The 72,089-nt window shown below is 37.3% G+C and overlaps 2 protein-coding genes and 1 pseudogene across 2 annotated transcripts; all 3 read left to right on the top strand.

Moving 5' to 3' along the window:
• The first annotated feature begins 19,513 nt into the window (after positions 1–19,513).
• On the top strand, positions 19,514–24,453 carry LOC149218626 (transcription factor DIVARICATA-like). The gene is made up of 2 exons (XM_089384095.1): positions 19,514–20,281; positions 23,554–24,453. Exons 1-2 carry the CDS (start codon positions 19,920–19,922, stop codon positions 24,029–24,031), a joined length of 840 nt encoding a protein of 279 aa, XP_089240221.1. The 5' UTR covers positions 19,514–19,919; the 3' UTR covers positions 24,032–24,453.
• A 9,660-nt stretch (positions 24,454–34,113) lies between these two features.
• LOC149218625 (uncharacterized) lies at positions 34,114–35,598 on the top strand. The gene is made up of 2 exons (XM_089386600.1): positions 34,114–34,299; positions 34,615–35,598. Exons 1-2 carry the CDS (start codon positions 34,114–34,116, stop codon positions 35,233–35,235), a joined length of 807 nt encoding a protein of 268 aa, XP_089242726.1. The 3' UTR covers positions 35,236–35,598.
• Positions 35,599–61,850: 26,252 nt separating this feature from the next.
• Positions 61,851–63,278, top strand: LOC149218624 (uncharacterized; annotated as a pseudogene).
• Positions 63,279–72,089: the final 8,811 nt, after the last annotated feature.

Genomic DNA, 72,089 nt, shown 5'->3' with positions numbered 1-72,089 from the left:
TCTTCAGAGGATAACCCATGAAAGTTGGGTAATGCTGAGAGTGGAATGTTTTTCATGGGGGTTGTTCCTCTCGGGAGCTCTCCAATAGGGAATTCCAGGGTAGAGAGCGAATTTCCCCCTCTTCCTTCTGTTCTGTTATCCTCCATTAGTCTTTTTCCTGAATCACTTGCTTTATCTTCTGTCTCTTCTGTTTCTTCAGGTTCTTCTACCGGTTCCTCGGTGTATTCTGATACTTCCAGCTTCCTTTCAGGTCCTATTACTTCCTCCGTCTGTCGGTCTGTTTGTGAGGAATACTGGATCTGAGGTCTCCGGGAACTTGTTCTCTGTGATGTTTCAGCCTTTGAGATGATTTCGTCAATATAAGTTTTTCTCCCTCCTTTGCCGCCTGTGAAATTAGGTTTCTTGCGTCCTCTCATGCATCTGTTATTCTCGAAAAGAAATCATTAATGCCTTTAGAAATCTCTAGTTGCCTTCCCCGGCAACGGCGCCAAAATGTTGGCTAGTTGAATTGTTTATTGATTAAACAATCAAGTACCACATTAATTGTCAACCTGGGAAAGTCTTTTTATTCCAAAGGCTACCGCGTACTGTATGTACTTAATTCTAAAAGCATTAAAAAGTTGTAGTATACGTGATTCTTACGCTAAGTTATCACAGTACAAATAATTAATTAAAATTACAAATCTGAAAAGCAAAGTGATGGATGCTCTGTTGGCAGAGGATCAGGACCCTATCCTCCAGGTGAGGAGGTTCAGCACCTGCCCCTGTAACCCGATTGCTTACACACACTGCACTCTAATTCACTAGTTAAATATCCTTGAACAACTTCAAGCAATTAATGAAACAGAGTACTAGCAAAACGGAAATACCAGAGGTAATGCTACAGAATCCAAATAGAGTACCAGCGGAAAGAATCTATCACACACTTACACACTTTGACAGAAAAGTAAATGGGTGAATCTTGTGAGGAAGGTGGGCCCAGTCCCTCTCACAAGATTCCCCAGAACACAAAGGCTAGATTAAGTGCTCAGAACAATCTTCTATTCATCTGCCAAAAGATTCAAGTACAATAAAGTTCAGACTTGCTGATGTCTCTCAAAATCTCACTTACAGATCACACATTAACCCCCTTCTAATGTAGATGTCTCCTCTTTATAGAGGAGACATCTATTACAATAGATTATTACAGTTCATTCAGTTAACCCATTCTATCAAAAATAAGAATTACAGAACGTTGTTACAACAGTATAATAATATATTCTTTCTTAGGTTCTGGCTGTTATACAGCTGATAACCGACTTCGACCGTCTTCTTGGGATCCTCGCATTCCTTTATCGTTTCCCCATGCTGTTCCTGATTTAGGCAATGGTAACTACGTTCTACCCGCTTTAGACAGCTGCGTGATCATGCCGCGTCAGCGTTCTTCAGATAGTTGCCATTTGTTATTCCCAGCTGTTGCAAAATAGCCTGCTTTAGATGGTTGTTGTTGCTGACTGTAGCAACTGCGTAGTTGCTGCTTCTGGTGTTGCAGCAACTGCGTAGTTGTTGTTTCTGGTGTTGCGGAAACTGCGTAGTTGCTGTTTCTGGTGTTATAGCAACTATAAATTATAATTCCTGCAGGCTTAAGACAATTACTTGGCAACTTAGTCAGCTTTTCAAAGATAAATATAAAGATACTCACGAATATGCAATGAACAATTAAACATATAGATATGCGGAAAGTTACTTCGTACCTTGGGGTGATTAAGTCATTATGTAATCAAAGCTTACAACTTATGACTGAAAAGGATAATATTATGGCAAAAATATAAGGTCAAAATGGGTCAATTCTGAGTCCTAACAGGTGCAACAGTGCGAGATGCATGGAGATGTTGCAGTAGCGTAGAGGTCAGAGAGGGAGCACTTGCCAGCAACAGGTAGAGCTTCAACATCAGAGTATGTTTCTAGCTCAACAGAGTGGCCAGTTGGGAGTTTTTTTTCCAAGTGTTACTGGAGCAACCGTACTTGGTAGATGTGTTGCATGCAAAACATTCCAGAGTTACATGATCGGGTTCGAGAGGAAGCCTTTCTTGTTGAGAGGGAGTGTTGAAAAGTGTGCAACAAGAAATGCTAAATTTAGGAAGTGCTAAAAATAGAATTGCTAAAAATAGCACTTCTAAAAATAGCAGTTTGGCCAATGAGTATTTTGGCCACCTTGGGTGAGAGGTGAAACTACTAAAAACAACATCTTCTAAAAATAGCATTTCTAGGTCCCTTCCTATTTATAGCAGTCCCTGGTCTATCTATAGGAAGTAAAAACGAATTTGGTTTTACTAGTAGTTTAAAATATTAACTAATTAATCTCCATGAGTTAATTAGTTATGGAAAATTAAACTTGAAGTCTTTGTGAGAGCATGCAATTATTTCTCCACTAATTGGGGAATGTGTCATTGATTTGCTCCACTAATTGAGGAATTAAGGATGAGTTTTATATTGAGAGGATCAGTTGACTTAGTTTAATTTAGTCAAGTTCAGTTAGATTAATTTAACAAGTTGTTAAATTAATGAGATATAGTTTGTTGATGCTTGCATGCATGTGACAACTATTATTTTCAGATAATTGAGTATTCACTCATGGATAACTCATGCATGTCAGTTCAGACAGAGACCCAATTGAGATCAGAGAAGGGACAATGTACTATCAGTTGGATGAATATTTTTCCTATAAAGGAAGCTCATCCATGATGAGGATTTATCTCATTCAGGTTTGTGCATTTATTTCAGAGGTCAAAGGTCAGTGTTGTGTGTGAGGTGAAAATCACACAGGTTGTAGCTGGAGGACCTAGGAAAACTGTGCATAGAAATAGGAGGCTTGGAGGATAGAGGAGAAGGTTTGTGAGAAGCCTTTAACTATCTATGAGTAGCAGAAGGATTGTACTAAGAGTTGGATAGCTTCCGAGCTAAGGCTTTGTGTAATCCAGACTATATTTCCACTTGTATGATAATACAAAGATGGGGTTTTAGGCTGGTGCTTTCCCCTGGTTATATCTTTTGTATTATGTGTGTTTGATTTCTCCATGTCAGTTATATGTGTTCTTATTGATGTTTCTCATGTTCGATTAAGCTTCTGCTAAATTGTTTGTAGAAGTAGATCAAGTGTTTTGCTTTAGTACATTGCATTACTAGGTGATCTACAGGTGGGAAATTTCTACATGGTATCAGAGCTAGCTGATTTGTAGGAAAAGTTCTACATGGTATCAAATCTAGCTGGTTTGTAGGAAAAATTCTACATAAAGGAGGTGAGTACGTGTCGAATGAATTTAAAAAATTCTATGAAAAAGAAGACATTTGATGAGACTTGACAGCACCCCACAAGCCACAACAAAATGGGGTTCCTGAGAGGAAGGGTCGTAGCATTGTGGGAGTAGCAAGGGAGATGTTGCATGATCAATTCCTACCTCTGCATTTGTGGGCAGCATGCAACCCAACAGTCAATTTGCATAATCAAAGTCCGTGTCGGATTATGGACATGATTAAATCGAAGGAGGATTTCTTGGGGAGAAAGTGAGATGTGTCACACTTTAGTATTTTTGGAGCCTATGTTTACAACCATGTCTCCAAAGAATTGAGGAAGAATCTAGAGACGACAACATAATTAGGGGTATTTTTGGTTACACAAAAACTCCCCACAACTACCATGTGAACTTTTCATCCCTCAGAATGACAATTGTACAAAGGGATGTAAAATTTAAAGAAGATAAATCAATTTGGTGATCTCTTGAGAGGGAGCTTTAGATCCCACCAAAAGAGGAGATTTTAGCTCCAAAAAGGAGGAGCCTCAAGGAATTGTGGAGTAGCCACAAGTTGAGGAGAATAGAGTGGACACAAACACTCAAGTAGAACCATCCAGAGAAGGTAGGAAAAGGACTAGAGAAGTTGAGAGACTTGGACAGGATGCAAGGGAGAATGTGGGTGCTCCTTCAAATCAGCGCAAGCAGAGAAGGTCACCATATCAGTACATTGGCTACATGGCTCTAATGACTGAGCTTGTAGAGACTGAGGCATCCTCTTTCAAGGAAGCAGTAGAGAAACCTATATTGGTTATATTGGTTGATTCAATGGTGGAGGAATATGAATCCATTTTAAATAATAGTGTTTTAGAAGTGGTCCTAAGACCAGCAGACAAATCAGTTGTCGCTCGAGATGGATCTTCAAGGTAAAGCATGTAGTATATGGAATCATAGAAAAGTACAAGGCTAGATTTGTGACCAAGGGGTACTCTCAAGTTGAGGGGATTGACTATGAGGAGACATTTTCTCCTGTAGCAAGGTACTCATCCATTAGATCAATTCTTGCTTTGGCTTCACAGATGGGGTGGACGATGCACCAGATGGATGTAGAAACAACATTCCTCAATGGAGTTGTTGAAGAGGAGGTGTATATCAAGCAACCAGAAGGCTTTGAGAATTTTGATCAGGAGTCTATGTGTACTGATTCAAGTGAGCATTGTATGGTCTCAAGCAAGGACCCTATGCTTGGTACACCATGATAGATAATTATCTTACCAGTTTGGGCTTCACCAAAAGTGAAGTGGATGCAAACCTCTATCATATCTTGGTAGAAGGTAAATTGTTGATTATTTTCTTATATTTTGATGACTTGATTTTAACTGGTGATGAGCAGTTGATTAGATCTTTCAAAGAGGATCTTGTAAGAGAGTTTGAAATGAAGGAAATGGGTCTCGTGCACTACTTTGTCGGATTGGAAATATGGCAAGGTGATGGGGAATTGTTTGTATCTCAGGGAAAGTATGCCAACGAGATACTTCAAAGGTTCTGCATGGACAGTTGCAAACCCATGGAGACACCTTTAGCGACCAATTGGAGGAAAGAGGATGCCACTGTAGGTGAGGAACTAGATGTTATGGTTTATCAACAGTTAGTGGGTTCACTAATGTATCTTGTGAACACACGAAAAGATATGTGTTATGCAGTCAACTAGCTGAACCAAGCTATGGTTAGGCCAATCGAATTATTTTGGAGGGAAACTAAGCATGTTCTAGGGTACCTCAAAGGCACTACCCAGTTTGGACTATGGCACAGACAGACAGAGGAAGTGAAGTTGTGTGGCTTAAAAAATGCATATTGGGTGGGGAGTCAATCAGACCAAAAAAGTACATCAGGTGGAATTTTGAGTGTTAGGTCCGCAATTGTTTCCTGGTATAGCAAGAAGTAAAGATCTGTGGCACTCATCTCGACAGAAGCAAAACACATGGTTTCCAGTCAAGCAACATGTGGCGAGATCTGGATGAGAAAGATATATATTGGATTATTTGATGAGATGAAGGATCCAACTATGATCTACTGTGATAATTAGAGTTGCATCAAGCTCTCCGAGAATCATGTTTTGACAATCGATCCAAGCATATAGATATTTGTTATCACCATTTACGGGAGTGTGTGCAAAGGAAGATAATGTTGTTACAGTACATTCCAATAGAGGAACAATATGATGACATTTTGACAAAGGCCTTGTCAAGAGGGAATTTTGAGTTCCATAGGTGCAGGACAGGGGTGGTTGATAATCCCTTTCTTGCTGACAGGGAGTGTTGAAAAATGCAACAAGAAATTCTCAATTTGATTTTGCCTTTGATTAAATTGAAAAAATTCAAATTTCCACATCAGTAGACAACTTGGATGATGTTAACGTGTGTGACATGGCTTGTGTCACCTAGTTTACTCAGTAAATTCGAGTTGGAGGAGTTAGAGTTCAGCTCTGCATGTGTGATTGCTAATTTGTAGCAATCAAGGACAATTATCTCAGGTTGTTTTCAGTTAAACGAGTTCCAATTTTTGAAGGAACTAGTGGAAGGTCTGTTAAGCAATGTGACCTCAGTCAAACTCAATGATCATCCAGTTAACTAATTAATCAACCCAAAATAGGTAGTGGATGCATATAATTTGAGTTACCCAGTTGAGGTGGAGATTCCAAGGAAATGTAACATCAGTTGTAGACTAGTCTTGAGTGTACAGGCATTGGATGCAGTCAGATGATCAACCTAAGGAATTACACAATTCAATGATAGGAATTTCCTAAATAATAGGGGCTACTTCCACAAGGAAAGACACAAGGAAAGACACAAGGAAATAGGAGCTCAATCTAAGGAAAAATTTGACTAAGTCTAGGTCAAAGGTCTTCAATGAGCATATAAATAGTTTGTGCACTTGCAGGGTGAGCTCAGTTGAGCAAAGCAATTGTAATACATGTCTATTCATTTGATCAATGCAAGCAGGCATTGGGGTTTTTAGCAGATTGCTTTCCCCATATAAAAATACTTGTTGCATGTGTGTTATTTCTTCTTGCATGTATGAGACTTTTGTTCTAAATTATGAGTTAATGTTCGCAGAGCAATTGTGTAGGTTTTTGTCTTGTGATTTTGATTAAAGCTGCATGAGAAGTTGCAAATCTGAGAAGTTGCAAATCTATAGCCTAATTTCTACAATACCTTGTTGTAAATTTCCTTTTGATACCTTGATCCTTACAATATGCTACAAATTCTTTAGAATCGTATTCACCACCTCCATTTGATCTTAATACTTTAATTTCCTTGCCAGTTTACTTCTCTGCAATGGCTTTGAATTGTTTGAATTATTCAAATGCATAAAAAAAAAATTGATGAAGCAGGCACATGTCATTATGTCAAAATTATCAATAGAGGTTAGAAAATAAAAAGTTCCTCCTATTGAATAGGTTTTCATTGGACCAAAAACATTTGTGTGTACTAGCTCAAGTGGACTTTGGGCTCTATAAATGGCAGCATTTGGAAAACTGTTTCTTTGGTGTTTGGAAAGGATACAACTTTCACATGGATTATGATGGACATCTATCATAGGTAGAACTAGTACCATAGAATTCTTTTGCAATGTTCAAGATTATAAAAAGCTAAATGGTCATATCTAAGATGCCATAACCAAGTTTCATCATAACTTGTTACAAACTGAGCATATGATAATGATTGCTTGGCATTTCTCATGACTAGAGGAAACATCTTATTTTTGGTCATTTTGATTCTTGATATGACTCTTTAACTGGGTGGCTTGTCAAGACTTATGCAAGTAGGACCTTTAAACTTGACTTCAAAACCATTTTCACTCATTTGTCCTACACTTAATAGATTGTATTCTAGTATTTGTACATAATAGACATCATGAATGTCCTTCTTTTAATTCTGCTTGTTTACAATTGTAACAATACCTTTTCCTAAGGCTTTAACAAGATGATTATCACATAATTTAATCTAAGATTTAATTGTTTCATCAAAAACTGAAAAAGCATTTGTGTTACCTATCATATGGTTATTGTAGCCATTATCCGGTAACTAGATATCTTCATTGTTGTTTTCTTATGCTACTAAACTAGAAATAAACATGGAAGATGTTGTAACTTCATAGTGATTAAAATATTTGTGTTTCCTTTGTTCAAATTTGACTATTTCTTCTTGCATTCACTTTCAAAATGGTCATACTTCTTACAGTAATAGCACCATATATTTTATTTGTCTATCCTTCCTCTTCCTTTATTATTTATATCCCTTCCTCTTTGATTTTAAGGTTGATCCTATGGTTGTTCATATTGACTTGATGCATGGTTTCTGTTACTATAATATCCTCTTCCTCTTCTTCCTTTTCTTCTATTACCTCTACCTCTTCCTCTACTAATTGTGGCTTGAGTTTGAAAGGCATTTTCTAATGAGTCATTTCTACCTTTAATTCTCGACTCATGATTTAACATTGATCTTGTCAATTCTTCAATTGAAAATTGGGCCAGATATTTACTTTGTTCTATGGTTATTACAAGGATATTGAATGAAGGTGGGAGACTTCTGAGAATTTTTTCGACCACCTTTTCATCGATGACATCCTCTCCATGAGTTCTAAGTTGATTTACTACCTCCATGACCTGAGTCATAAACTGATCTATTGTTTCAATATCTCTCATTTGTAGAGTTTCATACTTCTTCTTGAGGATATGAATCTTTCCATTCTTGACTTTGTTTGTGCCTTGGTATGTTTTTTTCCAAAATTCCCCAAGCTTGATGAGCACTAGTTGTTGGTGCAATCTTAGGGAATATGGAGTCTTCAAATCCATTATGCACATTCCATAGTGCTCTTGAATCCTTTGTTTTTATCTCCACTGAAGAATTTATTTGGGAATTTTTCATTGCTACTAAGTTTCTCGCTTCAATTTCTTCATATTTTGTGACTATTTCTTCCCAAAAGTCTAAATTTCTCAAAAAGATCTTCATCTTAATTTCCCACATTGCATAATTTGTACCATTTAGTATGGGACCTAGTGTGTTTTGATTACTGGTGGAAGCCATGATTGACTTCTGTAACAACTCCCCCTCACTGTGGATTGGGGGGTTTCTCCCCAATTGACAGCTCATTGAAACCCTAACATAAGACTTAAAACCTCAACATAAGTGGACTTGGTTCACAATGATGGCTATGAGAACTACAAAAAAACCTAACCATGATTAGGGTTTCTCCCTATAAGACTTTGAATGGGATTTATGGTGGCAACTCCATAAAAAAATCTGAGCGCAAGCAGATTTGATAGTGGCTCCATAAAGAAACTTAGACTTACGATGGAGGAACAACTCCATAAAGAATCCTTGGCTTGAATTTTGGCATATATGACCCCTCTCTTGACGATGACTCCTCTATAAAGAAAAATGATCGAAATTTATGGGTTTGGTGTATAGGGTGATTTTTTCTATTTTATTTTTGTTGCCTTATATGGAAATTTCTCCTTCTCTTAATGGTGAGATCGAGCTAAAAAGATCTCTTGATGGCAAGATCAAGCTATGACGCTCTCTTGGGTCTCTTGATGTAGTGCAGGTTAGAGAAATAACATTGCAGGGGTTCTTCCCTATGAAACTCAACAAGGACAACTTATAGCTTTGGCGACCCTTCTTGGGATTCTCCTTTCAAAAACTTGGTGGCTTCTCCTCTCTTGAAAACAATTTGTCAAAGATTACAACACAAATAGTAGCCCCTGCAAAAAGAATCAATGGTAGTTGTCGCACCTTACTCACGGGCTAGGCAGATCTATGGATCGACTTGAGACAAGTATAAAATCTTCAATACAAAAATCATCTTCAAAACAAACTCCTTTTTTAGAAGTTATCTTCAACTTGATGGATCGAGCTATGGCTCTGATACAATGTCAAATTTAAGAGAAAGAGTAAAAAATCACAGCAGAAAACGTAGTTACCTAGACTAAAAAACTAGTGGAGCTTCATAGCTCTTCTCACATTATGATACCACTTTGTTATACCACATAAAAAATTGGTTACATAAAGAATATATAAAACCAGTTGTTTGACTCATTCTAACACCTTATTTGATATGATCTAGTTCATTATTGCAAACTACTACTTGTGCATTGAATGCACTACACTACCAAAACTATCGACTAAATAAACTACCTAATAACTAGTAGCTAGAACATATAATCAGCAGATATATTCAACAATGTTCTAATTGAAATTGCTAAAGCCCTCTCATATACTCATTTTGTTTACTTAAAGTTTAAGAATCCTATTTAAAATGAAGAGGTGTAATTGTTCTCCTTCTATCCTCCTCATATATATATGAAACACATTTTTTTTTTTAGTATCATATTGAAATTGCTAGTGGATCTCCCACCTAGACATTATGGGATGTAGAAATTCTCTCCACTCTATGAGAAGAATATAAATAACACATATAAGTGGCCATTTTATTTTCTATATACAAAACAATTAAATAGGAAACATAGATTCATGCTTATTAAGAAGAAATCCATTAAGCATTTCACGTATCAATTGAGTTGATTTTTTTTACTGGTTTTAATATATTGGATAAATATATATGAAATCAATTTTTTTAGTAGGAAAATTTGGGAGATATATATTGTATACATTTATAAATAATATTTTGTTTGTTTGTCAAGTTGTTTGAGTTCTCTATAGATAATATTAAGCTTTACCCATGGCTTGAGAAACCAAACCACTACTTAGGGGTATCTAAGCTGTCAAAATCACCCAAGGATCACACCTAGCATGGGCTACACCAACCCTTAACATGGTTGTAATTTTGCCTACAGAGTTTCGAACTGGTGACCTTCAAATCACAGAGTGACTTAACAGTACACCCATCCCCGTGTATTCTACACCCCGTGAGTAACATATTTATCAATGATTATTACATAGTAAAAAAATGATAAATCATAAAACGAATAAGATATTATTTAAACAAAATCAATAATAAATTATATATACACCATACATCAGTAAATTTATGAATTATTAAAGATTATTTTGATAAATATAAGAGTTTGTGATGTGCATATAATAAAGTTATTAAATTAATCAATATGCAATGTTACACTAGAATAAACAATAACTTAGATAAAACATTAATTTTATTATTATTATTATTAATCAACATAGATCCATGGTATTTGTTATCACTCAGAACTATAGTTCATGTATATAAGGTTGTCCATAAGTTTCATATAAAGGTTTTAAGTCTTGTGAATAGGTTTATTGGTGTATGTCAATTTGAAATTTGAATTTCAAAAGGTATTGATGTGAATTCGTGTAAAGAAAAGATCATTAGATAGCCTCCATCATTGTTAGTTAAAGCCTGTCATGTCATTAGTACTTTGCGCAGTTTCGCAGCGCATGTTTGTTTGGTCCATTTAGCTGCGCAATGATGATTCTGTCTTTTCGCAGCGTACTGTCAGCAGCCATTTCGTAGCGCGTTTTGTTAAATTTGAACTGTCCGCGCTACGAAATCGGGGTTTCGGGGTGTTTGTAGCATTTTCTCTTGCAATGTCAAATCCGGGACGGGTGAGTCATAGGTCCGGTCATGTTTGTCAGTTTACGTCCTCTCCAGGTCTTGATAAACCATCATTCCGCCATAAGGTCCAGAGTCATGCATTTGAGTGTCAGTTTAAGGGATTTTACAAGGGATGGTTATATCATAATGGGTTTTTCATAATGTGTAAACATGTTTGCTGTATGAGAAGCCCAAGTTCTTATTTAAAGGGACCATTGCAAGCGAGCCTGCACTCCAAAGCCGAAGTTTGTTTTCGTGCTACAAGCTACCATTAGTTTCCTGTGTGAAAATATTCAAAGCAAGATGGAAAGGAGGGAACACCGATCCGGTAAGTGTGTGAGGACAGAGCCGGAGGGGTTAGATGTTACTCTCAGGGATGAAGGTGTAGCAAGAGCCTTTCGAAATGCTGGCTGCTGGCGGTTTTGCGAAAAATTGAAGGGAGGACATGCAGAGGTGACGAAGGCTTTCGCATTAAATTTCACTGGACTGAATTCGAAGGTGGCAATGTTAGAGTTTCCGGTGTCTCCTGAAGTTATTTCCACTGTCACTGAAATTCCGAGGGGTGGCCAAGAATGGTTCAAAAACTTCAAGTTCGACATGAGTCCCTGTAAAGAGTTTTTGAAGGAACCTTATGTAGATGAAGACCTCACCAAAGCGGTGCCAAGGAGTTATATAAAAGAGAATTATGCTACGCTCCTCACATGCATCCAGAAATACCTGACATGCGAGGGTAGGTACAATAAAGTTTACTCCTACCACTTCAAACTTCTGTTACATTTCACAGGTAAGGTTTCAATAGACATACCTTTCTATTTGTTCAGGAGCATTAGCAAAATGTGTGATAAAATTCAGTTAAAGAAAGATAGTTGTGAAACATCCCTTTTTCATCATGGTCTAGTAAAGTTGCTGGTGTTGGATAGTTTACAAAAAATTGGTAGAGATTGGGATTCATTTGTGTTTATGGCCGGCTTCCCAAGCAAAACAGGCCTCACTCCATTGCCTGTGAGAGAAAGGGAAGAAAGGAGTGAAGAACCCACTTTGGCTGAACTTAGAAGAGAAGTGACAGACCATAAGCAGCCTAAAACTAAATCAAGGAAATCAGAGAAGTCTGTGGCAGCTAAAGAGACACCTGAAGCATCAGGGAAGAAAACTCCTAAGCCATCTAGAGTATCAGAAAAGGAAACTCCTAAGTCATCATCTAAGGAAACACCTCAGTCATCAAAGCAGAAGATTCAGAAAAAGAAGGATGAAACTAAATCAAGTGAAGTTGAAAAGATTTCAAGGGTGAGAACCAGAGGTCAACTAAACAAGGAGAAAGGAAAGTCAGTTACTGTGGAAGAAAGTCCTATTTCAAAAGGTAGTTTAAATGACTTACTTGAAGCCATTGAACTAGAGCAAGATCAGCCAGTACAAATTGAACCACTAGAATTTGAGCAAGATCACTCGGGGCAGCCAATGCATATTGACCTCACTCAGTCCTCACCTGAAAGTTCTAAAAAATCAAGGGCTTCTAAAAGATTGAAATTTGAAGAGCCAAGTAAAGAATATGTTTTTAAGCCACGCAGACCAGTTACAAGAAGGCAAATCAAAGAAGTGGAGAAAGCGCAGAAAGAGAAGGCACCATTAGAAGTGCCTAGGACAGAGGTACTTGAGGTTTTCACCGGAATAGTTCAAGCAGCCAAAAGCAAGAACAAGAATAATAAGGTTATCATCAGTCAAAGTGGAAATGTTATTGCTATCAAGAAACAAGCTGGAGCAACAAAGGAAGAAATACCTCAGATTAAAAATGTTTCTAAGGAAAGGGCAGTAAGATATACAAATTATAAAAAGGCTGTAATGAAAGGCAGAACAAGTTTGATTAGCCAAACTGACTCAGTATCTGATGCATATGTGTGGACAGTGCCAGCTCTGAAGCAGGCAAAAATCATGAAACAAATGAATACAAGCTTAAGAGCAGAAAACAAGGTGTTAAAGGAAGAAGTTAGCAGCTTGAAAAGGAAGCTAGGCAAACTAGCTAATTGATCCAAGGGGAAATTTGCCTTCCAAATTTTGGTAAATTTTGGCTGTCATCATTTTGAAACTTTTTGAAACTTTTTGAAGTCCTTACACCTGTGTAAAATAGCTGAAGAGATCACAGAGTTAAGTCATTGTTGCTTTAAGGTTCATATGCTTAATTTTGATTACCTACAGCAGTTTCGTAGCGCGCTACGAAACTGCTGTAGATGACTGTTTATATGAAAAATTTGAGATTGATGCTGAGGTCAGCGAATCTTAAAGGGATGACTCGAGGCTAGCATGGAGATTATATAAAGCCATTCAGATGTTTAAAAAGGTGCCAGGTGTAAGTATTTAAGGAAAAGGTGAAATTTTGTCTTTTGTTAAAGTTTTCACTTTATATCCGAATTTTTAGGGTTCTGGTAGGGTTGCCGAGGTGTTGAGTGGTACACCTGTTCAGTTTATGAGATGGCCAGATCATAAGGTTTCTTCCATCATACGTGACTATTAGAGGATTAAATGGCTTGAAGCATAATCTTAAATGCATGAACACTAATGGGAGGCAGAGACCGTGAACATAGGGCACAGATTCTTATCAGTTGATGAATCATCCATATATCAGGCATCCGAAGCTGCTCATTCAGTGAATGTTCTTCCAGCTTGGCTTGGCTATTATTGAAGTGCTACAGGTGTCAAATTTCAAGAACGCATCAATGCACACGAGGAGATAGACTTGAAGTTTCAATGGGAATGGAACCCTCTGTTTTCGCAGCACAATACCTTTGTAATTAATTAGTTTGTTTAAGATATAGATAAGATAATTAATGATAGAATTCCGAGCTCCCTTCATGCTTGTTGAGGAGTCTCAGGTAGTAGTATTTTGGTTTGCTATATATAGAAATGACTCTGATGTAAAAAAGGTTGGACATTTTATACAAAAACAGAGTTATTTGGGCCATTGTAAGACTTGTGACAGTAATAGTAAAACAGTGTTGATTTCTTCTCAAGATTCTCGATGGATTATTGTGTTCAAATATAATGGTGGTGTTTTATATTATATGTTCTTTTACAGTCTTGTTATAGTACAATCACTCAGAATTCATATCCTATGCTCTGACTTCCTGTGTATTTGGCAAGCTGTGGTTTTTATGGAATATGTTTGGACATTTAATGCAAAGAGCCTTGACTTCCATGAAATGACTATGTTTTCTTGTTTACTTAGTGTATGAGACTCCATAGCCCAATGAAGACCAGTTTGATATGTATCCAACCAGCTTTTGCTTTCATGAATGAGTAAAGAGTTGGCCATCTGTTGTAGTGAAGGATTTTTATTAAGAGTTTGTGAGAGAGCCCTCTCTGATCAAAGAGGCTAATCTTTGATCTAAAGTTAGGTTGAAAGAGTTACATGAAATCTTGCTTGGTTGCAGCCCTCAGTAGTGATTTTGTGATAACAGTATTCATGTTAATCTCTTGTCTATCAAATTTCTAGAGGAAACAATTATTTTTTTGGTGCAAACTTCTTTTTAAATGTAAAACTTGAAGAAAAGTTTGCAACTATAAATATCCTCTTGTTACTTATAGATGGAGGTTAAGATGAATCCATATTGGTTTGTTGTAATCATGGAATTTAAGGATGTAGATAAAAAATGAAAAGTTTAAGATCTATTTTACTCATATGGGCATTCTACTTATTACAACTAAAAGTAGCAAATATAATTTCAACAATAAAATATTATATTATTATAATTTGTTTATTATGTAGTTGTAATTTAATTTAAGAAAAATAAAAGAAAATAAATATTAATTTTTAAACATTAAAAAGATATTATAACAATTTATAGTTTGAAATGCAAATTATTTTAGATTCATCTTAGTTCTAGATCCATCAAATATTGAAAAGATTAAATCAATATCAAATATTTATAAATGTAAACTTTTTCTCAAATTTTATACTAAGAAATTTGCATCTAAAATTTTTTAATCCTATATACTAAATCAAGATAAATATAAAATAATAATAAATAAACTCAAATAAATCTTTATTATAAATTATTGAGTCATTATATTATATAAAATTAAATGATAATTTCTATCTAATCATTATATTTTGAGTCATTATATATATAAAATTTATTTTCGATCGAAATATTACTACCATCATCAAAATCTCAATATCAATGCAATTTCAATTGACGTGTTGCTAAAGAATACGCTATTGAAAACATCAAAACCCATACCTTCCTCTTTTGGAATAATTTTTCTTTGGATCCCTCTGGGAAAAGTCCCCTAAATAAAGGAAACAAGTTGGAGGATAAGACTAAAAAGGTGGGATACCATTCCTCGTGGGGTGAGCAGGGGTAACATGCAAGTGGGGATGACGTGCTCTAATTGATTTCGTTACATTATTGGAAAGGCCAGCATATATGTAATTTAACCGTTGGATAACAAGGTGACGTGTCATATTTGATTTTGGCATAATTATTGGGCTGTGTGTAATTTACCAATTGGTGAAAGTAAAGAGAAAGCAAGTACTTTCTTAGAATCATAAAGTAATGGTAAGCTTTAGTTTCATTGAATATTCCAAAGGGCGGCGCGAGCGTGGAAGAATGATATCCATGGGGTCACTGAAAGTTTGCCATATATGGGGTATGGCCAGCATCTCTGTGTCGTCAGATTCTGCACACGTGGACCATGTGTAGCATCACTGTGTCGTCAGATTCTGCACACGTGGACCATCCATGAAGATGAATGGATGGAAAACTACCCTAGATTCTACATACCTGCCATGCCTCAGTCATCACAATAACCTAATAAGGTCGGCCACTTTTCTAGACTTTGTCTCCTCTCTATTTTATTTAATATAATATTAATGTTTATCTCAATTAATGAGGTCAACAGAAAACGAGGAAAGATTTTTGTTCTACCTTAAAAAAGAAAGGGTACTGTACACGACTTTATTTCATTAAATATATATATATTATTAGTTTACAAGGTTGAGATGATAAAATTAAACCATTCTAACATTGGAATTTAAAAAATTATGATAATATATTGCGATGAATCTTAGTTTCGGAGAAAGTACAACATTTAGACCATTTAACATTGACTGTATCTTGAAAAGTTCATATGGTGTATTTGTCTTTTTATAATTACTAAAACTTGGTAGAATAAGATATACCATACTAAAATAAAATACAAAATCTCAAATAACTTGTAAAAAAATTTAGTAGAATAAGATATACAATACTAAAATAAAATACAAAGTGACCAATAGAGTTAAATGGAGAAAAACTTGTTTATTTTTATTTTATGAAAAATAATAATATATTTTTGATCTTTACATTAATTTACAATGGCTATCATATTATATTTTTTATAATAATAATAATAATATCTATTTTTAAGGCCATAGCCAAGCGATTTGACTGCTAAAGTCTACGAAGACATACATACTCTACCCCCTCTGGGTTTGAACCTGTGACCTCTTAGGAGGAAACACATGCTCTTAACCATTAGCCCCACTGAAGCTGTATTAAATGTAAAAAAATTCAGAAATAATTTAGAACTTACTGTGAAACCTTTTAAGTAATATGAAACTTTTTAATTAATATGAAAATCATAATGAAACTTTTCAACTAAAATGGAAATCATAATGAAACTTTTCCTTGAACTTTGGATTCCCTAAATATTTAATAATGAATATTTGTATAGAAGTTAAGTAAGATTGTGTTTCTTTTTGTTTTCCTAATAAATAAAGTAATAAGACAAATTGTATTTTTTATACATTTGAAATTTAGATACTAAATTTTGTAAAGTGATAGAATTTGTACTAATGTTAAAAAGAAGGTTCAAAGTTCTTTCATTGAGGTATAAATAAAACAAAGGGCAAGTTCTATGTAATTTTAATGACATAAATATACTCTCAAAGTGCAAGTCTTATGTGATTTTAATGACATAAATATGTTTCTCATAGTATAATCTCATATCAAAAAGTCATTTCTATGTTATTATAAACCACATTTTGAAAAAAATAAAAAATATTTTAAATGGAGTTGGAACTAAGATATGTACCAACTTCCTTCCAAACCTAATAAGCTTTATGATGGAAACATTAGCATGCCTCTATTCTTCATAATAAATCTAGAATCTAAAAATGCAAATACATAATAATATCTACCATATATATCATAATATGTCAAACACAAAGAAAAAAATTAACTTATAATTGGATAAGCAATTTTTACATGAAAAACATTGAAATTAAAGAAATGATAATCAATATAAAAAGATCTACCTTTCCACAATTTTGTTTTCTACAACTTTTTTAGGAATCATTACTTATAAAAGACTCTTAACGAAATTGTAAAACTATAAAGAACATATCTAAGACGCAAAATTTACCAAAAACTTTCAATCAATCACATTATTTCTTACTCACATGGAATCCTATACTATTGTATTAACATATAAATAGTGTAATCTATTTTACTACCCAAATTGTTATTGTAAAATCGATATTCCACTAATCATTCCATTTTTTAATAGAAATATTACTTTTTCCCACTTCCATTTTTAGGAAAGATCAAGTAGTGAAACTCTCCTCTATGTTTGAATCTAACAATAAAAGAAGTTAAGGTTAATATTAATTCAAACAATAAAAGAAGTTAAGGTTAATATTAATTCAAACTTTAGTGATTTTTTCATGGGAAAAATCCCACATGGTTATCATTCTTCTATGCATAAAAATCAAATTATGTGAAACTAAAATTATTTAAAAATTCATGCTATATTTATATCATATTTGTTGAATTGTTTTTTAATCATTTTGCTTCATGATTATGTTACTCTATAATAATGAAATTAATCTCTTAGTATATATTGTTTGAGAGATTTTTAAATAAATAAAAGAAAAAAAAAATTTGAAAACAAAGTTTTGATGTAGTCTAATTAATAATTTTTAGTAAGATTATGATTTCTTCTTATTTAAAATATACTTTTCAATGCACAAATGAATTTAACACCTTACAAATTTTTTTGAAACACTTAATCTTTATAAATTAAACCACTTAAAGTAATGATTTTTAAAAATTTGTATTGGATTATGAATAATATTGATCATGAAAAATGCTCTGAAAATGACCATCTCATTTATTAGTTAAGCTGCACTTTAAATTTATACTTATTATTTTAAACTCCCACCAATCTTATTGCTAAATCACTATCAAACCTACATAATAATCAATCTATTATTATAAATCATATTAATAATTAAATTATTTACCAATATTATATTATCATAAATCACTTAAATCATTATAAATCATTTGGATAATTTAATCATCTCTTTATCACTTAATTCTTATAAGTTTATCATTCTATTATCATGGTAAGCCCATTTCCATGTGAGAAAAATGATAATATATTTAAAAACTACTAAAACTTTAAGTCATTTGGACTTTAATTTAATAGTAGATATGAGGGCTTTAAATTTAAATTATTATAATAATTTTTTTTAAACACATGTTATAAGAGATCTTATAAAATAATAGAGGATATTTATTTTTATTTTTAATTTAAGTTTTTATTAATTAATATGTTTTAAAATATATTTTATAAGAAGTAAAATTTTATGTAGATAAATTTGATTTATTTTCAATCTTTTTTCTTAAATTTAAGAAAAGGCTTATGGCAAGTTTGAGTTTATTAATTAACAAGTTTTTTGAATATAGAATTTTGTCCTCCAAATTTTAAGAAAATTTAAAATGTAAAATATTTAAAATATGAATTAATTATAGTAAAATTTGATATAATTGGAATTTTTTTAATTAAAAAAATCAATTTATCAATTTATTTTTAATTAATTATTTTAATATGAATAAAATTTAGATTTATAAGTGAATTGACAAAATTAACTTTCTACAATCTTTTAAAATTCTCTCAAATTCGAAATTCAAATACTTGAAAATAAATAATCTATTCAGAGTAATCAATTTTTTTTAATAAATAAATTAGATGATAAAATGTAAACTACTGTAAATCTCAAAAATCATACCAAAAAACTCTATTACTTACTCATTAATCAATAACATTTAACTAAATTTTCAATAATGTTATAAAACCAAAAAAATCTAATTAAATTAATAAAATTTAACCAAATTACATGAAAATGATGCTATAGTTAATTGAAAATGATGTAATAAACCCAAAAAAAAAAAAAAAAAAAAAACAATTAAATTAATAAAATTTAACCAAATTACATGAAAATGATGTTATAAACAAAACCTAAACCTAGGTAAATAGAAACCACTGAATAGCATGTTGATCACGAGGCGACTATAACTAACCGTTTAAAATGAGATGAAGATTTTGTTGACAGTTACACCATAGAGATCCCATGCGTTAAACCTAGACACCGGTGATAGAGATACGATGCGCAAAACCTAGACACCGGTGAATCATCGAGGGAAGACAGTGTCATAAGCCGCGTGATGTACGAGTGAAGGAACGCGAGGTCGTCGAATCCACTGGCGGCGGCTCCACGTCCTCCGCCGACGCTGAGATGCCGTCGGGGTGCACGAGAGCCGGCCGGGTGGGGGAGACGGCAATCCAACGGCGGTGCCTTACCTTCCTTAACGTCGGCGGCGACTGCCGCACGTGGGGTTGTATGTAAGGTACAGATATTTACAGCAATATAGGGATCTTTAGGGACATTGTCACTAGTGGTTGTAGAATTATTGGAGGCTGGGGGCATTAAAAAGAAAGAACACTGAGTATTTGACGGAGGGATGATGCATTAATAAGTCTCTGGGTGTTGCAATGGACTGTCGGGCTGATCTGGGTTTCATTTTTTGTTGTATGTTATTTGTGGATTTGCACTGGTTGGAATCTCGTGTCTTCTCGATTATATCGGAGTGAGATCGTTAGAAGGGTCTGCACTATTTCCGGCTTTGAACCCCATAGAGAAGCCGGCACCAGGCGTTTCGATCTCGCGACCAGCTGTTTTGATTTTGTTTTCGTGTTTGTTTTGGTATTTTCTGCTTGCTCTGGTTTATCCGCGCAATGAAGTTGGAGGAGGATTCAAGTTGGAGCGTAGAGCAGAATAAGTTGTTCGAAAATGCACTGGCAAAGTTCGACAAAGACACGCCAGATCGATGGGAGAACGTGGCCACCTGCGTACCGGGGAAAACACCGGCCGAGGTGAGGAGGCATTACGAGCTTCTTGTTGAGGATGTGACTGTGATTGAGTCCGGCCGGGTTGCTTTGCCTGCTTATTCTGAAAATTCGTATACACCGCCCGAATTGATGTCAGATCAGTCGGGCGATCTCACAAAACAGCAGGCGGTTTCTGTGAAGGCTCCCTCCGCCAAGGCGTCCGAACAGGAGCGCAAAAAGGGCGTGCCCTGGACTGAAGAAGAGCACAGGTTAGAACACCTGCTCCCCCTTCTTTTTGTTTTTCCTGTAAAGATTTTTTGGTATTAGAAATCCTATGCAGTAGTGATGGCGGTTGAAAATTGGTTTCCCAGTATCTTATTTATTTGAAGAAAGAAATAACTTACAGAGATGAAGCCCTAAAGAGATTTTTGAAAATTTTATACTTCAAGTACTACGAGAATTTAATATGATAGAAAAAATTTGTATTCCTGTGATTTTTAGACCAAAATTTGTCATAGAAATTATAAATTGCTGCCTCTGCATCAAGCCCTAGATTTGTAGTTTTTACCTGGATAGTTGTTCAGTTCCACAATCCCATTGTTCTTCATTGACGCAATTTGAGAAGAATTTTTTGCACTGACCATAATTTTTAGAGAAAAACTTTGATATAAATTGGTGCTTTCAGACCAAGCCCTAGGTTTCTAGCCTTTGGCTTTGGAAAAGAACAGAATTAAATATCATTTGATAATCGGTTCTTAAGGTCAAACGGTCTATTTGGGGCGGAGAAGTCATATCGTGGGGAGGCTATGCTTTTGCAGAAAATAAACAATAGTAAGTGCAGAGGTAAAAGGACGTGAGCTGAAGTCAGAGAAACAGGTAGAGTGCCATAGGTGGTATATCCGGTATAAGTCCTCGAGGCACTTATCTGTGAGATCCCTCTTGGAAGGGGTTGGCTTTTCCAACCTGCTGATCGTGCAGTAACTTGTCCCTTTTCTGCAAAGTTCTTGAGGCCCTCTGCGTCACGGGGAGAAGTCGCCTTAGGGAGTTGTCACCTTAGGGCGGAGAAGTCGCCATATTAGGGAGTTTACACCTTAGGGCGGAGAAGAAGTCATCATCATAGTGGGCTACACCTTAGGGCGGAGAAGTCACCAGTTCTTAGTGAGGCAGAAAATAAAACAACAGTGAGTGCAGAGCTAAAAAGAGTTGAGCCTAAGTGGGAGAAAGAGGTAGAGTGCTACAGATGGTATGCCCTTATAAGTTCCCGAGCCACTTTCTGGGAGACCCCTCTTGGAAGGGATTGGGTTCTCTGACCTGGTGATCTTTCACTAACCTGTCTCTTTTCTGCAACATTGTTGAGGCCCTTTGTGCCATGTCTTCTAGGTGGTTACTCTGAAAAAGCGTTAACTAGTTTACGCCCTCCAGTGCTGGTCCTTTGTTGATGGTGCTCTAGAGTCGAGGCATCAGAGTGGAGCAAGAAGTATTCTCTCAGACGACTTCTAGTGTCTGGGGGCAGACACTGAGGTTTCTTCGTCTCTGCAATCACTCTAAAGTCATAAAATCAGGACTCTTTATAATTTTGTGAATACTCCCAAGTTGACTCCACTCTCCAAGCTGGTGAGCCAAGTCAAAGCTCTGCTGAAATCCCTGTGCAACATTGAGTCAGACTTGGTAATGATTCGTAAGTTGCCAAGTTAATATTTCCTGATCTTTTTGTGTAAGTTTCCTGCTTTTTTAATAAATCAAGTTCTACTGAGTTCAGAGTTTTGCCCTGTCCTCGATTTGATTCTCAAATTTGGGCTTGTCAAGTCTTTGTCATGCTGTTGGACTTTGCCTAAAATAGGAGGATTCTTCACTGACACAGGAATTCCTATAGCCCTAGAGAACACAGCATCCCTGCGCTCTTCTTAGGAGAAGCTGGAAAATTGTTAATGGCAAGCAGACCTATCTAGATTGTGATTTAGGATGGTTGGTCAGTGCTAATGAATGCCGTTGCTCTATCATAAGTCAAGTTGTGGATTTGTTTTTGTGGAGTGCCCTAGTCCATTTCTTTTGTTGAGCTTAACCTGATAACAAAACTAATGTTAGTTGGGTAGCCTGTAGAAGACAATGGTTTGGTCTTCTGGTTAAGGATCCATCAGTGTTGGAAGCATCTCGATTTTATTGTAAACTGTGTGAAAAAATCAAGATTTGATGGAAAAAATCATGATTTAAGTGATTTTATTATTTTTTTTTACTTTTTGCTTTTTGGTTTTGTTTTTTATTTTTTAGTTTCCAATGTTTGCTGATATTTTCTCCATTTTTATGATTTTTTGGTTTTGTGGACCCTTGCCAATTTTATCCTGATGGTGATGTTTGCAACATTGGGATCCATATCCATGTGTAAGATTTTTTGAGTTATTTCCTTAACTAGGATCATTATGAAATCATTACATGAGAGTTTTGGATTATCCTAGTTGAGAATGGATGATAGCATCATTTTGTGTCATGTAATCAAATGAACCCAATCTCGTGGTCAGATTATAGACAAGGGAAGAATAGCTATATGTATGAACTGTTCAGGATTGTTTTGTGGTTCTGACGAGTTGAGGAGAAAACAGTGTCGTCAAATTGTGATGCATCCCATCCGTTCTATTTTGACTATATTTGCCTTTGTTAATAATTCTTATTTTGTGTCTGAAAAGTCGTATTCTCCACAAAGCCCAAACTCTTCACTGCTGTATGGAGACTGGGAAACCAAACCTGACTCATCTTTTACAGATTGAGATTGAAGCTTTCCTATAATATCATGACCGGATCAGATGGGTTCTTGAATATATATTGATGCTTCCCTCTATCATCATGACTGATCAGATGAGCTATTGAATATATAAATAGGTTTAGTGTGCAGGAAAAACTCTTTAGTGTCTCTCATTTGCACTGGAAAAGAAACAGTTTCATATTCAACTGAAATGTATAGTCAGCTTTGAAAAGCATTTGCTATCTAGTAACTTCAATCCCTTTGATTTCCATCCTCCTTGTATTAAACCCCACCTACAACTAGAATAGATCCATCTTAACCCCATACCTATGAAATGCCAGCAGGGATTAAAAAAACCAGAGGTACAAATCTCAATCTTCTTGCACCACCATGTACTATTTAATAAATATTGGGGTTTGCACCTCTCCATTTTTTAATCTCTCTTGATGCTTAATAGACCCAAGGTTCAGATGGGTCTATGCTAGTTTCTAGTAGTTGTTTAAATATTGCAAAATAAATATTTGCCAGTTTTTTTCCTTTTTTTTTTTATTAATTTTATTCTTTCTTTGTCTAAATTTAAACTTTTAATTTTTTAAAATTATTGTAATTAAAAAAATAGGTATCTCTGTTTTTGGTTTTATTAGTGTTAGACATGACATAGATCTCCTCCACCCTGGGCTGTAGAGTGTCTTGCTTCTCTTGGTGCAATTATACGATTATATACAAAAACAAAGAATTGTTACATCTTGATTTGTACTGCAGAAAAGGATTGAAGTTAATTTGTTGCATCTTTGTATGGTGCAGACTCTTCTTGATGGGATTGAATAAATATGGCAAAGGTGATTGGAGAAGCATATCAAGAAACTTTGTGGTCTCACGGACACCTACTCAAGTTGCAAGCCACGCCCAAAAGTATTTCCTCAGGCTTAGTTCCGGGAACAAGGAGAAGAAAAGGTCTAGCATACATGATATAACAAGTGTCAATGGGGCAGAAATGAAGCAGCCTCATCTGCAGCAATCTTCTGCTATTACAAATTCTCATAATCCTTCTGCTGTTAGTCGCTCTCCAAATATGATGTATCCGTCATCACTGGGAGGAGCAACCATGGTAAATTCTATGGGATCTCCAACAGGGGGCAACCATATGATGCTATCTCCCCATTCACTAGGTCCATATTCTCAGAAAGGTATTGGTGGTCATTCGCCTGGGCATATAATTCCCGTTTCTTCTTTAGGTGTGCCTCAGATGGGATACCCTATGCAACCAAGCATGCATAATTGATGAAAGGTAACAATCAGCTGCTGCTACTATGTAATGCATATGTTATCTTACATCCTAAAGCATATTTTATCTCACACCCTAAAGGCTCTTTCCGACATGGTAGTGTTATTGTTTCATGTGAATATGCCTCTTGTTAAAAGTGTAAAGCGATTTTGATTAATTTTTTTATGCTTCTTTGGGGGACTTGTACGAATTCTGTAAATATGTACATACTGCAGAGGTGATATAATTGCCAGCTTTATTTCCCAAGATAGACAAGGCAAACACAGTTATATGAGAATAGCTACAAAAAGGTGTCTTAATAATGGAACTTATTATGGGAAAATGTCATTCATTATTGATATTTTTTTCCAAATTTTTAAAGCTGCAGCGTAATGAGAAACGATGATGTTGCACTTTAAGCAATTTTTTTTTGAAGGATACTTAATTTGGCATGAACTTGATTGTTTAAAATACGTCTAGTTTGATATGTTCAAAGTCCTGCTTTGGAATATGATGAAGTTCTTTTGTAGATCATCTAACTCTTCGGTAATATTAGGGATATGACCTCCTTTATCAGAGGTATATCTATAACTATATATTTTGGTCTGTGGGTCTTCATTTGTTGAAATATTTATGGTATGAGAAGGGGAACTCTGCCTGGTTCTTCCTTCAGCAGATGAGATGTAATAGTGATGGAATGTACAATTATGGAAATTAGTTAATACTGGTTTTACTGATGGGTGTACTTGCCACTGTAAATACAAATTACTCTTTAACATCTATGATATTGGTTTGGTTTTCGAGTGCAAATAAATGATTTAGAATCGCTAAATATCATTTTAGATAGCTGGTTATGGTCTTATTATTTTCAGTGTCAAAACGTCACTCAAATATTGTAAATGAGGATCACTTCTTAAATAACAATATGTTGGGCTGTCGGCATCATTATTACTACGAGGGTGGATATCATTAGGCCAAGAATTCATTTTCAGGAGCCCACTGTTTTCCCATCGTCAAGTTGATCATGCCACTGATCTTCTCTCATATGCATCTGTACATCTCTTCCAAGTTCACAGTGTTGTACTTCCATCTTGGAAGCAGAGGAGATTAAGCGTAATATTGCAAATTTGTCTGAGAAAAAATGATCCAACCTAATGTGTTTCCATATGATTCACCATTTCTCAAAGCCCAGAAAGATGATGAGTGACACTTGTCTTTGAACGTCAGAAGATGACATAAAATTGTTATTAAGACTGCACACCCTTTGCCTTAAATTGATGAGTTACCCTACTAATTGGAAGGTATTAAACAATTTATACTAGAATTGATATGAAGAGTGGGTATGATGTATGCATGTAACTTTCAAAATAAATTACACAGCCAACATTACCTTAAAGATAATGTATTTAAACATTATGTAGATGAATTTATCATCATTTATTTAAATGAAATTTTGTTTTTGTTTGCAATCTTGAATATCTTTACCTTTTAACATTTTCACCAAACTTTTGGATGCCTTTGCATGGAACACCAGTTATGTGATTTTTAGATTTTTACATCTGTCATATATTTTTTAAATGGTTCTTACGAAGATATAGATAGAGGTGTTGTAGACATTATTGTTCCCAACACTTCTTCATACGCAACATAAAGATGCGCTGGCTCAAACATACGACAACAATTTCAAACATTCATGACATGTGCAAAACCATCATATGCAATAAACTATTTATATCTTACAATGCCACCTCCTATCTTTAAGTGTCCTCTTAAACAAGAAATCATAATATATATTTATTTGTTTATTTTCAAAATTAAAAATATTTAATGCATTCCGAAATTTTCAAATATTCCACAACTATTCTAGAGAGATGCTATTAAAAGAAATACCTTCTGAAATAAGCAGTTGTATGCGAGTGATATTGACTCAACATCATTCAACCATGAAAGCTTGATTCATGCTTTAAGCAACTTAACTAAGCTTTTACCTTTTGACGAGTATATATCCTAATGGAACTGCTCATGATTGTCTCAATCAATTTTATTTATTGCAATGTGACTAAAAGATCTTGTGATTCTAAGATAAAGTCAAATACTGAATGGTTCTAAGATCTTGTGAGGATTTTGAATGCATGTCTACTGAATGGTTTGCGCTTTGAAATTTAACTTCTGTTATTTTAAACATGTTGACTAAGATGAGATCCTCATCAATTTTATTAATACTGTGCAGAAGCATCTCAATGATCACATGCTTTATTTTCAAGATTATCCATTTATGTTGTTTGCAAACTTCCTTTTATATACCAATTTCTTACATTGTGGATGTTCTTCAATTTATTTTTGATGAATATTTAATATTTTTCAACTATAATTAATTCAAGGTGTGACTATGAATGGGATTTTTTTTAACTGGTTTTCTTAGCATAACTTGATACTTTAGGCCTATTGGATATGATGAACTAAAATGATTGTATGTTAATATTATGATATTTAAAAATTACATTAAAATATTTCAAATCTTGAAGCTCTTCCTTGACATGTTTCTTAGATTTGTCATGTTCGTTATGCTTTGGTTGCATTAGTGTTCTACAAAGATGCACCCCTAGGGTGGGGTGCATGCACTTTATGCTTCCCACGCACTTGGGATGGGGGTATGTGGCATGCCAACAAGGCTTGTTGGCTCACACGGCATCAACTCAAACTCTGTTGACGTGGATGTGGCTTGCATGACATTGGCTCAGACTTTGTTGCGTTGATATTTGGCTTGTACAATATTGGCTTAGACTCTGTTCATGTGAGTATGTGGCTCACATGACTTTGTTGACATGGATATTTGGCTCACATAACACTGTTGTCATGCAAATGTAACTCGCGTTGTATTGGCTCATATTCTCTTGATGTAGATTTGACTAGCTCTCCTAGTTGTTAAAAATATGCAACTGTGGTCAAATTCCACTTTGAACTACTCATTTGATGGAGATGATGACGGCATTGAGTTCCTCTTTCCGAGAGGACCAAAATCAACCTAAAGATCACCTCGTTCGGACAAGCAAACGCTGGTTTTTGATTTATGCATCCACTCATGAATATTGGACCAAGTTGGCTTCACCCACATGCATACTTAGACAACGTAGCAGCAACATCAAGTGGACCTTGTTGGACACCCCTAAAAGCCTATAAATACAAGTGACTTTGAAGCTCATTTGGACATCACAACATTGAGCATCCTCTTCTCTTCTATCTGATTTGGTTCGGTAAGCGAAGGAAAAAGGTAGCACGAAGGTCTTAAGTCTCAAATCTAAAGGTTGCTGAAAATGTTAGGGTGTTTTTTATGGACATTGGCACATCACTGTGAAATTTTGACTCTGGTCGCAGGTATACTTTAGGCAAGAGAGTGATCAGGAAGCTAAAGTCGCTCTTATGCTAACTTGATGAGAGTGACTCTGGGTTTGACTACAGTTGACTATACTATGAAGTTTTTTGAATGTTAGGTTCCTATAATACTAGCGATTCCCCCATGACTATTGTCATTGTATCTCTTATTGTTATTGTTGTGCTCTTATTGTCCCCATATTGTTATTATTGTGCACCATAGAATCCCATTACAGTTATTTTTGTGCCTTTATATTATTATTGTTAGGTCGGCTTGGTTATATTGTGTCCCCTTAGACTCCTATATATAGAAAGGAGGTTTTGTCATTTCAATCATCCAAGAATTGTTCATTTGTGTAATGTAAATGAGGTTTCCCCTTCAAGAGACTGAATTCTAAGGCGTTGATCTATCTTTTAATCTTTTTGTGAGTTGGTTTTCTAACATTTGGTATCAGAGCTTTGGATTCTAGGGTTTCGCTGCTCCAAATAGGCCATCGTGGCATTTTAGCTATAACGTTTTTTCTGCGATGTTTCAGAAGTGAAAAAAAACCCATTTGAGACGAAATCGTGCTAAACCTCGGGTCCGAATTTCAGAGCTTGTCTCGCTATATTTTCAGAGATATGATCAGAGGAAGTTAGGGTTTTTGCAAGATCCAGAATTTAAGTTAAAACAGGTCATTGTAGAATTTTCGCTATCTCTTTCGCTACGAAGTTTCAGAAGCTAAACCAAAAACCCATTTGAGAAGAAATCAGTCTGAACCTCGGCTCCGAATTTCAGATCCTGTCTCGCTATATTTTTAGAGATATAGTCTGAGGAAGTTAGGGTTTTTCAGACCCCCCAATTACATTCCAAACATGTGACCGTGGGAAAATTTTCATAACTGTCTCTCTAAGCATCATATTGAAATTTCGTAAGAAGTTACAAAAAGAGGACACACTATAGTTTCTTGTATATGTTTTTCAGAGCCAAAGGTCAAAACAATGACACATGGCACTTCATACAAGTTTGCTCTTCTGAAAAGGTATATAATCGGGTCATCTTGGGAGATTGTGCATAAATCTTTCTTAGAGAATTCAATTTCGATATGACTGGTGGCATTGGAAAGAGGACACAGAGGGCTACAACAGGTCGTGATTTTAGAACTGGAAGAGTTGAAATCACAAAAATATATCAGATTCAATATCAGGTTCCAATTTTTGCATAAGCTTGGTTTGAAAAAATAGTATGAAGGAATTCAAAGGGCATAATGAAACATTATTATCGGTAATTGATGCCCCGAATAAAGAAAATGGAAACACCAAGTAAACAACCTGAAAGCTCTAGCATGACTCATGAAGAAGAGGAAGAAATGCAGCATGATATATCAAAATTACAAGACCAAGTACAACAAATGTCACTCACACAAAAAGTAACAGAAGCTAAGATGGATGATTTAAAGAAAGACATAGAAGCTAAGATGGATGGTTTAAAAAAAGGCATGGAAGCTAAGTAAGATGGATGGTTTAAACAAAGGCGTAGAAGCTTAAGATGAATGGCGTGGAAGCTATAAGATGGACTGCGTGGAAACTAAGATGGACGATTTGAAGACATATTTGAAGACATGCATGGAATATTTGAAGACATATTTGACAAAGTTTCTACAAGAAATGCTTACTAATGGCGAAAGGGTAGTAAAGGAAACTCATGATGAGAATAAAATAAATGTTAATCATGATTTCATAGACTCTAACGTTGGATCAAAGAACCACCATATTTCAAAGATCGATATGAGGAAGTTTGATGGCAAGGATCTCAGAACATGGATACTACAAACGGAGCAATTTTTCGATCTCGTAAACAAATTTTCACTTGGGCTATTTTTACGGATGAAATGATAGCACATTATGAGGATACAAAACGCAACACTTTTTTTAGCCAATTGATGAATCTCAAACAAAAGGGGTCAATGATGGAGCACATTGAGGGCTTCCAAAAATTGAATATAAGGGTAAAAGATATTCCAGAGGAGCATAGGATTGATATGTTCACAGGGACTTTAAAAAATAACATCCAACATAAGGTTTGCCTTTGGGAACCAGATTCATTGGAGAAGGCATTAAGGTTGGCAAAAAAAATGGAAAGAAAAATTATGGCAACAAGGAAGACTACCACTCACAATCATAAAGATGGAAGTGTTGCTGCCCCTAGCCATCCACAACCTATAAGGTTGACACCACAACAATTGGAAGAAAAAAGAGCAAAAGGGTTTTGTTACAGTTGTGATAACAAATACACTAAAAGTCATAAGTGTGTCGAGAAGAAATTATTTTACATAGATTGTGAAGAGGAGGAAGAAAAGGAACAAGAAACTTCAAAAGAAGATGATATACACTAGAAAAAAAACCCTAGAAAAAGAAAAAATGACCATATCTTGTAATCCATTGGCTGGAATTACCACTCCTCAAACTATCAAGATAGAAGGGCATATCAAGAAAAAAAAATCATAGTGTTGATTGATGCGGGAAGTACCCATAATTTTATTCATTATAAGATAGCCAAAGAATTGAATTGCTTCCTATATCCAACACCAGAGTGTCAAGTGATGGTTGCAAGCGGATGAACCATAAATTGCTCAAGAAAGTGCCATAATATCAAACTATCCATGGGAGAATATGTATTGAATAGCCCAATGCTTTCCATTCCAATGGGTGGTGCTGATGTTGTACTAGGATTCCAATGGCTACAATCCTTGGGTACAATAGCTTTTAATTTTCAAGAACTTTTCATGAAATTCTCTTCAGAAGGAAAGAAAATTGAATTAAGGGGTATCATAGGGAAACCGTGAAAGATAATAAGCTCTAATGGAATGACAAAGCTTCTAAAGAAAGAACAACGACGCATAATTACACATTTATGTTCACTAGAGTTTCCCACATCGAAATCATCCATTTCTCCAGATCTTCAAAAAGTCTTGGACAATCATTCCAAGGTATTTGAGACTCCCAAAGGCCTCCCACCTATTCGTGATTATGATCATGCTATCAATTTGATTCTAGGAAGTGTTCCTCCAAACATCAGGGCTTATAGATATCCCTATGTCCAAGAGAGTAAAATTGAATGTATGGTTGCAGAAATGCTAGAGGCTGGTATAATTCAACCTAGTCAAAGTTCTTTCTCTGCTCTAGTAGTATTGGTTCACAAGAAGGATGGATCATGGCGCATGTGGCCACATTATAGGGAGCTGAACAAGCTCACTATTAAAGATAAATTTCCCATTCCTGTCATTGATAAATTATTGGATCAATTGCATGGATTAATTTACGTCACCAAGTTGGATCTTTGTTTAGGATATCATCAAATTAGAATGAAGACTGAATACATTCCAAAAACAACATTTAGAACTCATGAGGATCATTATGAATTTTTGGTCATGCCTTTTGGCCTTATTAATGCAACTTCTACATTTCAAGGTTTGATGAATTCAATTTTCAAACCCTTCCTTAGAAAATTTGTGTTAGTGTTTTTTGATGATATACTAATCTACAACAAGTCTTGAAAGGATCATGTCCAACATGTTGACATGGTGCTCAAACTATTGGAGGAGAAACAATTATATGCAAAAATGTCCAAATGTTTCTTTGGAGTACAAGAGGTGGAATATCTGGGTCATATTATATCTCATGGAAGTGTTAAGGTAGACCCTAGCAAAATTAAAACCATTAAGGAATGGAAAATCCCCACATCCATAAAGCACTTACAAAGATTTCTCGGGTTGACAAGGTATTATTGCAAGTTTGTTAAGAATTATGGGAGAATAACAACACCTTTAACAACATTATTGAAGAAAGATGCATTCTCATGGACTCCAGAAGCAATGAAGGTCTTTGAACATCTTAAAGAAGCAATGTGCCAAGCACCAGTCTTAGCTACACCGGACTTCACAAAAACCTTTATTGTGGAATGTGATGCTTCAGGAAATGGAATTGGCGGTGTTTTAATGCAAGAACAAAGACCCATTGATTTCGAAAGTCGTCTAATCAAAGGAAAGTATTGACACAACTATTTATGAGAAGGAAACATTGGCAATACTACATGCACTTAAGAAATGGCGACCCTACCTAATGGGAAGACACTTCAAGGTAAAAACAGATCATGATAGTCTTAAATACTTTTTGGAACAAAGATTATCTTCAGAAGAGCAGCAAAAATGTGTCACAAAGATGTTGGGCTATGACTTTGAAATCATCTACAAAAAAGTGAAGCAAAATGTTGTAGCAGATGCACTCTCAAGAAATGATGAGGATGTAGATGCATTTCTTTGCGCCATTTCTATTATCCAACCAGATTGGATAAATAAAGCAAGGGATGAATGGGAGAATGACGAGGAAGTGTTGGCACTCATTCAAAAGATACAACAAGATCCCAATACATCTGATACATTTAGCTGGAAAAATGATTCGTATGGTACAAGGATCAGTTATAACTATGTAAGAATTCCCAACTCAAACAAAAGATTCTTAGGGAATTGTACACCTCTCCCTTAGGAGGGCACTCAGGATTTCTAAAAACCTACCACAAGGTTAAAAATGATTTTTTTTTGGATGGCCTTAAATCAGATATTCAAAAGTTTGTGGTGGAATGTTTAGTTTGCCAACAAAATAAAGTTGAAACAATTAAGACCCTAGGACTATTACAACCCTTATCCATTCCAAGCAAACGTTGGGAGGAGGTTTCAATGGATTTTATCACAGGTTTACCCAAGTCCGAAAGAAAGAGTGTTATCATGGTGATAGTTGACAGAATTACCAAGTATGCACACTTTTGTGCATTATTTCATCTATTTAAAGCAAGTATAGTTTCTACTGCATTTATGGAAACAATTCAAAATTTACATGGAAACCCAAAGATTATTGTAAGCGACAGAGATCCCATTTTCATTGGAAATTTTTGGACAGAATTATTTTCTTGTCTTGGGACTCAGTTAGCTCATAGCTCATCTTATGATCCTCAATGTGATGGGCAAACTGAGATAGTAAACAAATGTTTGGAAGGATATTTTCGTTGCTTTGTATCTGATAAACAGAGACAATGGGTCAAATGGTTGCCTCTGGCTGAATGGTGGTATAACACTTCCTTCCATACTGCAACAAAAATGACCCCATTTATGGCACTTTATGGATATCATCCACCATCCATCACATCATATTTAAGAGAAAATTTGAAGGTTCAAGCAGTGGAAGATCACATCAAGCATCAACAACAAGATCTTCAAATCTTAAAGGATAACCTTACCTTGGCGCAAAATAGAATGAAACAACAAGGAGTTCAACATCGTAGCGAAAGAAGTTTTGATGTAGGTGATTGGTTATTCTTACGGCTACAACCATATAAACAAATGTCCCTCAAGCAAGCTGTTGTACCTCTGAGATAGTAGTAGGTCAACTACCAATGCCAAAGCATCTAAAATAATTGTTTTGGGGTTTTTGGTTTTAGTTTCGGAAGACCAATGAAGGAAGACAGATGTAGAATTAAAATACTTAATCCTTTGGATAATATTAATATCTCAGCAAAGGGCCGCTATAAAGCTTTACACAGTGATATAGATCAAATAGTGATGAGAAGAAAACATAAAATAATATGATTATCACAATTTCCAGACTGTAAAACAGAACAATCATAAGTATGAAAACCTTCTAAACTACGTTCCAAAGATTCAAGGCAATATACTTAAGCTTACAAAAAATACTGATGATTTATTGATTAGAGGGGATTAGCTAAACAAACCGTTCATTAATCCATTCTCTTAATAGATGATCACTTTAGGAGTTTATAGGAATAAATTGAGACACAATTATTCCTATCTAGATATCTCTATAAGTCATAAGCATATGAAGAAAAACATAATAATTGATAATTGGAAAAACTTATAGGATAACACAAACAGTGTAAAACCAAATTCAGAATCCTCTGCTTTGTATTAAGGTTCCAGAAAGACTGAGTACATCAAGTGTTTAGAAAAGCTTCTTTCAAAGGTGCATCCAGGTTCAAAGTAAAATGAATAGTTACGACTTAACAAGCAATGAACAATGAACCTTGAACCTATAACAACTCGAGAAGAGAGTTATTTATACAATATTGAAACTAAGAAAATATCATAAAACTGATTAAAATTTATTCTAGGAAATGAAATATCTTAATGCAAGAAGATAGGGGCAACTATTGAACTGCTTCTTGCTATCCCTTTTATTCAGGTTGTGCTGGCTTTGTTGTTTGATATTTTTCCCTTTAAGCTACTTGATTGTTTGTATCGTTTACGCTGGTTGATCCCTTCATTTGATCTTTCATCTGATACTGCTTAAACTCTATGAATATCCTTTGACCTTGCTGAGTAACCTTTATTGTGTTCTTTTTACCTTTATTGTGCATTTCAAGTTTTTTTACTGCGTTTTTCAATAGTAAATCATTTTAGATTTTATGTTACAGAGTAAAGTGATTTGATATAATCTTCATATTTGTCTTCTAATTGTATACAAACTTTTTTCTTTGTAAGTCTGGAATAGGAGTTTTTAGTTGCGAAACATAGAAATTGTTAAGAAAAACATAGGTGACAGAGAAGGTTGTCAATGGCTTTATTGAGCTCGAAGGATATTGGAAGGAGTCCAGAGTGTATCGGAATGTAAAACAATGGTTTTATTGGTCCCAGAGGTTTATGGAGGTTTCACTGTGAAAACGGGCGAAACAAAGCAAAATGGTGATTTTTATGTTTAGACGGAAAAACAATTTACTTTTTGAATTATGGCGCAAAGTGGACAGTGGCCATTTTGTCGTTATGCGGGAGGTGGTTTTGATTTTCATTGCACCTCTTATGAGGCATGAGCTGTTTTTGGGAGGGGTCATCCGATATAGTCTAGATCTTGACACGTATCGAAGGGAAGTCAGTTAAACACTGATTTTTCGGGCAGGTAATGCTCGAACAGAGAGCCAACCCGAAATCGCTGAGGGTCATTGGATTTGAATGCATTTGATGGACGGTGGTGGAGCAAAAGAGTAGCGCGGAGGTAAGAGGAAATAGCAACAGAGGGGCCCAACGATTAATCATGGCAATATGGGCTTTATTATGGGTTAAAAACTGAGATTAGCGGGTTTTATGGTTAAATAGAGGTTTAAACTTTTAAATATTTTTAAATTATTGTAATTAAAAAAATAGGTATCTCTGTTTTTGGTTTTATTAGTGTTAGACATGACATAGATCTCCTCCACCCTGGGCTGTAGAGTGTCTTGCTTCTCTTGGTGCAATTATACGATTATATACAAAAACAAAGAATTGTTACATCTTGATTTGTACTGCAGAAAAGGATTGAAGTTAATTTGTTGCATCTTTGTATGGTGCAGAATCTTCTTGATGGGATTGAATAAATATGGCAAAGGTGATTGGAGAAGCATATCAAGAAACTTTGTGGTCTCACGGACACCTACTCAAGTTGCAAGCCACGCCCAAAAGTATTTCCTCAGGCTTAGTTCCGGGAACAAGGAGAAGAAAAGATCTAGCATACATGATATAACAAGTGTCAATGGGGCAGAAATGAAGCAGCCTCATCTGCAGCAATCTTCTGCTATTACAAATTCTCATAATCCTTCTGCTGTTAGTCGCTCTCCAAATATGATGTATCCGTCATCACTGGGAGGAGCAACCATGGTAAATTCTATGGGATCTCCAACAGGGGGCAACCATATGATGCTATCTCCCCATTCACTAGGTCCATATTCTCAGAAAGGTATTGGTGGTCATTCGCCTGGGCATATAATTCCCGTTTCTTCTTTAGGTGTGCCTCAGATGGGATACCCTATGCAACCAAGCATGCATAATTGATGAAAGGTAACAATCAGCTGCTGCTACTATGTAATGCATATGTTATCTCACACCCTAAAGCATATTTTATCTCACACCCTAAAGCCTCTTTCCAATATGGTAGTGTTATTGTTTCATGTGAATATGCCTCTTGATAAAAGTGTAAAGCGATTTTGATTAATTTTTTTATGCTTCTTTGGGGGACTTGTACGAATTCTGTAAATATGTACATACTGCAGAGGTGATATAATTGCCAGCTTTATTTCCCAAGATAGACAAGGCAAACACAGTTATATGAGAATAGCTACAAAAAGGTGTCTTAATAATGGAACTTATTATGGGAAAATGTCATTCATTATTGATATTTTTTTCCAAATTTTTAAAGCTGCAGCGTAATGAGAAACGATGATGTTGCACTTTAAGCAATTTTTTTTGAAGGATACTTAATTTGGCATGAACTTGATTGTTTAAAATACGTCTAGTTTGATATGTTCAAAGTCCTGCTTTGGAATATGATGAAGTTCTTTTGTAAATCATCTAACACTTCGGTAATATTAGGAATATGACCTCCTTTATCAGAGGGTCTTCATTTGTTGAAATATTTATGGTATGAGAAAGAGAACTCTGCCTGGTTCTTCCTCCGGCGGATGAGGTGTTAGTGATGGAAATTAGTTAATACTGGTTTTACTGATGGGTGTACCTGCCACTGTAAATACAAATTACTCTTTAACATCTATGATATTGGTTTGGTTTTCGAGTGCAAATAAATGATTTAGAATGGCTAAATAACATTTTAGATAGCTGGTTATGGTCTCATTATTTTCAGTGTCAAAACGTCACTCAAATATTGTAAATGAGGATCACTTCTTAAATAACAATATGTTGGGCTGTCGGCATCATTATTACTACGAGGGTGGATATCATTAGGCCAAGAGTTCATTTTCAGGAGCCCACTGTTTTCCCCATCGTCAAGTTGATCATGCCACTGATCTTCTCTCATATGCATCTGTACATCTCTTCCAAGTAAACAGTGTTGTACTTTCATCTTGGAAGCAGAGGAGATTAAGCGTAATAGTGCAAATTTGTCTGAGAAAAAATGATCCAACCTAATGTGTTTCCATATGATTCACCATTTCTCAAAGCCCAGAAAGATGATGAGTGACACTTATCTTTGAACTTCAGAGGATGACATAAAATTGTTATTAAGACTGCACACCCTTTGCCTTAAATTGATGAGTTACCCTACTAATTGGAAGGTATTAAACAATTTATACTAAAATTGATATGAAGAGTGGGTATCATGTATGCATATAACTTTCAAAATAAATTACACAGCCAACATCACCTTAAAGTTAATGTATTTAAACGTTATGTAGATGAATCTATCATCATTTATTTAAATGAAATTTTGTTTTTGTTTGCAATCTTGAATATCTTTACCTTTTAACAATTTCACCAGTTATGTGATTTTTAGATCTGTCATATATTTTGGTAAATGGTTCTTACGAAGATATATATAGAGGTGTTGTAGACATTATTGTTCCCAACACTTCTTCATACGCAACATAAAGATGCGCTGGCTCAAACATACGACAACAATTTCAACATTAATGACATGTGCAAAACCATCATATGCAATAAACTATTTATATCTTACAATGCCACCTCCTATCTTTAAGTGTCCTCTTAAACAAGAAATCATAATATATATTTATTTGTTTATTTTCAAAATTAAAATATTTAATGCATTCCGAAATTTTCAAATATTCCACAACTATTCTAGAGAGATGCTATTAAAAGAAATACCTTATGAAATAAGCAGGGGTATGCGAGTGATATTGACTCAACATCATTCAACCATGAAAGCTTGATTCATGCTTTAAGCAACTTAACTAAACTATTACTTTTTGAGGAGCATATATCCTAATGGAAGTGCTCATGATTGTCTCAATCAATTTTATTTATTGCAATGGTGACTAAAAGATCTTGTGATTCTAAGATAAAGTCAAATACTGAATGGTTCTAAGATCTTGTGAGGATTTTGAATGCATGTCTACTGAATGGTTTGCGCTTTGAAATTTAACTTCTGTTATTTTAAACATGTTGACTAAGATGAGATCCTCATCAATTTTATTAATACTGTGTAGAAGCATCTCAATGATCAAATGCTTTATTTTCAAGATTATCCATTTATGTTGTTTGCAAACTTCCTTTTGTTGGATACCTATACCAATAGGTTTCATATTTCATGATTGGCAAGGGAAAGTCCAAATATGCTCTGCTTTGATATCACAAAGATCCCATATTTCCTAGAGAACAAGAGGTGTGTAAAGTGTTTCTATGTTGATGACCTTATTTCAATTTTGGTGGATGACCCAACAGTTTAACCTGGATCATGCCATGTTTTCAATTTTCAGTTATAGAATAGAGAAAGAAGTCTGTCCAAACTGCTTAATCTTGGCAGACAACTAGTTCAGGTAGAGAAGAAAAGGCTCCCAACAGCTTAATCTGGGACCTTGGAAGAGATAAGGGTAGAGGTAGATAGAAAAAGCGAAAGAAAAAGCCAAAGAAAAGAAAAGGCAAGTCAGGGTCTGCAAGTCCAAGTGCACCCTCCAAGAAGAAATAAAAATGCTAGGCAAGTAGCTGGGTAAGTAGTTGGGGTCGCAGAAAGGTTATCCCTACCATTGCAGAGATGGTAACTATGGGTATCAAAGCAAAGTCAATTAATTGACAAAGGTGTTCTTCTTCATCGAATTGTAGCAGGAAGCATGACTAATTTCCCTCATTCCCCTCCAATTTCATTTCTAACATTCCCCCACTAGCTAAGATTCATGGAAAAGACTAAGCTTTCATGGTGGTTCTTAATCTTTAGAAGCCACATTTCTTGTCTAAAAATCTTTTCATTTTGATCTACTCTCAAAACCAAGTTTGTTTCACATAAACTTAAATGGTTTCCCCTCCATTCACCCTCTCACCCATATTAACTCTAATTCTACTATGTAAATCCTCTATATTACCTTTTCCCCTATTATTACTAACACCATGGTGTATAAACCCCAAGCATTATATAAATACCCACCCCTTGGTATTATAGCCAATAAGTCTTGAGTCAGGGATCGAATGACACCTGGTCATGCTGATGAACCTAGGCCAAGTACCTCTACCCCTTCATGAGCTAATTCCTTCATTTTGACCCCCTTTTGCACATAAAAACCCCTAAAAGGCCTAATTTCTACCCTCACCCGCTTCAAATGGCCAAAAATCATGAAAAACCAACATCTTCTCTTTATGCCAAGTCTAAAGGGCGGAGCTTTTTTTCAAACAAAATGTGAAAACCCACTTTTACATAGTCTCCGCCATCGCGCAGATTCCCAGAAAAAACATTATTTTAATCCTCCCCTTCCCCGTACTTGGTTGTCACTCTGCTTGTCCCGACAACCGTCCGATCAAATACCTCCCGTTCCAACGGCCCTGATCGCGTCGGACTCCTTCCGACGTCCGAAAATTAAGTACGCTATCTCCCTGTCACATCAGTATTCCGATCATCGTCCGATTTGGCTCCTCCAGATCTGACGGCCACCATAGCGTCGGAGCTCATCCGATGCCCGAAGGTTACCTCCCGACGGCCGTATAAAGGTTACGTCACGCTGTATCCACGCGTCGGCTCCACAATCCGTCAGAGGTACTACTGCTGCAAACCGCCATCGTACCGTAAGCGGTGCGATATCAAACCGCCGCGGTTTTCTGGTTTTGCCGTTCCCGCCTACGTGACCTCAGCAACCCGTCATCGCCCAGTCACCCCAGGTACGCCGTCTTGTCATTTCCTTGCCCAGCCATTGGTCCACCTGTCCTGCCATCTCACTGCCCCAGTGGACCAACCAGACCCCGCCACCTGGCCCGATGACGTCCTGCTGACGTCATCCGGCCCCGACCCCACTCATGACGTCATGATGACGTCAGCACGAATTCGCGCCAAAATCACCAAAAAGTCTATTTTGGCCGAAAATTCATTTTTTTTTGCCATTTTGAGCGCATTCATCGTCGTTTATCCTGCATGCATAATTACGACCAAACCTGCACCAGCCGCAGAAAAGTGTTTCCTGACCGCCAGAACGTCCATCTCTTCAGCGCCAGCAAGCTCTAACCAGTCCAAATCTACAGGTCACCTCACTGCCAAGCACACAAACTGGAGCAGCAGCGTCCTCCTCAACTGCCCAACATCAAGCTACAAGAACTGGTGAAAACATCTCAGAAAAAGGCAAAGGCAAAGAGATGGAGCAGGAACAGCAGGAACAGCAACAAAAACAACAGCAGCAAGCAGAAGGGCTGCAGCAAGGGCAGCAAGAAGAATTAGAATAGCAAGAGCGACAACATCAAGAAGAACAAAGGCAGGAGCAGTCTGCCCAGCAAAAGGAAACAGTGGAGACTCCTCAGACCACTGAAAGAACGGTGCCTACAAGACAAGACACTACCTTTGATGCCTCGGTCCTCCAAACCCCTCAAAAGGAGGATACATTTGTCTTTAGAAAAAGGGACAAAGAAACTCCCCTGACATCCTCTATAAACCAGGGAGAGAAAAGGCAGAGACTAAATGATTTTCCAGAGGAGGATATAGCAATAAGAGAGGCATTGGGCATGGGCCCACCCAGCAGAGAAGCTTCAGCAAGTTCCTTCCAGCAGGAACAGGACAGGACCATGGGAGGGGAGGTCAGCTCCTCCAGCCAGCAGAGAGAAGGACAAGTAAGCATCAAGCAGCAATTTATAGACATCAAGAGGAGGAGTGATCCTATCAAAGTACAACTGTACAATCACCTGCTAAACATGGCTCCTTCCAATCAGCAGAGACTTATGTCTGCTTTTGATGTAAGTGAAGGCAAAATGATAATGAGTCACTTTATGCCTACGGCACTCCAGCCACAATCCACTGCTGACTATCTTAGGACTAACCTAGAGGTCCTCGCCAAGGACATACACCCTATGGACAAAATTGAGCTGCATAAGCAAACTGGCGAAATGGTGTATGCTTCATTGGCTGACAAGACTTTGGAGAATTATAAATTAACAAGCAGTCTGAATGCCACAGCTTCCCAGCTAGAACTAGAGAGGGCCTCTTCTCAGGCCAAAGACAACAGGATAAAGTCCATGGAGGAAATCATTGTAGAAATTGGGCACAATCCCAATGATATCAAAGGGATACAAGAGATCCTGAAACTTAGAGATGCTGACATGGCTGCACTAAGAAAGAAGGTCAAAATTCCAGCCACTATCCATCCACAGACTGATGAGATAGCAAAGCAAAGGCATGAGCAGGATTCTACTACCCTGCTAGTTTCCATTTACAAAGAACTTGTGAAGGCACAAGAAAAATTGGGGCAATATGAAGCTACACAAGCAGCTCTACAAGCATCATTAAAACAAGCACAAGAAGGGCAGACATCTCAGCCCCCTCCTCAAGTCATCAATCTTGAGGAGGCCGTTCCTACTACTGTGCCTCCACCTCAGCAGGCTGAACAAACAGCCACATCTACTTCAGCAGCACCCATCAGCACAAATCAGAGCCTAGATATGCAGAAGCTAAAGAATGAAATACAAATTTTGGAAGCCCAGATGACAAAGCTGAATGAAACTAAGGAAAAGCTGGCCAAGGTAAATGAAAGGCATGATAAGACAAAAAGAGAGGTGGGAGAAAAGGCCAGGGAAATCAAGGCCCTTAAAGACGGGATCAAGGAGCTTGAGAATGAGCTCAAGCTAGATAAAATCATATCTGAGATCAGAGCAATGATATGGTCCAATATTGGTCAATCCATCAACAACCAATGGCCATATATTGAGACAATCCATGAGCAACTAGAGCTCATCCCAAAGGCACAGAAGGAAATCCGAACATCAAGGGCCTTATTAGGAAATATGCCTGAAGTTGCTACAAGAATGATCAATGTGCTTAACCACAAAACAAGTTCTCAGTTAGCCACCATTGGAATCACAAATAGAACTGAGACCATTCAAATGATCAAGAGGGTTCTTACTCTTAGAAATCTGGTGCAGACATTGGACAGAAGATCCCAGGATATGCAGACAGAGGTAAATAAGTTCATGGAGAAATTTCAGGTGTTGCAGAGTAGAGGACTCCCTAGCTTACTGAACAGCGGAGGGAAATTATTCACCCATGAACAGTATGCTAAAAGAGTAAACGTTTTTGCCTCAGCACAGGTCAATGAGAAGGCCAGCACTTCAGAAGACACAGGGCCTATTACAGGGCAGATTTTCTATAGTAAGATAGAAAATCTACTTTTTATAATGAATGAAATTAATCACTTGTTTGATGTAGCCCCAAATTTTTTCAAATATACAGAAGCTGAAGAGACAATGGAGGCCATCCTCAAGCATCAGCTCCCTACACAGGAATGGTGGACAGATGCAATACACAGAATTTTGTAATCAGTAAGGCATTCACCAAATTTCTGTTTTATTACAAATTTTTATAAAAAGCACAGTTCAGCAAAGTCAGCATGCAGCATAAATCAAAGCTGAGCCAACTCAGCGGATGTAGCGGCCAACAAAGCAGAAAAAGAAAACCACAGCTGGCAAACCCGAGAATGCACTGCGCAGCCAAAAGTAAATGCGTATTTCCAGAATTAAAACAGAGTAATGCAACCGACTCAGTGACTCTCAAAAGTCAAAACAATCCTCTGACAGACATAAAGGGCATTTACGCTGCATTTAAAATTGTAATAACTCCTTGCCTACTTTCTGAACGTAATAATGAAGATATTTTCTCTCTCAGATGACTCAATGCCTGAGATATTTTGTATACAAATTTCTATAAAGTCCCCTTCGCATAATATTGCAAGGGTTGTTGTTGATTTCTCCTGAAGAAGTTCTTATGCTGTAATCCTTTTCAGAAGTTAATAGAGCAAAGCAATGGAATTTCTCGGATTTCTGAGGTGTTGGATGCGTTCTGGTGTCTGTTGATAACTACTGGATCCCTGTGTATTTCATCATACAATAAGTCTCTGTATCTCTCTCTGTTAATTAGTTGTTCTGTTAAAATCCATATATGTTATCTGTTTTCAATACTAAGCAACAAGGAAAAAGAATAGCTTTCAGGATTTATTCATTGAGTAACCTGAGTTCAATCTGCGTTGTTTATCAATGTTTTCCTCAGCTGTAATCTAGTAAGTGTAATTCTTAAATGCTGCACTTTTCAGAATGCATCTATCACAGTGACCTTTGTCACAGGAATTCAAAGTTTTGCTCCTGTGCAGTGTGCTCACCTTCACCCACCAGTTCAATAGGAAATTCTTAATTGCTTTCTGTTGAATCGACATACATCACCATTTGATCTAGTTTGTCTGTTTAAAATACACAATAGGCCCTGCAGTTAGAACAACACCAAATCAGCGTATCAGATCATTTCACAGCTCCAGACTCCATTGCCCAATGGTATTATACTATCTGAACACTGCCTCATAAGACCTGAAAGAAATCCTTCAACCAAAACATAAACCAAAACCTGAGCATAATAGCTAGCCTAAAACACCATCTTAACAGAGACAAATCATAAATAGAGAGCCCTCTCTGGTTGCAGTTAGGCTAGGAACTGTAACCCAAAGATTGGTTAGTGGTTACCCCGGCCGTATTCCCTTGGGAGTCATAGGGAACAACCTGGGTGTTAACACCTTTTATATACCAATTTCTTACATTGTGGATGTTCTTCAATTTATTTTTGATGAATATTTAATATTTTTCAACTATAATTAATTCTACTTCATGCCATTTTAATTGGATGTCTAAGGTGTGACTATGAATGGGATTTTTTTTAACCAGTTTTCTTAGCATAACTTGATACTTTAGGCTTATTGGATATGATAAACTAAAATGATTGTATGCTAATATTATGATATTTTAAATTTACATTAAAATATTTCAAATCTTGAAGCTCTTCCTTGACATGTTTCTTAGATTTGTCATGTTCCTTATGCTTTGGTTGCATTAGTGTTCTACAGAGATGCACCCCTAGGGTGGGGTGCATGCACTTCACGCTTCCCATGCACTTGGGATGGGGGTATGTGGCATGCCAACAAGGCTTGTTGGCTCACACGACATCAACTCAAACTCTGTTGATGTGGATGTGGCTTGCATGACATTGGCTCAGACTTTGTTGCGTGGATATTTGGCTTGTACAATATTGGCTTAGACTCTGTTCATGTGAGTATGTGGCTCACATGACTTTGTTGACGTGGATATTTGGCTCACATGACACTGTTGTCATGCAAATGTAACTCGCGTTGTATTGGCAGTCTAAAGGAACCATAGTCACAGAACCTAATGACAAAACAAACTTGCCTACAAAAGAAGTAGTGGTTGAAGAGGTCACCACACTTTTGTCACCACTACATCAGCCTATGGCAACGTCGTCCTCTCACCCTGATTTAGATATTACCCCTCAAGACATGAGTAAAAGGGGCAGGTCTCAAAGTCAAGATGAAAACCAACAAGAAGATGTAATGAGCAAAGAAAGGGCTGCTATCCATAACTCCAAAACCCAAGCTGATAAACCTTTTGACCTAGGCACAGAGATTGGCAAGCTAAAGATAGCAATTCCCCTCTCAGAACTAGCTAAGCATGACATCTATAAACAACAGATTAAGAAATCCCTTCAACTCACTAATAGCAAAGATGATGTAAATGTGTTAGATGACACTCCGGAATTACTGTTTGGCCCAGAGGTAGATGGAAAAACAGCAGTTACAGGGATATTACCTTTTTATGTCAGCTTGCATATTCATGACAAAATTCTGCATAACGCGATGTTTGACTCAGGTGCCTCTCATAACCTCATGCCAAAAGCAGTCATGGAAAGATTGAATTTGGATATAACAAGACCATACAAGGACCTGTTTTCCTTTGACTCCAGCCAAGTCAAGTGTTTAGGTCTAATAAAAGATTTATGTGTGTCTCTGGTTCAATACCCCAACAAAACCATTCTAATGGATGTTGTAGTCGCTGATATCCCACCTAAATATGGGATGCTGTTATCAAGATCATGGGGAGCCAAACTCCAAGGCTCCCTGCAATTAGATATGTCATATGCCACCATCTCTGTCTTTGGGCAACCAAAGAGACTCTATAGAGAAACACTCATGAAATACATGGTCAGCAGTGAGGAAAAGCCTCAAAACTTTCCTGTATATGCTGTCCATTCAGATATAGATTCGTTCATTCTCTTCAATGACAGCGCAAGCCTCTCAAACAATGACATTAGGACCGAAACACTCATGCAAGAACAAAACATTAATCAAGGAAGTACCACCCATAAAATATCGATCAGTCAAGCACTGGACACGACCCCTCCTCTAGTTGTCAAAGATTTTCAATCCAGTGATGAAACTGTCCTAGAACACAAGCCAAAGAAGAAACCCCAACTCCTGCTTACATTGCCATCCCATGAACAGATCTTTAAATCTCCTGTCAAGCAAGATATCCTGTGGGTCTTAGAATTTGATGGCTCAGTCAACAAGTTAGGGGCAGGAGCTGGAGTTTGGATACATAACAAAGAGAAAACCCATGCAGAAGGCAGAGCTTGTAGGTTAAACTTTAGATGCACTAATAACATGGCAGAGTATGAAGCTCTGTTACTAGGTCTCAAGCTAGTAAAAGCATTACAAGCTCCTACGGTTTCGATCATGGGAGACTCTGATCTAGTGATTCAACAAGTGAAAGGAAGTTTTGTCACCAATGACAAAAGGTTGAGGTCTTACAGGTCTGCGGTAATTGAAATATTGGACACTTTCTCTGAGTTCCTTATCACAAAAATTTCAAGGGGCCACAATCTTCATGCACACAGTTTGGCAACATTTGCCAGCACTTTCAAATTTCCACTGGAAACCAACAACTGTTTCACAGCCGAGGTCAAGTACAGACCTTCCATTCCAAACAATGTTAAAGAATGGCAAGTATTTGAGGATGATATGCAAATAAACAATTTTCTAACCTTACAACAAGAGTTTGCAGGATTAAATATTGACACTGAATCAGCAAGTCAATCACAAATACCTGAGACAGCAAGTCAATCACAAATACTGTTTCAACAAATGGTTCATCCAATATCACCTAGAACAGCAAAACAACTACTGAATCCAACTATCTTCAACAACGAAAACATTCAGCAAATTCACCAAATTGACTGTGAAGAGGTGACCAGCGCTGAAGCTGAAATCATACAACTCAAAGACAATTTCCTTCCAACAGGCCTTACCCCGCTATAGGACATTTTTGATTCAAATGACATCCCTAGGAAGCCAAAAATGCAGCCATTAAATGCTGCCATTGAAGAATGCAATATTGGTACCATTCACAAGCCTAAAATAATAAAACTGTCTGCTTCTTTGCCCCCTGATCAAAAACCCAAGTACATTGACCTATTTAAAGAGTTCCAAGATGTTTTTGCATGGGGCTATGAGGACCTAAAGTCCTATGACACTTCTGTCATTCAGCATACCATTCCCCTCAAGCCTAATCAAAAACCATTCAAGCAGAAGTTGAGAAGGATCAATCCTATACTCCTTCCTTCTATTGAAAAGGAATTGCAAAAAATGTTCAAAGCTGGCATCATAGCACCAATCAGATTCTCTGAATGAATTTCCAACTTAGTCTCTACAAGAAAAAAGACTGGAGAGATTAGACTTTGTGTAGACTTAAGGAATCTAAATCAAGTATCACTCAAAGATAACTACCCTTTACCCAAGATGGATCACATTCTCCAAAGAGTGGTGGGGGCTTCAAGGATGTCATTACTTGATGGATTCTCAGGCTTTAATCAAATCCTAGTACACCCTGATGATCAAGACAAAACTGCATTTACAACCCCATGGGGAACTTTCAAATATGTAAAAATGCCCTTTGGATTGAAAAATGTAGGGGCAACATTTCAAAGAGCAATGGATATTGCTTTTGCAAAAGAGATTCATGACTTCCTAGTTATTTACTTAGATGATCTTACACCCTTTTCAAAATCTGACCGAGAGCATCTGAAACATTTGAGACAGATTTTCCTAACATGCAGGAAATATGGTATTTCCTTAAATCCCAAGAAGTCATTATTTGGCTTGGAAGAAGGTAAACTCTTAGGACACATTATTTCAAAAGATGGCATAAGAATTGATCCAGATAGGATACAAGCTATCCTACAAATTCCCCACCCAAGGAATGTCAAAGAGTTGCAGGGATTCTTAGGAAAAATCAATTTTTTGAGAAGGTTTATCCCAAACTTAGCAGAAATAATCAGATTATTAAACAACATGCTAAAAAAGGATTCAAAAGTAAAGTGGACTGTTGAAGCAAAACAAGCCTTTGAAGGTATAAAATTGGCCTTGACTCAAACCCCAGTGTTAACCAATCCTCAGTTTAATAGAGACTTTATCATTTTCTCTTTCGCCTCCCAGCACACTATTGCTGCTGTTTTATTACAGAAAGATGACCAAGGGAATGAGAAGCCTATTGCCTTCTTCAGCAGGGCTCTTAGAGATGCCCCTCTAAAATATCAAATTATGGAGAAACAAGCCTATGCTTTGGTCAAAGCCATTAAAGACTTTAGGATTTACATCCTTTATTCCCATGTTGTGGCTTATGTACCAAATCCTATTGTCAAAGACATTCTCACCCAAGAAAACTTAGAGGGCAGAAGAGGAAAATGGATTGCCAACATACTAGAATTTGACATTGAAATAAAACCTACAAAGCTAATAAAAGGGCAAGGCTTGGCCAAATTAATGACAGAATCAAATTTCCAGGCCCTAGATATCAATCAGCTGGACAGTGAAACAGAGCTGGCGACTCCAAAGATCAATGTAGCCTTTGAACAATCTCCTTGGTACTCTGATATCTGTTATGTGTTACAAAACCTGTGTGCTCCCCCAGGACTGTCCAGAACTAAGTGTAGATTCTTAAAAATGAAAACATCAAGATTTTGTGTGATGGATGGAAATCTGCTTTGCAAAAACCATGAAGGAATATTGCTGCACTGTTTAATGGAAAATGAAACTAACAATATCATGCAGGAGTTTCATGCAGGACACTGTGGTGGACACTTGTACTGGAAGTCCACTGTGGATAAAATACTAAGGGCAGGGTATTACTGGCCCACCATGTTCTCAGATGTTAAGAGATTCACCACCTCATGTCATCAATGTCAAGTATTTGAGGGAAAAAGACAGTTGCTGCCACTCCCCTTAAGACCTATTGCAACAGAGAGACCTTTCCAACAATGGGGCTTGGATTTCATTGGGGAAATTCATCCTTCATCTTCAGGCCAACACAGATGGATTTTAACAGCCACAGACTACTTCACCAAATGGATTGAAGCTGCCCCATGCAGACAAGCAAATGACTCAGTAATCATTCAGTTTTTGGAAAACAACATACTGGCTAGATTTGGCTGTCCAGACAAAATAATAACAGACAATGCTGCTGCTTTCAGATCCAAGAAAATGGTGAACTTCTGCCATAAATTTCACATTACTTTGGGCCATTCTACTGCATACTACCCCCAAGGAAATGGCCTTGCTGAATCATCAAACAAAAGCTTAATAAATATCATAAAGAAAGTGCTGGAAGAAAACAAAAAGAACTGGCATAAGAAACTAGTCAATGCTTTATGGGCAGATAGACTAACAACAAAAAGATCAATTGGGACCAGCCCATATGAGTTAGTCTATGGATTAGAAGCCAAATTTCCTTCATCACTAGGAGTGCCGGTTATGAAGCTTCTGCAAGAGAGTCAAGCAGAGCCAAATGATATGCAAAGGAGGATCAATCAGATAATCTGTTTACAGCAAACTAGAGAACAAGTTTTCAGCAGAGTGCAGATATTACAAGAAAAATTAAAAAAGGCCTTTGATAGAAGAACTAAGGCAGAAGATTTCAGCATTGGTGATAAAGTCCTCAAGTGGGATGCAAGGAGAGAAGAAAAGGGAAAACATGGGAAATTTGATTCCCTTTGGAGAGGACCATTTGCTGTCCTAGCAGTACAAGGTAACAACACTTACTTCCTCAAAAGTCTAACTGAAACTGACTTGGATGAAGGTCCTGTCAATGGCAGGATGCTGAAGCATTATTTTGACTATTTCCCATGAGTGCAACCTGAGGTCCCCTTGTATATATGCAGATGTACATATTATTTTCTATTTTAGATTGTAAAAATGCAGTTTTCTAAGTGATTCACCAACCAGCAAACGGCAAATAGAATCAGAGGTCTTCCAAGAAAGAAGCACACAATTTTGACACATCAAAGCAGCAAATTTCAAGATTGGTATGGGCAGTCAAAGAGCAAGGCAATCTGACCTGCTGTTCTTGGTCTTTCAAAGGAAAAACCATCCCCATGTGGAGCCACTGTTGGATACCTATACCAATAGGTTTCATATTTCATGATTGGCAAGGGAAAGTCCAAATATGCTCTGCTTTGATATCACAAAGATCCCATATTTCCTAGAGAACAAGAGGTGTGTAAAGTGTTTCTATGTTGATGACCTTATTTCAATTTTGGTGGATGATCCAACAGTTTAACCTGGATCATGCCATGTTTTCAATTTTCAGTTATAGAATAGAGAAAGAAGTCTGTCCAAACTGCTTAATCTTGGCAGACAACTAGTTCAGGTAGAGAAGAAAAGGCTCCCAACAGCTTAATCTGGGACCTTGGAAGAGATAAGGGTAGAGGTAGATAGAAAAAGCGAAAGAAAAAGCGAAAGAAAAGAAAATGCAAGTCAGGGTCTGCAAGTCCAAGTGCACCCTCCAAGAAGAAATAAAAATGCTAGGCAAGTAGCTGGGTAAGTAGTTGGGGTTGCAGAAAGGTTATCCCTACCATTGCAGAGATGGTAACTATGGGTATCAAAGCAAAGTCAATTAATTGACAAAGGTGTTCTTCTTCATCGAATTGCAGCAGGAAGCATGACTAATTTCCCTCATTCCCCTCCAATTTCATTTCTAACATTCCCCCACTAGCTAAGATTCATGGAAAAGACTAAGCTTTCATGGTGGTTCTTAATCTTTAGAAGCCACATTTCTTGTCTAAAAATCTTTTCATTTTGATCTACTCTCAAAACCAAGTTTGTTTCACATAAACTTAAATGGTTTCCCCTCCATTCACCCTCTCATCCATATTAACTCTAATTCTACTATGTAAATCCTCTATATTACCTTTTCCCCTATTATTACTAACACCATGGTGTATAAACCCCAAGCATTATATAAATACCCACCCCTTGGTATTATAGCCAATAAGTCTTGAGTCAGGGATCGAATGACACCTGGTCATGCTGATGAACCTAGGCCAAGTACCTCTACCCCTTCATGAGCTAATTCCTTCATTTTGACCCCCTTTTGCACATAAAAACCCCCAAAAGGCCTAATTTCTACCCTCACCCACTTCAAATGGCCAAAAATCATGAAAAACCAACATCTTCTCTTTATGCCAAGTCTAAAGGGCGGAGCTTTTTTTCAAACAAAATGTGAAAACCCACTTTTACATAGTCTCCGCCATCGCGCAGATTCCAGAAAAAACATTATTTTAATCCTCCCCTTCCCCGTACTTGGTTGTCACTCTGCTTGTCCCGACAACCGTCCGATCAAATACCTCCTGTTCCAACGGCCCTGATCGCGTCGGACTCCTTCCGACGTCCGAAAATTAAGTACGCTATCTCCCTGTCACATCAGTATTCCGATCATCGTCCGATTTGGCTCCTCCAGATCTGACGGCCACCATAGCGTCGGAGCTCATCCGATGCCCGAAGGTTACCTCCCGACGGCCGTATAAAGGTTACATCACGCTGTATCCACGCGTTGGCTCCACAATCCGTCGGAGGTACTACTGCTGCAAACCGCCATCGTACCGTAAGCGGTGCGATATCAAACCGCCGCGGTTTCTGGTTTTGCCGTTCTCGCCTACGTGACCTCAACAACCCGTCATCGCCCAGTCACCCCAGGTACGCCGTCTTGTCATTTCTTTGCCCAGCCATTGGTCCACCTGTCCTGCCATCTCACTGCCCCAGTGGACCAACCAGACCCCGCCACCTGGCCCGATGACGTCCTGCTGACGTCATCCGGCCCCGACCCCACTCATGACGTCATGATGACGTCAGCACGAATTCGCGCCAAAATCACCAAAAAGTCTATTTTGGCCGAAAATTCGTTTTTTTTTGCCATTTTGAGCGCATTCATCGTCGTTTATCCTGCATGCATAATTACGATCAAACCTGCACCAGCCGCGGAAAAGTGTTTCCTGACTGCCAGAACGTCCATCTCTTCAGCGCCAGCAAGCTCTAACCAGTCCAAATCTACAGGTCACCTCACTGCCAAGCACACAAACTGGAGCAGCAGCGTCCTCCTCAACTGCCTAACATCAAGCTACAAGAACTGGTGAAAACATCTCAGAAAAAGGGAAAGGCAAAGAGATGGAGCAGGAACAGCAGGAACAGCAACAAAAACAACAGCAGCAAGCAGAAGGGCTGCAGCAAGGGCAGCAAGAAGAATCAGAACAGCAAGAGCGAGAACATCAAGAAGAACAAAGGCAGGAGCAGTCTGCCCAGCAAAAGGAAACAGTGGAGACTCCTCAGACCACTGAAAGAACGGTGCCTACAAGACAAGACACTACCTTTGATGCCTCGGTCCTCCAAACCCCTCAAAAGGAGGATACATTTGTCTTTAGAAAAAGGGACAAAGAAACTCCCCTGACATCCTCTATAAACCAGGGAGAGAAAAGGCAGAGACTAAATGATTTTCCAGAGGAGGATATAGCAATAAGAGAGGCATTGGGCATGGGCCCACCCAGCAGAGAAGCTTCAGCAAGTTCCTTCCAGCAGGAACAGGACAGGACCATGGGAGGGGAGGTCAGCTCCTCCAGCCAGCAGAGAGAAGGACAAGTAAGCATCAAGCAGCAATTTATAGACATCAAGAGGAGGAGTGATCCTATCAAAGTACAACTGTACAATCACCTGCTAAACATGGCTCCTTCCAATCAGCAGAGACTTATGTCTGCTTTTGATGTAAGTGAAGGCAAAATGAGAATGAGTCACTTTATGCCTACGGCACTCCAGCCACAATCCACTGCTGACTATCTTAGGACTAACCTAGAGGTCCTCGCCAAGGACATACACCCTATGGACAAAATTGAGCTGCATAAGCAAACTGGCGAAATGGTGTATGCTTCATTGGCTGACAAGACTTTGGAGAATTATAAATTAACAAGCAGTCTGAATGCCACAGCTTCCCAGCTAGAACTGGAGAGGGCCTCTTCTCAGGCCAAAGACAACAGGATAAAGTCCCTGGAGGAAATCATTGTAGAAATTGGGCACAATCCCAATGATATCAAAGGGATACAAGAGATCCTGAAACTTAGAGATGCTGACATGGCTGCACTAAGAAAGAAGGTCAAAATTCCAGCCACTATCCATCCACAGACTGATGAGATAGCAAAGCAAAGGCATGAGCAGGATTCTACTACCCTGCTAGTTTCCATTTACAAAGAACTTGTGAAGGCACAAGAAAAATTGGGGCAATATGAAGCTACACAAGCAGCTCTACAAGCATCATTAAAACAAGCACAAGAAGGGCAGACATCTCAGCCCCCTCCTCAAGTCATCAATCTTGAGGAGGCCGTTCCTACTACTGTGCCTCCACCTCAGCAGGCTGAACAAACAGCCACATCTACTTCAGCAGCACCCATCAGCACAAATCAGAGCCTAGATATGCAGAAGCTAAAGAATGAAATACAAATTTTGGAAGCCCAGATGACAGAGCTGAATGAAACTAAGGAAAAGCTGGCCAAGGTAAATGAAAGGCATGATAAGACAAAAAGAGAGGTGGGAGAAAAGGCCAGGGAAATCAAGGCCCTTAAAGACAGGATCAAGGAGCTTGAGAATGAGCTCAAGCTAGATAAAATCATATCTGAGATCAGAGCAATGATATGGTCCAATATTGGTCAATCCATCAACAACCAATGGCCATATATCGAGACAATCCATGAGCAACTAGAGCTCATCCCAAAGGCACAGAAGGAAATCTGAACATCAAGGGCCTTATTAGGAAATATGCCTGAAGTTGCTACAAGAATGATCAATGTGCTTAACCACAAAACAAGTTCTCAGTTAGCCACCATTGGAATCACAAATAGAACTGAGACCATTCAAATGATCAAGAGGGTTCTTACTCTTAGAAATCTGGTGCAGACATTGGACAGAAGATCCCAGGATATGCAGACAGAGGTAAATAAGTTCATGGAGAAATTTCAGGTGTTGCAGAGTAGAGGACTCCCTAGCTTACTGAACAGCGGAGGGAAATTATTCACCCATGAACAGTATGCTAAAAGAGTAAAAGTTTTTGCCTCAGCACAGGTCAATGAGAAGGCCAGCACTTCAGAAGACACAGGGCCTATTACAGGGCAGATTTTCTATAGTAAGATAGAAAATCTACTTTTTATAATGAATGAAATTAATCACTTGTTTGATGTAGCCCCAAATTTTTTCAAATATACAGAAGCTGAAGAGACAATGGAGGCCATCCTCAAGCATCAGCTCCCTACACAGGAATGGTGGACAGATGCAATACACAGAATTTTGTAATCAGTAAGGCATTCACCAAATTTCTGTTTTATTACAAATTTTTATAAAAAGCACAGTTCAGCAAAGTCAGCATGCAGCATAAATCAAAGCTGAGCCAACTCAGCGGATGTAGCGGCCAACAAAGCAGAAAAAGAAAACCACAGCTGGCAAACCCGAGAATGCACTGCGCAGCCAAAAGTAAATGCGTATTTCCAGAATTAAAATAGAGTAATGCAACCGACTCAGTGACTCTCAAAAGTCAAAACAATCCTCTGACAGACATAAAGGGCATTTACGCTGCATTTAAAATTGTAATAACTCCTTGCCTACTTTCTGAACGTAATAATGAAGATATTTTCTCTCTCAGATGACTCAATGCCTGAGATATTTTGTATACAAATTTCTATAAAGTCCCCTTCGCATAAGATTGCAAGGGTTGTTGTTGATTTCTCCTGAAGAAGTTCTTATGCTGTAATCCTTTTCAGAAGTTAATAGAGCAAAGCAATGGAATTTCTCGGATTTCTGAGGTGTTGGATGCGTTCTGGTGTCTGTTGATAACTATTGGATCCCTGTGTATTTCATCATACAATAAGTCTCTGTATCTCTCTCTGTTAATTAGTTGTTCTGTTAAAATCCATATATGTTATCTGTTTTCAATACTAAGCAACAAGGAAAAAGAATAGCTTTCAGGATTTATTCATTGAGTAACCTGAGTTCAATCTGCGTTGTTTATCAATGTTTTCCTCAGCTGTAATCTAGTAAGTGTAATTCTTAAATGCTGCACTTTTCAGAATGCATCTATCACAGTGACCTTTGTCACAGGAATTCAAAGTTTTGCTCCTGTGCAGTGTGCTCACCTTCACCCACCAGTTCAATAGGAAATTCTTAATTGCTTTCTGTTGAATCGACATACATCACCATTTGATCTAGTTTGTCTGTTTAAAATACACAATAGGCCCTGCAGTTAGAACAACACCAAATCAGCGTATCAGATCATTTCACAGCTCCAGACTCCATTGCCCAATGGTATTATACTATCTGAACACTGCCTCATAAGACCTGAAAGAAATCCTTCAACCAAAACATAAACCAAAACCTGAGCATAATAGCTAGCCTAAAACACCATCATAACAGAGACAAATCATAAAGAGAGAGCCCTCTCTGGTTGCAGTTAGGCTAGGAACTGTAACCCAAAGATTGGTTAGTGGTTACCCCGGCCGTATTCCCATGGGAGTCATAGGGAACAACCTGGGTGTTAACACCTTTTATATACCAATTTCTTACATTGTGGATGTTCTTCAATTTATTTTTGATGAATATTTAATATTTTTCAACTATAATTAATTCTACTTCATGCCATTTTAATTGGATGTCTAAGGTGTGACTATGAATGGGATTTTTTTTAACCAGTTTTCTTAGCATAACTTGATACTTTAGGCTTATTGGATATGATAAACTAAAATGATTGTATGCTAATATTATGATATTTTAAATTTACATTAAAATATTTCAAATCTTGAAGCTCTTCCTTGACATGTTTCTTAGATTTGTCATGTTCCTTATGCTTTGGTTGCATTAGTGTTCTACAGAGATGCACCCCTAGGGTGGGGTGCATGCACTTCACGCTTCCCACGCACTTGGGATGGGGGTATGTGGCATGCCAACAAGGCTTGTTGGCTCACACGACATCAACTCAAACTCTGTTGATGTGGATGTGGCTTGCATGACATTGGCTCAGACTTTGTTGCGTGGATATTTGGCTTGTACAATATTGGCTTAGACTCTGTTCATGTGAGTATGTGGCTCACATGACTTTGTTGACGTGGATATTTGGCTCACATGACACTGTTGTCATGCAAATGTAACTCGCGTTGTATTGGCTCATATTCTCTTGATGTAGATTTGACTAGCTCTCCTAGTTGTTAAAAATATGCAACTATGGTCAAATTCCACTTTGAACTGCTCATTTGATGGAGATGATGACGGCATTGAGTTCCTCTTTCTGAGAGGACCAAAATCAACCTAAAGATCACCTCGTTCAGACAAGAAAAAGCTGGTTTTTGATTTATGCACCCACTCATGAATATTGGACCAAGTTGGCTTCACCCACATGCATACTTAGACAACGTAGCAGCAACATCAAGTGGACCTTGTTGGACACCCCTAAAAGCCTATAAATACAAGTGACTTTGAAGCTCATTTGGACATCACAACATTGAGCATCCTCTTCTCTTCTATCTGATTTGGTTCGGTAAGCGAAGGAAAAAGGTAGCACGAAGCTCCGAAGTCTCAAATCTGAAGGTTGCTGAAAATGGACATGGGCACATCACTGTGAAATTTTGACTCTGGTCGCAGGCATACTATAGGCAAGAGAGTGATCAGGAAGCTAAAGTCGCTCTTATGCTAACTTGATGAGAGTGACTCTGGGTTTGACTACAGTTGACTATACTATGAAGTTTTTTGAATGTTAGGTACCTATAATACTAGCGATTCCCCCATGACTATTGTCATTGTATCTCTTATTGTTATAGTTGTGCTCTTATTGTCCCCATATTGTTATTATTGTGCACCATAGAATCCCATTACTGTTATTTTTGTGCCTTTATATTATTATTGTTAGGTCGGCTTGGTTATATTGTGTCCCCTTAGACTCCTATATATAGAAAGGAGGTTTTGTCATTTCAATCATCCAAGAATTGTTCATTTGTGTAATGTAAATGAGGTTTCCCCTTCAAAGAGATTGAATTCTAAGGCATTGATCTATCTTTTTATCTTTTTGTGAGTTGGTTTTCTAACATTTGGTATCAGAGCTTTGGATTCTAGGGTTTCGCTGCTCCAAATAGGCCATCGTGGCATTTTAACTATAACGTTTTTTCTGCGATGTTTCAGAAGTGAAAAAAAACCCATTTGAGACGAAATCGTGCTAAACCTCGGGTACGAATTTCAGTGCTTGTCTCGCTATATTTTCAGAGATATGATCAGAGGAAGTTAGGGTTTTTGCAAGATCCAGAATTTAAGTTAAAACAGGTCATTGTGGAATTTTTGCTATCTCTTTCGCTACGAAGTTTCAGAAGCTAAACCAAAAACCCATTTGAGAAGAAATCAGTCTGAACCTCGGCTCCGAATTTCAGATCCTGTCTCGCTATATTTTTAGAGATATAGTCTGAGGAAGTTAGGGTTTTTGCAGACCCCCCAATTACATTCCAAACATGTGACCGTGGGAAAATTGTCATAACTGTCTCTCTAAGCATCATATTGAAATTTCGTAAGAAGTTACAAAAAGAGGACGCACTATAGTTTCTTGTATATGTTTTTCAGAGCCAAAGGTCAAAACAATGACACATGGCACTTCGTACAAGTTTTCTTTTCTGAAAAGGTATATAATCGGGTCATCTTGGGAGATTGTGCATAAATCTTTCTTAGAGAATTCAATTTCGATAAGACTGGTGGCATTGGAAAGAGGACACAGAGGGCTACAACAGGTCGCGATTTCAGAACTGGAAGAGTTGAAATCACAAAAATATATCAGATTCAATATCACGTTCCAATTTTTGCATAAGCTTGGTTTGAAAAAATAGTATGAAGGAATTCAAAGGGAATAATGAAATATTATTACCGGTAATTGATGCCCCGAATAAAGAAAATGGAAACACCAAGTAAATAACCTGAAAGCTCTAGCATGACTCATGAAGAAGAGGAAGAAATGCAGCATGATATATCAAAATTACAAGACCAAGTAAAACAAATGTCACTCACACAAAAAGTAACAGAAGCTAAGATGGATGATTTAAAGAAAGACATAGAAGCTAAGATGGATGGTTTAAAAAAAGTCATGGAAGCTAAGTAAGATGGATGGTTTAAACAAAGGCGTAGAAGCTTAAGATGAATGGCGTGGAAGCTATAAGATGGACTGCGTGGAAACTAAGATGGACGATTTGAAGACATATTTGAAGACATGCATGGAATATTTGAAGACATATTTGACAAAGTTTCTACAAGAAATGCTTACTAATGGCGAAAGGGTAGTAAAGGAAACTCATGATGAGAATAAAATAAATGTTAATCATGATTTCATAGACTCTAACGTTGGATCAAAGAACCACCATATTTCAAAGATCGATATGAAGAAGTTTGATGGCAAGGATATCGGAACATGGATACTACAAACGGAGCAATTTTTCGATCTCCATAATGTGCAAAACACACAAAAGGTATGCATTGCAACTTTATATTTGGAATCAAATCAGTGTCTATGGTATTGATGGCTTTGCTCTCGTAAACAAATTTTCACTTGGGCTATTTTTACGGATGAAATGATAGCACATTATGAGGATACAAAACACAACACTTTTTTTAGCCAATTGATAAATCTCAAACAAAAGGGCTCAATGATGGAGCACATTGAGGGTTTCCAAAAATTGAATATAAGGGTAAAAGATATTCCAGAGGAGCATAGGATTGATATGTTCACAGGGACTTTAAAAGATAACATCCAACATAAGGTTTGCCTTTGGGAACCAGATTCATTGGAGAAGGCATTAAGGTTGGCAAGAAAAATGGAAAGAAAAATTATGGCAACAAGGAAGACTACCACTCACAATCATAAAGATGGAAGTGTTGCTGCCCCTAGCCATCCACAACCTATAAGGTTGACACCACAACAATTGGAAGAAAAAAGAGCAAAAGGGTTTTGTTACAGTTGTGATAACAAATACACTAAAAGTCATAAGTGTGTCGAGAAGAAATTATTTTACATAGATTGTGAAGAGGAGGAAGAAAAGGAACAAGAAACGTCAAAAGAAGATGATATACACCAGGAAAAAAACCCTAGAAAAAGAAAAAACGACCATATCTTGTAATCCATTGGCTGGAATTACCACTCCTCAAACTATCAAGATAGAAGGGCATATCAAGAAAAAAAAATCATAGTGTTGATTGATTCGGGAAGTACCCATAATTTTATTCATTATAAGATAGCCAAAGAATTGAATTGCTTCCTATATCCAACACCAGAGTGTCAGGTGATGGTTGCAAGCGAAGGAACCATAAATTGCTCAAGAAAGTGCCATAATATCAAACTATCCATGGGAGAATATGTATTGAATAGCCCAATGCTTTCCATTCCAATGGGTGGTGCTGATGTTGTACTAGGATTCCAATGGTTACAATCCTTGGGTACAATAGCTTTTAATTTTCAAGAACTTTTCATGAAATTCTCTTCGGAAGGAAAGAAAATTGAATTAAGGGGTATCATAGGGAAACCGTGAAAGATAATAAGCTCTAATGGAATGACAAAGCTTCTAAAGAAAGAACAACGACGCATAATTACACATTTATGTTCACTAGAGATTCCCACATCGAAATCATCCATTTCTCCAGATCTTCAAAAAGTCTTGGACAATCATTCCAAGGTATTTGAGACTCCCAAAGGCCTCCCACCTAGTCGTGATTATGATCATGCTATCAATTTGATTCTAGGAAGTGTTCCTCCAAACATCAGGGCTTATAGATATCCCTATGTCCAAGAGAGTAAAATTGAATGTATGGTTGCAGAAATGCTAGAGGCTGGTATAATTCAACCTAGTCAAAGTTCTTTCTCTGCTCCAGTAGTATTGGTTCACAAGAAGGATGGATCATGGCGCATGTGTCCACATTATAGGGAGCTCAACAAGCTCACTATTAAAGATAAATTTCCCATTCCTGTCATTGATAAATTATTGGATCAATTGCATGGATCAATTTACGTCACCAAGTTGGATCTTTGTTCAGGATATCATCAAATTAGAATGAAGACTGAATACATTCCAAAAACAACATTTAGAACTCATGAGGGTCATTATGAATTTTTGGTCATGCCTTTTGACCTTATTAATGCAACTTCTACATGTCAAGGTTTGATGAATTCAATTTTCAAACCCTTCCTTACAAAATTTGTGTTAGTGTTTTTTGATGATATACTAATCTACAACAAGTCTTGAAAGGATCATGTCCAACATGTTGACATGGTGCTCAAACTATTGGAGGAGAAACAATTATATGCAAAAATGTCCAAATGTTTCTTTGGAGTACAAGAAGTGGAATATTTGGGTCATATTATATCTCATGGAAGTGTTAAGGTAGACCCTAACAAAATTAAAACCATTAAGGAATGGAAAATCCCCACATCCATAAAGCACTTATAAAGATTTCTCGGGTTGACAAGGTATTATTGCAAGTTTGTTAAGAATTATGGGAGAATAACAACACCTTTAACAACATTATTGAAGAAAGATGCATTCTCATGGACTCCAGAAGCAACGAAGGTCTTTGAACATCTTAAAGAAGCAATGTGCCAAGCACCAGTCTTAGCTACACCGGACTTCACAAAAACCTTTATTGTGGAATGTGATGCTTCAGGAAATGGAATTGGCGGTGTTTTAATGCAAGAACAAAGACCCATTGATTTCGAAAGTCGTCTAATCAAAGGAAAGTATTGACGCAACTATTTATGAGAAGGAAACATTGGCAATACTACATGCACTTAAGAAATGGTGACCCTACCTAATGGGAAGACACTTCAAGGTAAAAACAGATCATGATAGTGTTAAATACTTTTTGGAACAAAGATTATCTTTAGAAGAGCAGCAAAAATGGGTCACAAAGATGTTGGGCTATGACTTTGAAATCATCTACAAAAAAGTGAAGCAAAATGTTGTAGCAGATGCACTCTCAAGAAATGATGAGGATGTAGACGCATTTCTTTCCGCCATTTCTATTATCCAACCATATTGGATAAATAAAGCAAGGGATGAATGGGAGAATGACGAGGAAGTGTGGACACTCATTCAAAAGATACAACAAGATCCCAGTACATCTGATACATTTAGCTGGAAAAATGATTCGTATGGTACAAGGATCAGTTATACCTATGTAAGAATTCCCAACTCAAACAAAAGATTCTTAGGGAATTGTACACCTCTCCCTTAGGAGGGCACTCAGGATTTCTAAAAACCTACCACAGGGTTAAAAATGATTTTTTTTTGGATGGCCTTAAATCAGATATTCAAAAGTTTGTGGTGGAATGTTTGGTTTGCCAACAAAATAAAGTTGAAACAATTAAGACCCTGGGACTATTACAACCCTTATCCATTCCAAGCGAACGTTGGGAGGAGGTTTCAATGGATTTTATCACAGGTTTACCCAAGTCCGAAGGAAAAAGTGTTATCATGGTGATAGTTGACAGAATTACAAAGTATGCACACTTTTGTGTATTATTTCATGTATTTAAAGCAAGTATAGTTTCTACTGCATTTATGGAAACAATTCAAAAGCTACATGGAAACCCAAAGATTATTGTAAGCGACAGAGATCCCATTTTCACTGGAAATTTTTGGACATAATTATTTTCTTGTCTTGGGACTCAGTTAGCTCATAACTCATCTTATCATCCTCAATGTGATGGGCAAACTGAGATAGTAAACAAATGTTTGGAAGGATATTTTCGTTTCTTTGTATCTGATAAACAGAGACAATGGGTCAAATGGTTGCCTCTGGCTGAATGGTGGTATAACACTTCCTTCCATACTGCAACAAAAATGACCCCATTTATGGCACTTTATGGATATCATCCACCATCCATCACATCATATTTAAGAGAAAATTTGAAGGTTCAAGCAGTGGAAGATCACATCAAGCATCAACAACAAGATCTCCAAATCTTAAAGGATAACCTTACCTTGGCGCAAAATAGAATGAAACAACAAGGAGTTCAACATCGTAGCGAAAGAAGTTTTGATGTAGGTGATTGGTTATTCCTACGGCTACAACCATATAAACAAATGTCCCTCAAGCAAGCTGTTGTACCTCTGAGATAGTAGTAGGTCAACTACCAATGCCAAAGCATCTAAAATAATTGTTTTGGGGTTTTTGGTTTTAGTTTCGGAAGACCAATGAAGGAAGACAGATGTAGAATTAAAATACTTAATCCTTTGGATAATATTAATATCTCAGCAAAGGGCCGCTATAAAGCTTTACACAGTGATATAGATCAAATAGTGATGAGAAGAAAACAGAAAATAATATGATTATCACAGTTTCCAGAATGTAAAACAGAACAATCATAAGTATGAAAACCTTCTAAACTACGTTCCAAAGATTCAAGGCAATATACTTAACCTTACAAAAGATACTGATGATTTATTGATTAGAGGGGATTAGCTAAACAAAACGTTCATTAATCCATTCTCTTAATAGATGATCACTTTAGGAGTTTATAGGAATAAATTGAGACACAATTATTCCTATCTAGATATCTCTATAAGTCATCAGCATATGAAGAAAAACATAATAATTGATAGCTGGAAAAACTTATAGGATAACACAAACAGTGTAAAACCAAATTCAGAATCCTCTGCTTTGTATTAAGGTTCCAGAAATACTGAGCACATCAAGTGTCTAGAAAAGCTTCTTTCAAAGGTGCAACCAGGTTCAAAGTAAAATGAATAGTTACGACTTAACAAGAAATGAACAATGAACCTTGAACCTATAACAACTCGAGAAGAGAGTTATTTATACAATATTGAAACTAAGAAAATATCATAAAACTGATTAAAATTTATTCTAGGAAAGGAAATATCTTCATGCAAGAAGATAGGGGCAACTATTGAACTGCTTCTTGCTATCCCTTTTATTCAGGTTGTGCTGGCTTTGTTGTTTGATATTTTTCCCTTTAAGCTACTTGATTGTTTGTATCGTTTACGCTGGTTGATCCCTTCATTTGATCTTTCATCTGATACTGTTTAAACTCTATGAATATCCTTTGACCTTGCTGAGTAGCCTTTACTGTGTTCTTTTTACCTTTATTGTGCATTTCAGGTTTTTTTACTGCGTTTTTCAATAGTAAATCATTTTAGATTTTATGTTACAGAGTAAAGTGATTTGATATAATCTTCATATTTGTCCTCTAATTGTATACAAACTTTTTTCTTTGTAAGTCTGGAATAGGAGTTTTTAGTTGCAAAACATAGAAATTGTTAAGAAAAACATAGGTGACAGAGAAGGTTGTCAATGGTTTTATTGAGCTCGAAGGATACTGGAAGGAGTCCAGAGCGTATCGGAATGTAAAACAATGGTTTTATTGGTCCCAGAGGTTTATGGAGGTTTCACTGTGAAAACGGGCGAAACAAAGCAAAATGGTGATTTTTATGTTTAGACGGAAAAACAATTTACTTTTGAATTATGGTGCAAAGTGGACAGTGGCCATTTTGTCGTTATGCGGGAGGTGGTTTTGATTTTCATTGCACTGCTTATGAGGCATGAGCTGTTTTTGGGAGGGGTCATCCGATATAGTCTAGAGCTTGACATGTAGCAAAGGGAAGTCAGTTAAACACTGATTTTTCGGGCAGGTAATGCTCGAACAGAGAGCCAACCCGAAATCGCTGAGGGTCGTTGGATTTGAATGCATTTGATGGACGGTGGTGGAGCGAAAGAGTAGCGCGGAGGTAAGAGGAAAGAGCAACAGAGGGGACCAACGATTAATCATGGCAATATGGGCTTTATTATGGGTTAAAAACTGAGATTAGCGGGTTTTATGGTTAAATAGAGGTTTAAACTTTTAAATATTTTTAAATTATTGTAATTAAAAAAATAGGTATCTCTGTTTTTGGTTTTATTAGTGTTAGACATGACATAGATCTCCTCCACCCTGGGCTGTAGAGTGTCTTGCTTCTCTTGGTGCAATTATACGATTATATACAAAAACAAAGAATTGTTACATCTTGATTTGTATTGCAGAAAAGGATTGAAGTTAATTTGTTGCATCTTTGTATGGTGCAGACTCTTCTTGATGGGATTGAATAAATATGGCAAAGGTGATTGGAGAAGCATATCAAGAAACTTTGTGGTCTCACGGACACCTACTCAAGTTGCAAGCCACGCCCAAAAGTATTTCCTCAGGCTTAGTTCCGGGAACAAGGAGAAGAAAAGATCTAGCATACATGATATAACAAGTGTCAATGGGCAGAAATGAAGCAGCCTCATCTGCAGCAATCTTCTACTATTACAAATTCTCATAATCCTTCTACTGTTAGTCGCTCTTCAAATATGATTTATCCGTCATCACTGGGAGGAGCAACCATGGTAAATTCTATGGGATCTCCAACAGGGGGCAACCATATGATGCTATCTCCCCATTCACTAGGTCCATATTCTCAGAAAGGTATTGGTGGTCATTCGCCTGGGCATATAATTCCCGTTTCTTCTTTAGGTGTGCCTCAGATGGGATACCCTATGCAACCAAGCATGCATAATTGATGAAAGGTAACAATCAGCTGCTGCTACTATGTAATGCATATGTTATCTTACATCCTAAAGCATATTTTATCTCACACCCTAAAGGCTCTTTCCGACATGGTAGTGTTATTGTTTCATGTGAATATGCCTCTTGTTAAAAGTGTAAAGCGATTTTGATTAATTTTTTTATGCTTCTTTGGGGGACTTGTACGAATTCTGTAAATATGTACATACTGCAGAGGTGATATAATTGCCAGCTTTATTTCCCAAGATAGACAAGGCAAACACAGTTATATGAGAATAGCTACAAAAAGGTGTCTTAATAATGGAACTTATTATGGGAAAATATCATTCATTATTGATATTTTTTCCAAATTTTTAAAGCTGCAGCGTAATGAGAAACGATGATGTTGCACTTTAAGCAATTTTTTTTGAAGGATACTTAATTTGGCATGAACTTGATTGTTTAAAATACATCTAGTTTGATATGTTCAAAGTCCTGCTTTGGAATATGATGAAGTTCTTTTGTAGATCATCTAACACTTCGGTAATATTAGGGATATGACCTCCTTTATCAGAGGTATATCTATAACTATATATTTTGGTCTGTGGGTCTTCATTTGTTGAAATATTTATGGTATGAGAAAGAGAACTCTGCCTGGTTCTTCCTCCGGCAGATGAGATGTGTTAGTGATGGAATGTACAATTAAGGAAATTAGTTAATACTGGTTTTACTGATGGGTGTACTTGCCACTGTAAATACAAATTACTCTTTAACATCTATGATATTGGTTTGGTTTTCGAGTGCAAATAAATGATTTAGAATGGCTAAATATCATTTTAGATAGCTGGTTATGGTCTTATTATTTTCAGTGTCAAAACGTCACTCAAATATTGTAAATGAGGATCACTTCTTAAATAACAATATGTTGGGCTGTCGGCATCATTATTACTACGAGGGTGGATATCATTAAGCCAAGAACTCATTTTCAGGAGCCCACTGTTTTCCCCATCGTCAAGTTGATCATGCCACTGATCTTCTCTCATATGCATCTGTACATCTCTTCCAAGTAAACAGTGTTGTACTTTCATCTTAGAAGCAGAGGAGATTAAGCGTAATAGTGCAAATTTGTCTGAGAAAAAATGATCCAACCTAATGTGTTTCCATATGATTCACCATTTCTCAAAGCCCAGAAAGATGATGAGTGACACTTATCTTTGAACGTCAGAAGATGACATAAAATTGTTATTAAGACTGCACACCCTTTGCCTTAAATTGATGAGTTACCCTACTAATTGGAAGGTATTAAACAATTTATACTAAAATTGATATGAAGAGTGGGTATGATGTATGCATGTAACTTTCAAAATAAATTACACAGCCAACATTACCTTAAAGATAATGTATTTAAACGTTATGTAGATGAATTTATCATCATTTATTTAAATGAAATTTTGTTTTTGTTTGCAATCTTGAATATCTTTACCTTTTAACATTTTCACCAAACTTTTGGATGCCTTTGCATGGAACACCAGTTATGTTATTTTTAGATTTTTACATCTGTCATATATTTTGGTAAATGGTTCTTACGAAGATGTAGACATTATTGTTCCCAACACTTCTTCATACGCAACATAAAGATGCGCTGGCTCAAACATACGACAACAATTTTAACATTCATGACGTGCAAAACCATCACATGCAATAAACTATTTATATCTTACAATGCCACCTCCTATCTTTAAGTGTCCCTCTTAAACAAGAAATCATAATTTATATTTATTTGTTTATTTTCAAAATTAAAAATATTTAATGCATTCCGAAATTTTCAAATATTCCACAACTATTCTAGAGAGATGCTATTAAAAGAAATACCTTATGAAATAAGCAGGGGTATGCGAGTGATATTGACTCAACATCATTCAACCATGAAAGCTTGATTCATGCTTTAAGCAACTTAACTAAACTATTACATTTTGAGGAGCATATATCCTAATTGAAGTGCTCATGATTGTCTCAATCAATTTTATTTATTGCAATGGTGACTAAAAGATCTTGTGATTCTAAGATAAAGTCAAATACTGAATGGTTCTAGGATCTTCTGAGGATTTTGAATGCATATCTACTGAATGGTTTGCGCTTTGAAATTTAAGTTCTGTTATTTTAAACATGTTGACTAAGATGAGATCCTCATCAATTTACTATGTAGAAGCATCTCAATGATCAAATGCTTTATTTTCAAGATTATCCATTTATGTTGTTTGCAAACTTCCTTTTATATTTTCAAGATTATCCATTTATGTTGTTTGCAAACTTCCTTTTATATACCAATTTTCTTCTTACATTGTGGATGTTCTTCAATTTATTTTTGATGAATATTTAATTTTTTTCAACTATAATTAATTCTACTTCATGCCATTTTAATTGGATGTTGTCTAAGGTGTGACTATGAATGGGATTTTTTTTAACCGGTTTTCTTAGCATAACTTGATACTTTAGGCTTATTGGATATGATAAACTAAAATGATTGTATGCTAATATTATGATATTTAAAATTTACATTAAAATATTTCAAATCTTGAAGCTCTTCCTTGACATGTTTCTTAGATTTGTCATGTTCCTTATGCTTTGGTTGCATTAGTGTTCTACAGAGATGCACCCCTAGGGTGGGGTGCATGCACTTCACGCTTCCCACGCACTTGGGATGGGGTATGTGGCATGCTAACAAGGCTTGTTGGCTCACACGGTATCAACTTAAACTCTGTTGACGTGGATGTGGCTTGCATGACATTGGCTCAGACTTTGTTGCGTGGATATTTGGCTTGTACAATATTGGCTTAGGCTTTGTTCATGTGAGTATGTGGCTCACATGACTTTGTTGACGTGGATATTTGGCTCACATGACTTTGTTGACGTGGATATTTGGCTCACATGACACTGTTGTCATGCAAAAGTAACTCGCGCTGTATTGGCTCATATTCTCTTGATGTAGATTTGACTGGCTCTCACGTCCTAGTTGTTAAAAATATGCAGCTACGGTCAAATTCCACTTTGGACTACTCATTTGATGGAGATGATGATGGCATTGAGTTCCTCTTTCTGAGAGGACCAAAATCAACCTAGAGATCACCTCGTTCGGACAAGCAAACACTGGTTTTTTATTTATGCACCCACTCATGAATATTGGACCAGGTCGGCTTCACCCACATGCATACTTAGACAAGCTAGCAACAACATCAAGTGGACCTTGTTGGACACCCCTAGAAGCCTATAAATACAAGTGACTTTGAAGCTCATTTGGACATCACAACATTGAGCATCCTCTTCTCTTCTATCTGATTTAGTTCAGTAAGCGAAGGAAAAAGGTAATAAGAAGGTTCGAAGTCTCAGATCTGAAGGTTGCTGAAAATGTTAGGGTTTTTTTTATGGACACTGGCACATCACTGTGAAATTTTGACTTTGGTCGCAGGGATACTATAGGCAAGAGAGCAATCATGAAGCTAAAGTCGCTCTTATGCTAACTTGATGAGAGTGACTCTCGGTTTGACTACAGTGGATTATACTATGAAGTTTTCTGAATGTTAGGTCCCTATAATACTAGCGATTCCCCCATTACTATTGTCATTGTATCTCTTATTGTTATTGTTGTGCCCCTATTGTCCCCATATTGTTATTATTGTGCCCCATAGAATCCCGTTATTGTTATTTTTGTGCCTTTATATTATTATTGTTAGGTCGGCTTGGTTATATTGTGTACCTTTAGACTCTATATATAGAAAGGAGGTTTTGTCATTTCAATCATCCAAGAATTGTTCATTTGTGTAATGTAAAGGAGGTTGCCTCCTCGAAGAGGCTGAATTCTAAGGCATTGATCTATCTTTTTATCTTTTTGTGAGCTGGTTTCCTAACATTTGGTATCAGAGCTTAGGGTTTCGCTGTTCCAAATAGGCCATCGTGGAATTTTTGCTATAACGTTTTTTATGCGATTTTTTAGAAGCGAAAAAAACCCATTTGAGATGAAATCGTGCTGAACCGCGGGTCCGAATTTCAGAGCTTGTCTCGCTATATTTTCAAAGATATGATCCGAGGAAGTTAGGGTTTTTGCAAGATCCAGAATTTAAGCTAAAACAGGTCATTGTGGAATTTTCGCTATTTCTTTCGCTACGAAGCTTCAGAAGCTAAACCAAAAACCCATTTGAGAAGAAATCGGTCTGAACCTTGGCTCCGAATTTCAGATCCAGTTTCGCTATATTTTCAAAGATATAGTCTGAAGAAGTTAGGGTTTTTGCAGACCCACCAATTACATTCCAAACATGTGACCGTGGGAAAGTCGTCATAACTATCTCTCTAAGCATCATATTGAAATTTCGTAAGAAGTTACAGAAAGAGGACGCATTGTAGTTTCTTGTATATGTTTTTTAGATCCAAAGGTCAAAACAATGACACATGGCACTTGATACAAGTTTGCTCTTCTAAAAAGGTATATAATCGGGTCATCTTGGAAGATTGTGCATAAATATTTCTTAGATAATCCAATTTCGATCAGACTGTTGGAATTCGAAAGAGGACACAGAGGGCTACAATAGGTCGCGATTTCAGAACTGGAAGAGTTGAAATCACAGAAATACATTAAATTCAATATAAGGCTCATACAAAGTGAAAAAAAGGTGTGTAATTTTTTTTATTTTTATTTTTATATATTTATTTATTTATTTATTTTTCCAATTTTTGCATAAGCTTGGTTTGAAAAATTAACTATGTAAACTTTGAAACGGGAACTATAAACTCAAAACGGGAATTCTGGCAAAAAAACTCCGAAAAAACATCAAAAATAGTGCTAAAAATGAAAAGTGTGTATACTGGAACGATGGTTTTTTAGGGGTCAATTTTGAACATGTTTTAAAAATGGCAGTGACTACGAAATTTACTACGAAATTTTCATGCATGTTACACAACAATTTGTCACCGTTTGTCACCGTCCCTGTTACCCCTTACCCGTACACTGGAGGACTCATTCCGGGACCTGTGAGAAGTGACATGACCTGAAACCACTTGCATCATATTCCTCTAAGTATGAGCTTCATTTGCCCTGAAGACATCTCCTGCAAAATACTCATGAAAACAACTCTTTTTGCATTAGCGCGGGTCCACAGTTCGCTGCCCGCGCCAATGAGGGAAATCCTCTAAAAATGGCGCGCCATTGGCGCTCTATCCCAGAGTTGCACTCGCGCCAACCGAATTGAGTAAAGTTTTTAACCAACAAATTCCCGAAGGTTCTCTTCAGCCCATTCACCAACTGAATCTATGTTGAGCTAGGATGGTTTGGCTTCGAATCTCCATAGGAGGGAAAGTGGTTTGCCACATTTCATGGAAGTTTCCAAGTGATAAATCCAATCCCATGAATAATGTGGTTGATCCTATCTCTTTCCTCTCTATCTATAAAAGCTTGCCTCTATGCCTTGAGCAAGCTAGTTAGAGTTACAATAGTTCCAGTTCTAAGATAGTGATAGAGAGTTTGAAGCTGCAAGAGCCTTCTTTGCACCCATAAGGCCAAATCTAAGTAAGGAGATTCTTGTCACCCAAAGAGAGAGAGGCTTGTTCCTCATCCCAACAATCTTTGCAAGACTTGTGTAGCTGAATATCCAGCCAAAGGAGGATTTGACGTCAGAACAATGGTTGTATTCTTCTTTGTTATTTATTAATAATAGATGACTATCATTATGGTTCCACTCTCATTGTCCTATGTTTGATGTTGAGTTATATCTTTTCTGACTGATATATAATTGCATCTACTAGATTTTATGCTTGTTTTCGTGTTGTTCTTTGCATGTGCAGGTGTCCAATCACAGAGATCGTGGGGATCATGATCGGCCAAGGCAAAGGAATGAGGGCGACATCTCTTCTACGAATACTAGCGTTGGAATCCAAGTAGGTTCTCACCATCCACTTTTTATTTGCAATTAGGAACTTGCGTGATAGCATTGTGTGATTGTTGCTAGACCCGGTCTGGGCTAGTAGGGATCGTCTCTGTCCGCAGAGAGGATTTACCTCCGCAACAATTTGGCGACTCCACTGGGGATTTAACTTGTTGTTTGATTTGTAAACTTTAGACGGAGCCTGAAGTACGGCTAGATAGCCTTCGAAACGCTATTGCTTTGCATTAGCGAAGTAGATCAACGCCACTTCAGTCAATCTCCGGTTTGGTTTACGAACTAAACAACTTGGAGTTTGTCTTGTCTCTTTGGTTTCTCGTTTGATTACTTAGATAGCTTTCTGGGTTGGATTTCTTGCTGTTTCTTGCTTCCTGGTTTGCCTAGATACTGTTCTCAAGCCCTGGGTTGCTTGCTTTTGTTTTTGATTTAGCAAACTTGATTAGCGCGCTTTTTAGCCTTACAGTCGCGCTATTGGCGCAAGTTGCTCGAAGACAACCCGCGCCAATCCTATAAAAGCGCGAGTTGCAGCCTGACAGTCGCGCCAGGCCTGTCAACTTTTCCAGTTCGCTTGTCTTCAAGCCCTCTGAGCTTGGATTTGTATCTTGCTGTGTCTTTTTCAATTACTGGAGTGTGTTTGATCCTTGTTTGACTGGTTTTAGACCTTCATCCTTCGGGTGTTTGCCTCTTTCCATCGATTTCACATTTTAGCCCTAGGGCATCTAGTGGCTTTGTGCATCGAGCCTTCCGTAGGTGTTTTGGGTTCTTTGATCGTCCAGTCAACTTTGTGATTATTCTTTTGCATTTGCTCAGTAGTTGTCAAAGATTTTTCTTGATATTCAAGTGATTTGCTTATTTTTCCGCTTGGGTTTCGCTTGGCTTCGTTTGGGCTTAGATCACATAGCTCATAGAGGTCTTTGTGCTTTCTTCTTGGTTTGAAGGACTGTTTTGGTGTTTTGGGGATTCGATTGTGTGCTCATTGAGTGAAATTGGTCTTTTTGCTCGGTGTTACTATCTCTCAAAATTTGTTTAGTGCACTTTGCCATTGAAAAGAAAATGAACAATCTCTTTTGCGTTGTATTAGTTAATTGAAATTAGAAGCTTTTCATTGATTAAGCGATTTAAAACAAAGAAAAGTTTCGTTTATTTGTCATTAGCTGCATTAGAGTGGTTCTTGTTTGTTTGTGGTCATTTTGTTTGAAAAATCCTTAACTCTCTCGTAGTTAGTATTCATCGAATGAAATGATATTCTTTGGCATATAGTTTGCATTTAGGGAATTGTGAGAGATTACATACGGTAGGACCTGGAAATTGAAACTTAATCAAAGATCAACCATAAAATGAACTGAATGAACTTAAAAACGTATTGGAACATAACGTTCACTGATTAGAGGTCTAGGCTAGAGACGTGCTCCGACGTCGTTAAACCTAGTCACTATTGTTTCACACTACGGTTGGGTGATTCCTCCTTTTGTGACTCGATAGTGGTCTAGCACGGACTTGAGCTCCCACGTACCATCGCGTATATAGGGGAGACCCCACTAGGTTATCATCCTTTATCCACAGGAAGCCGTGTCTGCCGCCTTACAAGCCGTAACGCACCGAACACAGCATTCGGGAAGATTGACTGCCGTACGGGAAGTCCTTGGTTTTCATATGACTGCGAAGGTGTATATGCAGTTTTACAGATTTGTTTGATAAACCCTTTTGCCTAGTTCTCCAGAGTAGTCACTTTTGATCATTTTCAGACTCCTTAAAAGAAAAGGCTCACTTGAGCAGTTTGTCACTTCGGGCTCACAAAACATTCGAAGGCGACTAGAGTCACCTTTTTGTCCTTTTCTCGACTCTTAAAACATGAAAAGGTCAAGTTGTGTCCTTGTGTCTTAAAACTTATTTGGCCGCGATAAAAATTACCTGGTTAGATCTTGTGTGCGTTAATTTGAGTAGGGTCCTTTAATCGTTAGATTCCCTTAGGTCTTGTTTGAAGTTTGTCATCCTAGCTGAACCGTCGACTCCCGTTCCAAGTGATCAAGGGTCTCCGTCTTCCATTGCTCCTGAGGTACCGGTTGTAAGTGATACTCTTCCTGTTATTCTGAGTATCCAACCGATCAACTCTCGCACTCCGGACGACGAAGGTTACGAAATTCATTGGAACCCCATTTGGGAGCCTGAAGAGGACGATATTCCTTTTACCCCCCCTGGTGTTTCGTCTCCAATGTCTACCTCTCACATGGATGAGACATCTCCTAGGGTGAGTGAGACACCTATTTTGTTGAATATCAACACTCCCATCCCAGCTACTTCTCCGCTCCCCCCACGCTACCAGTCGCTGAGGGATAGGGTAACTCCCAGGATCCCTGCTTCGACTATGTGGGACCCCCATATCACTCCCACCACGGGATCTTTTGTTTCACAAGTCCACACTACACCTGTCACTTCAGTTCCAACAAATCCAACTGTTTGTGTAGCACATTCAACTCCGGTTGTTAGTGCCGTTACAACGTCTTCAGCCTTGAACACTGGTGCTGGTCCCCCTCACGGTCAAGTGAGTAACGGCCAGCCGGCACACTCACCTAAAGTTGTCCACCCTGCACAAAGTGCTCCACCCTCTTCTGGTCCCGTCCCAGGAGGGGGGCCATATGATGCCTATGGACAAGCTGTTCAGGATCCGAATGCGCAAGGTCCATTCTTTTATTACGATTCTACTGGTCAATACCTTCAGCTTTCTCAACCCTTGCCTACTCAACCTTTTGTTGAGGTTTCGGTACCATTATCTGTTGCTTGGAATGCCACCACCTTCCATGGGGGCCAAGCAATGCCTGCACAGCTTCAGGGACCACCTAACCAAGGCCAGCCATCTTATGTGCAAACCCCCCAAGGGCAGCAATATTATGGCCAGTCTTACCCAGGACAACCTGGGGGCCTACAAGGACAACCCTATCAGGGACAACCTTCGGCCGCTGGCGGTCCATCTTTTACTTATCTGACTCAACCTTCTGGTTATCCGGGGCAACCTGGTACCCAACAAGGTTACCCGTCTGGACAACCAGGACAACCTTACATCCAACAAGGCCAACCTGGTAT

Source organism: Pinus tabuliformis, chromosome Q, assembly GCF_031772625.1.
Source record: "Pinus tabuliformis cultivar Carrire ecotype Pingquan chromosome Q, CPIR1, whole genome shotgun sequence".
Lineage (NCBI taxonomy): Eukaryota > Viridiplantae > Streptophyta > Pinopsida > Pinales > Pinaceae > Pinus > Pinus tabuliformis.
The sequence above is the reverse complement of the archived record's forward strand: the minus strand, read 5'-3'. Positions and strand labels throughout refer to the sequence as shown.

Excerpts from the sequence above, each read along its gene's own strand:
- LOC149218626 (XM_089384095.1), top strand. The coding sequence starts at position 19,920 with ATGAAGTTGGAGGAGGATTCAAGTTGGAGCGTAGAGCAGAATAAGTTG. Across the intron at positions 20,282-23,553 it reads TGGACTGAAGAAGAGCACAG|ACTCTTCTTGATGGGATTGA; the intron begins GTTAGAACACCT and ends TGTATGGTGCAG.
- LOC149218625 (XM_089386600.1), top strand. The coding sequence starts at position 34,114 with ATGGTGATTTTTATGTTTAGACGGAAAAACAATTTACTTTTTGAATTA. Across the intron at positions 34,300-34,614 it reads TTGACACGTATCGAAGGGAA|ATCTCCTCCACCCTGGGCTG; the intron begins GTCAGTTAAACA and ends GACATGACATAG.